This window comes from Camelus ferus, chromosome 11, assembly GCF_009834535.1.
Source record: "Camelus ferus isolate YT-003-E chromosome 11, BCGSAC_Cfer_1.0, whole genome shotgun sequence".
Lineage (NCBI taxonomy): Eukaryota > Metazoa > Chordata > Mammalia > Artiodactyla > Camelidae > Camelus > Camelus ferus.
Window position 1 is genome coordinate 61,561,982 of NC_045706.1, and position 71,208 is coordinate 61,633,189.

General features: G+C 50.1%; 1 protein-coding gene across 7 annotated transcripts; it reads left to right on the forward strand.

Moving 5' to 3' along the window:
• Positions 1-292: 292 nt before the first annotated feature.
• Positions 293-56,388, forward strand: C11H10orf71 (chromosome 11 C10orf71 homolog). 7 transcript variants are annotated; one of them, XM_014562651.2, is made up of 4 exons: positions 293-558; positions 27,889-27,994; positions 46,532-46,634; positions 51,209-56,388. In XM_014562651.2, the coding sequence occupies exon 4, from the start codon at positions 51,353-51,355 to the stop codon at positions 55,637-55,639; it is 4,287 nt and encodes a 1,428-aa protein (XP_014418137.2). In that variant the 5' UTR covers positions 293-558; positions 27,889-27,994; positions 46,532-46,634; positions 51,209-51,352; the 3' UTR covers positions 55,640-56,388. The 7 variants fall into 7 exon arrangements, with proteins under 7 accessions (XP_014418137.2, XP_014418139.2, XP_032347566.1 ...); XM_032491674.1 differs by lacking the exons at positions 293-558; positions 27,889-27,994 and adding exons at positions 28,679-30,051; positions 30,173-30,297; XM_014562653.2 differs by lacking the exon at positions 27,889-27,994.
• Positions 56,389-71,208: the final 14,820 nt, after the last annotated feature.

The window sequence follows — 71,208 nt, forward strand, 5'->3', positions numbered from 1 at the left end:
CTGACTGTCCAGCATGAGTTGCTATTTGCAGGAGAATTTGTGATCTCATCCCTCAGGCCCATGAGCCCATCGGGTCCTGCTCTGCCCTTGGCTGGAAAGGGAATCCCGAGGCTGCCTCTGCCTCTTGGGTGTGGAGCTCTGGGCCAGATGAGAAATGGGCCTATTTATAAACGAACAGAGCCAGAGGGCGGGTGTGGGGTCGGCCGAGGGCTTCACCAAGGTCATAGACCCAGTCCCTTGGGATGGAGGCATTGCCAAGAAGAGCCAGGCTCCCGAGGAAGTAAGCGGGGGGCGGGAGCACGCGGGCCTCTCTGAGCGGTGGGGCTGTGGTCCATTTCTGAGCAGCCTAATGCAGGAATGTCCAGCTGGCTTCCAAGTCATATCTGGTTTCCCGGGCAAAGGGCTGGGTGGGAGAGGATTCTTTCCCACTGCCTCACTGCCGCTCCGAGAAAGGAAGTGTGAGCGCCCAGGGCGAGCGCCCCTCGGGCAGCTCGTGTCCCGTCTGCGGGCAGTTGTGCCCTCCACGCTCCTGCCACCTTGAAGGGGATGCTGCACACGGTGAGTGAGCCCCTCGTTTCTCACCAGAAAGATCACTCTCTCCGCAGGGCCAGGTCGGGGGTACTTACGGGGTGGGATCTCAGCCCCAGGCTGCCCCAGGGAGGGCAGGAAGCTGTGTGGCAGTGCCAGGGATGTGGGTGGACAGGGACTCTGCTGATTAGAGCCTGAGTGGGAGGGATCAGGGTCTCCTCTCAGCGCGGCTGGTGCTGGACACAGCTGTCCGGCGGAAGTCACAGGGTACAGGCTGCCTCACCCGGCCCCACCGGCAGGCCTGTGCCTGGGAGATGCCCAGCTCTTCTGCACCAGGGGTCTTAGGCGCTAGCAGAAGGCTTTGCTCCACAGCAGGAACAGCCTCTGACCAGCCAGGAGGCCCACCTCGGTTACATCTCTGACCATATCATGTCTCTGAGTCTTGTATGTCTTGAAGCGCTTCTTATGAGAGTGAATTTCTGTAGAGTGAGTAGCTGAAGCAGGGAGAAGAATGGGGGCAGATGTTCACCTGCTTGAGTTCAGAGAAAAGAGCTTTAGTAAACTTTGAATCTCTGCTTCATCTCCTTCTTGCTGTGTGACCTTGGACAAGTCACTTAACCTCTCTGAGCCTCACTTCTCAGTTTGTAATATGGCCTACTTTGCTGAACTGTGGGGAGGTTAAATGGGACAGTATGTGTGACTGAAGCTCCACTCCCCATCCATAGAACCTGGGCTCATTTCCCAGGTCTTCAGACATCTTTTCTGTTTAACCTTTGTCTCTGGGAAAGTCTGCTGGAGCGGCAGGGGCCCTGTCCGAGCCAGCTGTGCACCCAGTCACCTGGAACACTCAGTGCAGCACTGTGAATCAGGGCTGGACTCTGTCTGCTGGGGACACTCAATGGGACATTCACGCAACTCACATGGGACGTATAAGCTTGGCTAACTACAGCCCACAGACCCCTCCTCCACCCTCGTCCCCTGACTCTGGGCTCTGGCCCAGCTGGTCCTGGTCAGAAGACCCAGATTCCAAGCCTGAAACCAAACCTGTGTCTTTATCATTCACTTGTCAAGCCCTGTCTTTCCTGTCGAAATCTGGCTATGACTTGCTCAAGGTTAAACTTATATTGAAGTAGACGCAGAATCTGCCCATGGTAGGGACTGTCTATGAAAAAGGACTTACCACCTCCACTACAGAGACAAGGGCCCTGCTCCCGGCTGCTTTGTGATCTTGGACAAGTCATCTTCATCTTTAAAATGCGTACAATTATATCTAAGTCTCAAAGTGACTATAGGTTTATCGTTAATCACCCAGCCTGACCTCTGCCATGCAGGAGTTCCCCGTTAATCTTGGGTCCCATCCCCTCCTCTTGCCTTGAGCCCCATTTTGTGTGAAGACAGCAATGTGGCTCGGGCCCCACACACAGGAGCAGGCTGGCTCAGGGAGCGCGCAAGAGCCAGGAGACCAGGGAAGCTGCAGGGGGCACTACCTCCCCTTTCTGGGTGCTGACAGTCCCAGCAGGGGCTCACCGCAGGGAGCTCACCCCCAAGAAGGAGAGGTAAGAGGGCGTCAAATGCCAGCATGGTCTCTCCAGGGTCTAAGGGAGGTGTCCTCACGCCTCTGCCCTGGGAAAGTCATCCCACTGAGGCCAGACTGGAATTGACCCCCACAACACATGCACACACATAACCCACCCATCTCCCCAAGTCTCCCAGCATCCAGGCGTGATGTTCCCCCAGTCACCTTCTGTCTCACATCCACTTGGTGGTCAAACCTAATACCGACCAATGGCTGCTTCCCTCCAAGACCCCTGTGCTGCACGGTCAGGCCCTCGCTGTACCTGCCACACTGTTTTACAGCCTCCTAGAGCCTCCCCGACCCTGTTCCTGCCCATGTTCTGCACTTGACAGGGAGCTCAGAGAACTGCTCCCGACCTCAGAGCAGGGCAATCATGCGAGTCTGGACACCACCCTTCCACCTGCAGTACAGGAGGATGCTCTGAGAATGTTTTGGTTTGGAGCCTGGATTTTTCTTACAACCTTGAGACTAGAGAAACAGACACCACACCTCTTCCCAGAGAAGAGCTCGAATTCCCACCTCCCATCCCAGCCCCCACCCCCTCCAAGCCCTGGCTTGTCCCGGGGCTGGCATCTCACAGGCCCTGCGCCAGCACTGAGCCAACAACCGGCCTCTCCCAACACGCACACGTGCACATGCGTGTTCACCCACACACTCCTCCACGCACCTGCATCTCCACAGCAGGGATCGAGGAAGGGAGGGGCTGTGCCCCCGTGTCCGTCCATGAATGAGAACCTCACCTTTGCACCTGGCTGGATGCAGTGCTTCCCACCCGCATGGGTATCCATCACCTTCAGCAGAACCTCTGTCAGCTCCAACAGAAGCTCTCAGGGGTGCTGCTCCCAGCCCCTCCGCAGGCACAGCCCTGCCAGGCTGCCCGGGTGAGCGGCAGAGGGAGGGCAGCCTGTGGGAGGACCCACTCTGACTCCAAGGATGCAGCCGGGGCTACAGTGACCTAGGCAAGATATGTGCTTGGTGCCTCAGCTCAGGCTGCCCAGGAGAGGTGGGCCAGCCATCTCCATCAGCCCCCACCCCCTGGATGCTGAAGGAGCTTTCCAGCCTGGCTGGGAACGTGCACCGGGTCATCCCTAAGGCCCCCGAAGGTCCCAGAACCCCGCCAGCCTGCAGGAGCCCCCAGGAAGGGACTGCATCAGCACTTCTGGAGCACCTGCTGGGCGGGCCCTGATCCCCACCAGCAGTTCCCACAGCGCGGACCACTGTCGCAGTACCAGCATCACCTGGGACCTTGATAGGGAGGCAGGTTCTCAGGCCCCAGCCCAGATAATGTTTAAACAACCTCCCTCCCCATGACACCAGGTTGAGAGCTTCCGCCCACACCACCCACTGGGCCCTCCCTGTGTCACCCTGGAACTTACCCCCCTTCTGCGGGCACCAGGGCCCCACGGCGCTCCTGCCGGGGAGCAGACACCTAGGCCCCCGAGCTCCTGGGATCGAGTCGCCTTCCCTCGGGCCTCTCATATTACTGACTGTGACACAGGCCCTGCCAGGAAGGGCTGGAGGCACGATTTGAACTCAGACCTGGTTACAGGTGTGGGCAGCCATAAATCAACATGGGCCGAGAATAGCCTGGGGGCTTACGAGGGCGAATACACAGGCCCACAGTAGGAAACGGGCCCAGTCAGCATCACCAGGCCCCCTCGGAGAAGGCTTTCTTGGCATCACATCCATTCCAGAAAAATCCCACAAATGGTTGCCACGTATTAATCAGATTTGTAAAGCAGTGGCCAGGGCAACGTCACTTTTGGGTACCTCACTTGAACCTCTCAGCGATTCTGGCCACAAGGGAAGATCAAGGGTGCTGTGGGGGCCGGGGACAGAGGTTGTGTCCCACAGACGTCAGTGAGGTTGCAGAGCAGAGCTGCTGGGGACGGGGGGGTCTCCTCCAGAAAGGAAAGGAGCTGGGGGAGGTGGTCTGGATCAGCTGGTGCCGTTGGATACCTGAGGCATCTGATGGATCGGACCAGCAGGTTCAGACAGCAGCAATCCTGGGGGCGGGGGCTCACACCCGCTGTCCTGCGAGTGTTGGCTCCCTTCCCTTACACCTGGCGGGCTGGTAGGGACAGAGCTGTCTGCGGGGCCTGCCTCCAAGGGTGACTGGAGCCAGGAAGGACAGACAGGAGAGAGCCATCGTCAGCAGACAAAGAGGTCATTAAAACAAAAAGTTGAAAAGATAACTCCCATGTATATCACAAGATGTTCAGACAAATTAAACATGTTTAGGCCAAATGCCAGGGATAAAATCCCAGCTCTACTAGCTGAAGCCTTGTGATCCTGGGCAAAGGACTGGATTTCTTTAGGCCCTAGTTTCCTGGCTGCAGTGGCCTGAACGGTGACCCCCAAGAGATATGTCAACATCCTAACCCCCAGAACTTGTGAATGTGACCTTATCTGGAGTCTCTGCAAATGTAATTAAGAATCCAGAGATGAAGAGATCATCTTAATCATCCAGGTGGGCCCGAAATCCAGGGACAAAGTCTCCTTTTAGAAGCACTCAGAGGAGAGAGACATACAGAAAAGGAAAGCCCATGGGGAAAGGATGCAGAGTTTGGAGGGATGCAGCCACAAACCCAGAAACAACTGGAGGAACCAGAAGCTGGACCAGCGCTTGAAGGCAGCTCAGCCCAGCCGACACCTTGATCACAGACTTCCAGCCTCCAGAATTCTGAGAAGATACATGTCTGTTGTTTTAAATCCCTCTGTTAGCAGTAATTTTTTACAACAGCCACAGGAAGGGTTCACAGAAGAAAGAATATAAAGAGGCAACAAGAGGGGGTCAGCTTAGGTCACATGCATTTATGCAAAAGAACAGCACGCAACCACACAAAGACATTTGTGGACAGTCATTAAGAATGAGGCTGGTGTTCAAATTTTAATATCAAATCGGAAAAACAGAGTACCAGAATATTACATTGCAAACGTATATGAATCCAACTTTGCTTTTCTTTTTGATCTGATTTGATTTTTTACTGTATGTAAATTTTTTTGGTTTTTATTTTTTATTGAAGTATATACAGTGTATGATGTTGTGTTCATTTCTGGTGTACAGCATAGTGATTCAGTTATACATATATATGTTCCTTTTCATATTCTTTTCAGTATAGGCTGTTGCAAGGTACTGAATATTGTTCCCTGTGCTATACAGTAGGATCTTGTTGTTTATCTATTTTACATATAGTAGTTATTATTTGCAAATCCTGAACTCCCAATTTATTGCTGCATCCCTGCCTTTCCCCCTGGTAACCATAAGTTTGTTTTCTATGTCTGTGAGTCTGTTTCTGTTCTATAAAAAAGCTCATTTGTCTCATTTTTTAGATTTCATGTATTAGTGAAAGCATATGGTATTTTTCTTTCTCTTCCTGGCTTACTTCACTTAGTACGACAATCTCCAGGTCCATCCATGTTGCTGCAAATAGCATTATTTTATTCTTTTTTAGAAGAAGATGTGATAAATATATATATATATATATATACATACACACACACACACACACACACACACACAATGGAATACTACTCAGCCATAGAAAAAGAATAATTTTGTTTTTAAAAGTATGCCCAAAAAAGGGAAAAATGACAATGACCATCTCTGGGTCATATGACACCACGTTCTTTATTACCTTTTTTGCTATTTTTGATATTTTCCAAATTCCTCCTCAATTAGTATAACTTTTATTATCAGAAAATAAAAGAACGGTTCTAAGATGCTCTTCCTGCAAATGTCACATATTTGTGCAAGCCCCCCTGGAAGCCCGCTTTCTTTCCACCTCAGATCTCATGAGATCCTTCCAACAGCCCCATGAGAAGCTCAGCTGTGGCTCCATTTTGTAGGTGGGAAAACCGGGCTCCGAGCAGTGCAGGGCGACCACAGAGCCAGCCCAGGGCCAAGGCTGGGAAAGGAACACAGCCTGTCTGCCTTCTGAGCCTCGCGTGGAAAGCCATGCTCCCCTAACCCACAGAGATGGCGCTCTGTCCTCACCTCCCTCTCCCGACCATGCCCAGGACGTGGCCTGTCCTTCAAGTCAGAACGACTGATCAAAGCCTCAAGTGCCCTCCAGGCAGAGATAAATGACAAGATCCTGGGATGCCGGTTTCCTTGTTTTAAATGGAATGACAGATAAATCATTTCTACTAACTGTTTTTACCTGGCTGCAGGAAATGATGCATCGCCATCTTTTAAAAGAAAATTAAGCCTTTAATTCCATGGCACCTGTAATAAAATGGTACTTCAGCTCTCGGCCCTGAATATATGGCCCGTCTTGTCCTAATTTACTATTGCGATGCTGCCTGAAATGTTCGGAAGTTATTAATGTGGCAATATATTCAAGCACCAAACCTGGCCTTCGAATGCAGTTGAAGCGCTCAATTAACACAACAGATGGCCATGCGGGAGCCAAAGGGGTGATATCGAGAGGTCGGCCGCACAGGCGGGGTGCAGAGCTGGTGGTGCGAGTGCTGCAGGGAGCCTCAGTTACTTCCCCCTGGAAGGTGGAGATTGTGATACCTCCTTCACAGGTACAAGGTACCAGGTTCGGATCTGTGCCTGGATCTCCAATGAGCACCACCAGCTCATTCTCTGCCAGGAATGCCCCAAATGCCATTCTCTTCATTCTTTTTCTCTCCTGGTCCAGAGGAGAGCTACGGATGCTTCCACATGCATACTGATCCTTAGCATGTGTGTGTGCACGCTTGCACGTGGGGTAATTCATCCCTAGGCTCTGAGCAGGCACATCTCACTGTACTTTGAAGAGCAGGTCTTTATGACCAGGGAACTGCTCAGCGATCCATGCAAAGATATGCTGGGGCGAAATTTCAATGTAAGATAAAGGACAGAGTCCTGAGGGCTTCTAGGCCCCCTGCTCATCATCTTGTGCACCTCTCTTCTCTCCGTGGGCGTGTGATGCTGCCAGGGAGACCGTGTGCCAGTGTCAGCTGACCTCACGAGCCCTCCCTGCTGGCTAGCCATTGGGACAGCCACTGAAAGTGTGCCTCTCCAAATGAACTGATTGACAAACACAGACAGACTCACAGACGTAGAAAACAAACTTACAGTTACCAGCAGGGAAAGTGAGGGCAGGTTGGAGGGATAAACTGGGAGTTTGGGGTTTGTGGATGCTAACTACTATATATAAAAGAGATAAACCACAAGGTCCTACTGTAGAGCACAGGGAACTATATTCAATACCTTGTCATAGCCTATAATAAAAAGAATATGAAAAGGCATATGTATAACTGAATTGCTATGCTGCACACCAGAAATTAACACAACATTGTAAATCAGCTATACTTCAATAAAAAAGAAAGAAAGTGTACATCTGAATAAGGCCACTTGAATGAGAGCCCTCTTGTTCTGCAGAAACTACCAAATGGGCTCAAAGATACTGCTGGGGTCTCTGGGGTCAGGAACTTCAGATTTTTCCGTGGGTCTCTCAGGAGGGGCTCCCATCCCCTGCGAGGTACAAGGCAGCCCTCTGCCCTCCCCAGGGTAAAGTTCGTGTATTTTCAGGGACGGGGATGTGGGATAGTTCATTTAGCTTTCAGCAAATCCACATAAGGGGAATCATTGCAAACCTGTGTTTGGAGCAGAAGACAAAGGTGGAAGTCTCAAATGTGGACCTGATCCCTTAGCAATGAGCATGAGCCAAGCCTCCTCCGATTACCAGAGCTGGCGACCCAAGGGACAGACAAAGCTACGGCTGAGGCTACTTTTCTGGGGGAACCAGGATGCTTGAGCCACCAGAGCAGTTACTTGAGCAAATTATTTAGATAACAGTAGTACCTCTCTCATAAGATTGTTGTGATTATTAAAAGGAATCAATACATGGGCTCAGCCACACAGAGGCGGTCACTACCTGTTAGGTGTGGAAACCAGCCCCCTGCACCATGGCTTCCTAAAACTTAGGCAGCCCATACATGGCAGACAGTGTGTGTAAATACTCATACCACTGGGAGTCCTGCTTGGGTTTCCTCTTCCTCATTCCTCCCAACCAAGCCTCCAGAGCCAAATTCTATCCAAATGACCTCCTCCCTCCCCTCCCTGAGCTTCTGGGCTACCATCTCTCTCTCCTGGACCCCTACAATGTCCTTCTGATGGGTCCTGCCCCCGTCTCATCCTCACAGCACTCTGTTTTCCATGCAGCAACCAGAGAAATCTTTTTTATTATTTATTTTTTAATTGAAGGATATTTATATAATATTCTATATAAGTTACAGGTGTACAATATAGTGATTTACAATATTTACAAGTTATACTCCATTTATAGTTTAAATTTTAAAAATATTAGCTACAGGGTTTTTTATAATTTTTATAATTTATAATAATTGTAAAATATTAGCTAGTGTTGCACAATGTATCCTTGTAGCTTATTTTATACCTAACAGTTTGTACCTTATAATTTCCTACCCCTATATTGCCCCTCCTTCCTTCCTTCTCCCCACTGGTAAACACTCGTTTGTTTTCTATATCTGTGAGTCTGCTTCTTATTTTGTTAAATCACCAGTTTGTTGTATTTTTTTAGATTCCACATATAAGTGATATCACACAGTATTTGTCTTTGTCTGACTTAGTTTACTTAGCAAGCCCATCCATGTTGCTGCAAATGACAAAATTTCATTCTTTTTTATGGCTGAGTAGTATTCCATTTTGATGGATGTATGTGTATATATATATAATATATATATGTCACATTATTATCCACTCATCTGCTGGTGAACACTGAGGTTGCTTCCATATCTTGGCAATTGTAAACACTGCTGCTATGAAATCTTTTTTAAATGTTCATCAAATCCTATCAACCCCATGATTAAACTCACCTTTGGCTTCCTTAAGGCTGAATAAAATATAAACTCCAAGCCCTGGCTTTCAAGGCTCCACATCCTGTCTGCTCTATGCGCTCAGCTTGAAACCCCAACCTGAAGCCCCAAATGTAAGTGCTGTGAAAGTCTTGGTCACTGCTGTATCCCATTGCCTGGCCCATGGTGGTTACAAAACCAGTGCATATGGAAGAAATGAGGGAGTCAAAGGAAGGCACACTAACTATACTGCATTTTCCCACTGGACAGGGCAATAGACACTAATGAAAATAAATCCCTTTGGCAAAGCTAATTTCAATTCTTCCTCCTAAGCTGGGAGTCTGTGGGGCTCAGATGGCTGAGGAAAGAGTTTGTACGCACCCCACCTGTATCTCCAAGAGGCCTAGGTGTCCTCGGGGGGAAGTGGCCCTAGAGGGACCACCGCACTCAGCTGCACAGGCCATGGGCTGCACAAATCCAGGGATGCCACTGATACAGAATGCTGCTCCTAGAGTTTGCAGGTTGGGCAGAGCAGAAGCTCTAGATCTTCCAACCTGCTCGCTTAGGAGGGAGCCCCCACTGAGTCCCCTCCCTCAGCCCTGCCCAGACCCCTTCTGCCCTCAACTGGTCTCCTCCTTAAGAATTCTCAGACCAATAAACCAGAGACCAAAACGGATGATCATCACTGGGTGAGAGGGAGGGTGGAGCATCAGACAGGGCTCACGGTGACTTTGGCGTCGTCAAGTACAGCTTTCAGTCCTGTCTCTGCTGCTTCCTGTCTGCGAGAACTGAACCGCAAGCTCCCAGCACACAGAGATGCTCAGAACATTTGGGCTGGCCTGAACGAGATACCTGCGTGGCAGGGCTGATGGAGAGATGGCAGGGCTTGTGCCTCATGGCAGACTCAGTACCTATCAGTTCCGCCAGCATAAGCAGCTTCACATGACCCAGAGTCAACACATCCTTGCTTCCTTTATTTGAAGCGTAAATAAATAATTATATTCCTATAATGCCGAGCGTTAAGTTACCATTACTCCTTCTTGCACATGAGGCCACTGTAGCTCAGAGGTTCAATGGTTGTCCAAGTCCCCACACTGCTGGTAATGAGACCATGACTTACCCTGGCCCTTCAGCTCCTGTGAGGCCAGTGTTCCCAAGGCCACAGGACATAGGAGCCAGAGACTTTGATCTTGTGGACTCAGGTCTGCAGGTCCAGGTTCCCTCTTGCCCCCATCCTACTCCCCACCTGCCTTCCAGTTGGCTCTGGGGTCTATCCTTCTGCCTAAAAGTGGAAGGAAGAGGGTAGGACTCCCTGAAAACAAAATCCCTACCCTATAACTGAGCTTGACTGTCATGTCCCAGTCTGAAAACCTGGGACAGCACTGCTGACGGTCCCGATGACAGCCCAGCTGGGAAGGCAGCTATATTTAGCCACATGCTTGACCTACGATGTTATCAGGAGCAGAACCAAAAGGTTGGGGAGGAGGGAGGTGGCAGAGAGAAACCCCACCCCGCACTGCCCCAGCCGTGCAGCCGTGATGAGCTGGTCAGGAAAGTTTCCACTTTCTGAACACATCTTTTTTTTCCAACGTTAGGGAGCTTTTGTGATTTGCCCAGGGCTTTTGGCCTGGAGGTAGAGGCTAAAATCAATCAACGGATTTGCAGCCAGAGGCATCTCAGCAAAAGGGAGTTAAGAAGCACCTTGGCCGTGGGTCACAAAGCCAAGTTTCCCTTTGCATCCCTGGGCACCCGCAACAATATGAGGGCGTCTCTGGGCAAACAGCACATGGGCACTGGGAGAAGACCTGGGCCATCAACAGGGTGGATCTGAATCCCAGATAACGATGCTCCCCACCTCATGGAATTTTTGAAATGATCAAATGAAACATAAACATGACAAGTATGCAGCAGTGTAAACGCTGTGCCAGTCTCTCCCCTCCGCTCCATCCTCACAACCCTACGAGATAGGATTTCGCCAATCTATCCCCACTCTGCAGATGAAGCAACTGAACGCAACACTCAGAGAAGGCGATTCGCCTGGAGTCTCAATGGCAATCTCAGCAGTGCTCGTGTTGCACAGACACCAACATTTCCCATCTCTGGGTTTGACCTGTGTGCTCAGTGGTCCGAGAAAATCAAGGTTGGGGGCGGGGGTGATGGTGCTAATTTCCCAGAAGCAATCTTACCTCTGCTCTTTGAAGTGTCGCGAAATTGACTGGAGGCTGCTCCTGTCAGCAGCGCTTCTCCAGGCTGCTGAAAGCACTTTTAGCACCTGATTAAAAAGGAGCCTTATTTTTCCTGAGCAATTACCAGCCTCTCTCTCATGATCTCATCCCAAAGAAGAGGAAGAAAAATGATGGAAGGCTGGCCTCCAGATGCTCACCCCGGGAAACTCTGAACGGGCTGACGCGCCCGCGGGTGAGGAGTGCCAGGCATGGCTTGACCACAGGCAGCTAGCAAGGCTCGCCATGGGGGGTCATCTGTATCCTTTCTGGTTCCAACAGAGGCCCTGCATCAGGCTGTGACCTGGCTCCTGGGGGATCTGAGAATGAAGCAAAAGGAAGTAAGGAACTAGCCTGACTCACAGTCCTCCTGCAGAGAGGTCACCCCTCATCATTTCCCCAAACCGCTCTGCCTCGGGGCATATTAGCCTTGAGGTATATACACTAAAGGAATCACTCCGGGGAGATAACCTCTTGGCCGAAAGCACAAGCCAATTGTTAAGCAGAAAAAGATTCAGACCCAGGGTTCTAAACAGCACCCTGCATTATATCATGCTGCCTCCTAGCATCCCTAGGCTGCTTTTTTTTTTTTTTTTTTTCAATTGAAGTACAGTCGTTGTACAATGTTGTGTCAATTAGAGTTCCGGTCTTGTATTCATCCCGCTTCATTCCTTCTGGTCCCAACAACATCTGTCACTGGGAGGGCGCCCCACCCATGGGCGTGGCTAAAGACTGCCGCCAGCTCCGTTTGGCCCGAATTGCGTCACGTCGTGGGCAAGCCACACCTGGTCTGAGTCATAACCAGGGCTCCTACAGCTCATAGTAGCAAGGAGCCATAAAAAGGAAATAGCCAGGGCTGCCAAAGATGTGGTCAAACAGGCAGGCTTACTCATTGCTGGTGGCAGTGAAAAGCAATTTGGCAAGATGTACGCATACCAGGCTTGATGGTATGCGCCTCTTTGATCCAGTAATCACACATCTGCAAATATAGCTTCAGACAATAAGTCTGAATTTCTTTTTTAAATCCTATCTAAAACTGTATTCATTGTAGCATTTCCTAAGGAGCCAAATACCTTGAAATTCTATAGTGTGGCATATTAAGCCATTAAATATAGTATTTCAGAAGAATTCGGAATAGCATGGGAATGCTTTTGTTATCAAGTTTAATGACAAAAGAAGGTTATGAAATTGTGCAGATGGTATGATCACAACTATGTTAAAAAAAAAGTGAATGAATAAATGGCACATAGGACTTACAGGGGAAGGGTTTTTGTTTGTTTGTTTGGTTGGTTGGTTGGTTGGTTTTTTAAGCAGTTTTTAGGTTTACAGGAAAATTGAGTAGAATGTACAGAGATTTCCTATATACCCGTTGCCTCCACACAAGCATAGCCTCCTTCCTCCTTATCAACTTCCCGGGTGGGATTTTTTCCCCCTACTTTCTTTTTTTTTTCCCCTCCAAATTGTCAAATTGTCTTTAATGAGGAAAATACATTTTATTGGGAAAGAAGGCAAGAAGAGAGGAAGAGCAGGAGGAAAGGCAAGAAGAGGGACCCCTCACCCCAAAGGGAGAACGCAGACTGCTTCTCAGCCCTTTCGATTTCTGATACACATTTTTATTTCACCAGCTGTTGGAGTTCCTCACCGTTTTAAGTTTGTGATATCATCTCCCTTGTCCACATACTTTTTCCTGGGGGAAGGGGCGGGGAGGGGAGACCATTTTAATGTTTTCTCAACCCTGAAACCGTCCCCAAAACCCCAAATTCAAGCTGGCCTCCAACGGAAGCCTCCTTAGCTCACTCTCCCTCTTCCCGTACCTGAGACACGTTTTCCTGCCGACGTTGAACACCCCGTGACCTGCAGCCTTGGAGCCTGGGCAGAGATTCTCTGGCTTTCATACACACACACACACACACACACACACACACACTCTCACACTCCCCCTTGATGATGGGGAAAACATAACCTGCAATGCCAGCCTCCTACCAGCAGGGGGCAGAGTGGAAGCCAGGCCGGTGTGCGCATATCAGGATCCCCAGTACCCAGAACCAGAGGGGCACAGGAAGGTTGCATGAGTGAGTGGTTGCCTCTGGAAACCCATTTTTGGCACTCTTTGGAGCTTTAAATTGGGAATGGGCATTTCTGGGCAGTGATGGAGTTTACATGCATTAGATCACCCCACAGAAAGAACCTGCTTTGGCCTCTAACAGATCTAAGGGCCATTTTCACCCAAGTGTGCGGCGGAGGAAAGAGGCCAGCACTGAGGACTGCCATCCCCACATCACTGAACCTGGACCGGACTCCTTCCTCCCTGGGGCCTTCGTTGCCCCAGTTATGGGATGAGGCAGTGGGATGACCTTCCATGATATTGTTCCATGACCCCTTTAAGGATTGCTTGAATATAAAACAAACTCTCAATACTGAAGACATTTTAGGGGATACTTTTTATTTTTTATGTCCTACATAATAACATCAACAAAGAATTCAGGGTAAGATTCTTAGAAAGTTAGCCCCCCAAACAGTAGAAATCAGTTTCTCGTTCTCTTTTTGGTAATACGGTAATAGAGTCTAGCCCACAAACCTGCCGGTACCTCACACACACACAAATACAGACATATTCGCACAGACTCGTACACATTTCCCATCATCACCACCAGCCCCATGTATATGGTAAGTGCATATGGAAGATGTTTAGGAAAGGGACCACCCAGTGGAACTTCAAAAGGGAAAGACGCAACTTGGGTGTGAATTAGGAGGAAATGACACTGGGGAAATGGAGGCAAAAAGCTCTCCATTGGGACTTAAAATAGATGAAAGACTGGGCTATTTTCATCTTTCCAGGGCAGGAAGACCTGAAGGGTGACTGTGCTGACTTTTTGCCCTGTAATGGTACTGTTCTCTGTTGCTTAAATGGATGGCGTTGGCAAGGTCTACACCGGGGACCTCATTCTAGGACCAGAGATAAAACACACCCACTCTAAATCTCACTTGGTGCCAGCCTGGCATTAAGTATGGGACCAAGGATTGATTATGCATTGTTTCCCTTAATCTATACAAAAACTGCCAGGTCGACATCATTATACCCACTTTATAGATAAAAACATTGAGGCAGAGGGTGGATTAATAAAGTTCCCACGCCCACAGAGCTCGTCGTAAGAGGCCAAGCTGGACTCTGAAAGCCAGATGCCAGCTCTTTTCTTGCGCAGCCCCCTTTCGTCTGGAAGGGTTGGGAGGGGTGTGGAGGGGTGGCCAGCATTCCTTAGAGGAGGTGGAACACATTCCCTGAGGTCACAGCTCTGCCTTGAAGTCTTGCTGTGGAGATTTCCTCTCCATTCTGGGCTGACCTGGCATTTTGACAGCAATCTTTTTTTAAAATAGGTCCTGAAGGGTGGGGCCCGGAACTGGTGGTTTGATCTTGCTCCAAATTAAAGCTATGGTCAATGGCAGCCCCTTTGCCTGGAATCCACAGTTTTCCATGATGCCCTGTGTGGTGACATCATTTGTATGTCTGACGTGCTGACGTACGCAATCCTTTGTTTAAAGAGTTCTTCCTCTTCAGAGTAATTCAGAATGCTGCACCCTAATTGGTGGAGCATTTTGTTTGTGGCAGGAGGGCTGTCTTTAGATGAGGATGGTTTGTGAGTTTATTGCCCAAACATACTCTGATTTGGGTGAAAGTCCTGTCTGTTCATTCTTCCTATTCCTGGCTTTTCACATCCCTTGCAGTGAAGTGAGAATCAGGGATAAGAAGCTTCAGCTCACTCGCAGCTCCGGGCCCTGCCTTTACAGACCCCAGTGGTCTCCAGGGAAGAGTCCCGGGGTCCCTGGATCCACAGTCTGGAACCCTGGGCTTAAGTTCCAGTTCTGCCCCCTCTTTTACTGGCTGATTTTGGACAAGTTGTTCTGTCCCTACTGTGCCTCTAGGACTTGGTTTCCCAGCTGTGAACAAGGTAATGTCTCAAAATGCTTGGTTAAGACCAGCAGTTACAGAAGAATCCCCTGGAGGGCTTGTCAAAACAGCCCTTTCTGGGCCCGGCCCCAGAGTGTCTGATTCAGTGGAGCCTGAGATTCTGCATTTCCTGACACGCTCCCAGAGGCTGACACTGCTGGTCCAGGGTCGCTGCTTGGGGAACGTCTGGCTGATAGTGAAGGGGTGTGCGGTGAGAGCCGTGTTATTATGATGCAGGGCAGGGGTCTACACCCAAGGGAAAATGCTCCCTTCACCACCACCTGGCACACTGCAGGGCGGTGTTTTTCCTAACTCCAAATAAAGATCATCTAGGGTGCTTGTTTCCAAACAACACAGATTCTTTGGCCCCAACCCAGACTTATCAAATTAGATGTTCCAAGGGAGGGGCTTGGTAATTCATAATGGAACAAGCCTGCAGATCAGTCTTACCATCAAAGATGGCTGGGAAACACTGCAGCTTGACCACTAGTTCCAGACTGCAAAAATGTTATGTGAAGGCAAGTGGCCCATGTCCCCTCCAAGTGGAGATGGGGATAGTAAGCCAAAGCTTCTGGGACACAAGGACGACGTATCTCCCAGCCTAGTAACTGATACCCTGTAAGACCTGGGAGCCAGACTTTGGGGGTTTCTTATGGCATCAGGGTGAGTGACAAAGAAGACCTAAAGTGAACTTCTGTGTGGCCCTCATCGTCAGCACCGGAGACACCTGCCCAAAGCAAGGCACTCATCCACTTCTACACAGGCAGCTACGTCCCATCTCTGTCCCCAAAGGCTTCTGCACCAAGGAAGCAAAAGCACAACTTGACACAGTGGGATTTACACACATCAGATTTACATAGGAAGCTTTGTAACCATCCCCCATGTGTGGCTGAGCATTGCCTCAGACCCATAAAAACAGAAGTATAAGGGGTGGGGTGCAGCATCGCGATGTTTAATGCTCCCCAGGTGATCGTGGTGCACGGCTGGCCCCGTGCTGAAGGGAGGAGGCAGGACAGCTGGCACACCTTCCCAGGGTCTCACCTTTGCAGCAGCATGCCCACCCAGAGACGTGGTTACAACCTCCTCCACTGGTCCAGCGTGCAGGCGCTTGTGGAAAATGAAAACTCATGAAGTCACATCGGATGCTTCTTCAAAAACTGATATTTTTTTGAAAAGATGCTCATCATTAATCATTAAGGAAATGGAAATCAAAACCACAAAGAGAGACCACCTCACACCCATTAGAATGGCTACTAGAAAAAAACAAGAAAAGAAGAGAAAAGAAAAGAAAAAGTGTTGGTGAGGATGTGGGGCAATTGGAACCCAATGAGTGTTGGTGAGAAGGTAAAATGGTACCGCCGCCATGGAAAACAGTATGACGGGTCCTCAAAAAATTCAAAATGAAATTATAAGGTCCAGCAATTCCACTATCTGCACGTATACCCAAAAGAACTGAAAGCAAGATCTTGAACGGACATTTGGACATTCATGTTCATAGCAGCACTATCCACAGTAGCCAAAAGGTGGAAGCAACCCAAGTGTACACTGATGGATGAGTGGATAAACAAGATACGCCATATACACGCAATGGAATAATATTCAGCCTTACAAAGGGAGGAAATTCTGATACATGGTCCAACGTGAATGAACCTTGAGGACATGATACTAAGCAAAATAAACCAGTCAGTCACAAAAAGACAAATACTGGATGATTCCACTCAGATGAGTTACCTGGAGTAGTCAACTTCATAGAGGCAGAAAATGAAATGGTGGTTGCCAGGGGCTGGAGAGAAGGGGATGGGAAGTTATTGCTGAATAAATACTGAGTTTCAGTTTGGGATGATGGGAAAGTTTTGGAGACAGATAGCGGCGATAGTTGCACAATAGCACGAATGTACTTAACGCCACAGAATTGTATGCTTAACAATCGTAAAGACCGGACATTTTATGTTGTGTGTATTTCACCACAACTTTTAAAAATCACAACATTAAGAAAAAAACAAAACTGCCACTTTGTAGAAACAAGGAAGATCTCCTCCACGATACAGTGGACGTTTTCCGAACCAAATGTAAGAGTCAGGACTCCTGCTAAGGGGAGCGTGACAGGCACGTGTCAGTTTTCAAAACATCTCCTACCAGAGGCACCGGAGAACCCAAGGGACACTCCACTCTCTTCCCAAGCACAGAAATAACCTGCTGGGGAAAAACTGCAAATGAAGAATGTCGGTCACAGAAGTTCACATATCAATGCCGGGCACACGTACACGATGGCGTTGCGTTCATTGACCCCTTGTCACTTTCGTTCATTCATTTCCTGTTTCCCTCTGAAACGGTGGCCAGGCACCGGGGCTGGGAGAAGCCTGGGAGCCGAGAGCTCTTCACCCAGCAGGTCCTTTCCTGGGGAAAGACGGGAAGGGAGAGTCTGACTTTTCACAGGCTGTTTTGGAGCAGTGGGATGGGGTGGTGGGGTGGGATGCAGATGGAGGATGCTCCGGGCAGGACCTCATCTGGGGACTGGCTTTCAGGGAAGCTGTGTGTCCTTCGCTCTGCAGCCCCCGCCCCAGCAACACAATCTGAGCCTGAGGCGTGAGTTAAAAACGCAGATGATGCTGCCCACGCCTGTGGGCCCCGGGGCAGAGGGGGCAGGGGAGACCACTGCCCGGCCCACCGCTGGGTTCTGAGAAGCCTCGTTCCCAGGAAGAGGCGTTTGGGGGGTTCAGCCCCTCTGCCCACCCATCTCTTTTCTGAGCCAGCGATGGATCGTTTTCATTTCACTCCGATTGAACAGCGAGACTAAACGGGGTCCAATTTCTGATCAGCGTCATTTCTCTCAGACTTGCTTAGGGAAGACAAAATCCATTAAACTCCCCCCCCACTTCCCTCGGAGAGTTGCTGAGCGCCCTGTGGCAGCAAGATGGCAGCTCTGGGGGGTGGGGGGGCAGAGGCTCATTTTCCGTGGCTCAGTGACTGGCTTATTGTAGGTTCTTAATAAATATTCAATCATAACAATCTTAATTACTGGATTACATCATGTCTGTCTTAGGGTAGGAGATAAATAAATAATGCCATAATAATCACGAGCCTCTAAGGGAGGCCTGCTAGCTTTGAGCTCCCACTTCTACGCAGGCGGTTTTAATAAATTTGGGTGGATTTCATATTTCACGGAGACGTATCTGCTCACAGCAGGTAAATGTATCTGGAGATAAGCCTTATTTAGTATTCATTCATGCCGGCAGAACACTTCCTGGTTTCTTGGTTTATGTGTTCTTCAAGATTTAGTTCAGCTCAACACGGCTTCTAGTTCTCTGAGTGCTCAGGGGTGTCCGGCGGCGAGGAAGGTGTCAGGGCAGGTCTGGCCCCACCCACTGGCTTTAGGGGACACACTGAGATGGGTTAGCTAACTGGGGACCAGTTATTTCTCTCCAGCACAGCCTGAGCCGTCCCCTGCTCCGAATGAAGTTGCAAATAGTCCTGGCAGGTGATGTAAACGATAAAGTTAGCCGGTTGGCAGCAGGAGGGCACATGCCCTGCCTGAAGGGGCAGCCCCGCTCAGCCCCAGCTCCTGCCCCCGAGCAGGAATGCCACGTGAGGGTGCTTGATCTTCCATTAAAAAGAGTCAGAAATGCCACTGTCACTCCCAAATCTCCCGGTTTTTAAAGGCTGCTAACCAATCCAAATTATTTTAGAAAAAAACCCTCCTTCAGACTTTTGGATCCCATCTGGCCATAGGCCACACTAGACGAATCTGGAGTCTAAGGCTGAGAGTGAGGGCTATGAAAGGAAAGGGGTGTGCTGGTTCCCCCAGGAAGGCTAGGGAAGAGCCAGAAAGCCCGCGGCCAAATTGTGGGGTGCCTGGGGTCTGCCACAAGTTCTGTTATCTGCTAGATTTGTCATGTGACCTCCAGAAGTCCCTAAGACCCTGCTCCCTGTGCAGGGAAGTGGAGGGTGGCAAGGCTGCTGCGCCCCCCCTCTGAGGGCTAGATGAGAGCCAGCACCCCCTGAAGCGATGGGGAGCCCTCTGCCCACCAGACGGCACCGTTCATGCCAACAGAACAGAGACTAGTGGATGCCCAGGAAGTCGTGTAGAAGCCTCACATCTCTCTGAATCTGGGCCTCTGGAAGCTTCTGCAGGCAGGGGTGGGGAGTTGGGACCCGAACCTCAGAGTGCAAACCTGGACGAGAGATGGTTCTCAGAGCTGCTCATCAGAGAGTGTACAGTCTGGCTCTGTCCCAGCCTCGCAAGACACCTGTGCCAGTCCCAGTCCTGTCGTGGGTGTCTGCCTCCTGCTCTGTGCACTTTAGAGGACAGGACAACGCAAAAGAACGTCCTTTGGTGGAGCCGAGGGGCGGGGAGAGGTCTTGACACCCTCGTTCCTCCAAGAAGCCAGAGCTCTGATGAGACTGATGGCTAGTGAGCCCGGCATCTCTTCTGTGGTTGTGCGCATCCCTGCCTCCCTCCTGGGGCCCGAGGTGACCCTCTGTGGCAAAGACAATGCCTCTAAAGGGACCTTTGCATGTGCAAGGATTCAAGAAGCAGCTTTTGCCTGAGCCATGGTCACCACATCATAGCACTGGCCACTGGAGAGTGACTTCCCTGGCCCTCGGGAGAAAGTAGACAGCTCCGGACTTTCTAGAGAAACTCCCCCTGCACTGGGGTATTTTTAGCTCCACCACCCCATCCATCCATTCCAGGGGTGTTCACGTCACGGGTGAAATTAGCCACCCACCTTGGCCAGGCGAAGGTGGCTCCTGCAGGGCGTGTGGGGCGGGGTGACGGAAAGTGTCTCAGTGGGCTCAGATTTCCCTGCAAGTTGGTCCAACTATAATCTCTTGTCAAAAGCAGAAACAGGTTTTCTTCACCCTGCTGCAAATCATCTCAATGAAAGATGCATTATTACTAAAAAATAAATGAATAAATAAAAGGAAAAAATTCAACGCATGCACACATTCTGCTTACAAAACAACATTCGTTGGCTTTCGGTGTCTTTTTACCTAATGCTTGGCGATATGTGATTTGAGAACATTCTTCCCACGACTACATTTTTACAGTTTAAAAAAATTTACATGGGTATATAGACTCCATTTGTTTAACTCAGCTACTTAACAAGCTTCCATAAATATTTTCTTCTATTTTAATGTCTCAATTTTTAAGTACAGATTTAGTCAACCAAACTCTAAAATTGAACGTTTAATTGTTTCTGGTGTTTTGTGTCCCTGCCAATATTTGTAGAGATGTTGGCCTCTCTGAAGCCACTTTATATCAAATAACCCTAAGTGAGGTTACCAGACAGACTGGAGTCTAAGGGACGGGCCAGGCGGGCCCAGGTGCCACATCCTTTGCCATGTGGCCCTGGGGACAGTCTCAGATCTCGCCCTGGCTCCCAGCGAGCCTGCCAGTGTCCTCTGACTCCCTGCTGAGTCTCTCTCCTTCCCCAGGATCTCCGACCTCCCCTACAACTCCCTCTGACCCTTTCCTTCCTGCCGCAGGGAAGTTTCTACTTTTTTTTTTTTTAATTATGAAACATTTCAAATGTACACAAAAGTTCAGAAGATAGTATAACAAAGGCCCAATTTCAAAAATCTTGTTTCATATACTCCCACCCATTTCCCCATACACGGAATTACTCAGAAGTAAGTCCCAGATTTCAATCATTTCATTCATAAATGTTAGTGTGGGTCTTGCTAAATAATAAAGCTTCTTTTTGCAACATACTATTAACACAGCTAAAATGTTAGCAGTAATTCCTGAATATCATCAAGTATTCAGGCAGCCTGCAGACCTCCAAGTGGTCTTATAAATGTTTGCTGTGGACGGTTTTTTGGAATGAGCATCCAAAGAGGGTCTATCTATGGCATTTAAACACTGTGTCTCTTTAGTGTCTCTTAATCAATAGGTCCCACCTGCTTTGATTTCAAAGGCTTATTTGTTAAAGAAATTGGTCATTTGTCCCATAAAGTTGTCCAAGCCCCAGGTTTTGCTAATTGCTTCCTCATGGTGTCATTTAACAGTTTCTTCTGTTATAGGAACAGTCATCGCTATAATCTATTAGTTAAATTCAGAGTTAGAGTCTTGTTCTGAGTTAGGTTTTTTTTTTTTTTTTTTTTTTTTTGGCTTCCTGGGTGATGTGTGTTTTTAAAAGGAGACGTCTTGAGGCCATTTTTTTGGTCAGGGGTTTGAAAAATGATATTATTCTAGTTTTACTCTTCCTTCTTTACTAGAGAAACTCTCCTTCATCCATCTTCACTTTGGACTATTTGGATAGTTCATACAGCAAAGTCAGGTGAGGTACCTGACCCTGCTCAGCTTTTCAGGGGAATAAAGCTGCTCCCTGGACCCTCCAAGGGGACCATGGAAGGTTGTCTGAGTTGTTGTCTTTTCAGTATCATTATGAACTCATGCGTTTAGACATATTCAGTGTGTTTCAATCCACCGAGGCTGTTACTTGTACTAATGTACAAAGTGGTCCATCTGTTGTGGGTGAGAATCTCTTCCAAGTCGGCTCCTTACTTGTTCTGATGTCATCCCGACAATCTCTCTCAGGCTCCCTGCCTTCCATGTGACAAGGGGTTCCGGACTCCTCTTACACATTTTCAGCTCCAGATCAGGGAATGTTTGTTCTTTTTAACAAGAAATCATATTCAGAGACAAAAATCTTGGTGCAAAAGAGAGTCATTGCTGTCACGTTCGTTACTGTCTCTAGGCCTGTTCAGTAGGAAATCCTTTTCTTTTTTAAGAGAAAGTGTTTCTTGATACTACATTTTCATGTATTTGATTTTATATAATCTTTTTATATTGATATCAAATATATAGGTGCTGAGGCTTACTTACCATTTGATTTTATATTTTCATCCTTTTTCTCTAACACTAAAAAAAACTTGCTTTCTAATGATATTAACACACTTCCTATTTCATTTTATTTATATTTATCTATGTTTCTGAAAACAGTTTAGGGTTTTACTTTACAGTTCATTTTATATTACGACGTATCTTCCTTATGGATATTAAGACAAAATAATGTATTTTAAAATCATTTGAAATAATTCCCCTTTATGAAATTATGCCACCTACATATTAAGGTCATTTGTTTCATTTTGCTGTCAATTCTTAGAGACCACCTCTTTTGTTAAGCTTTGATTTGATTTAGTTTGATAATTCTCTAAGGGACTTACATGGCTCCACGTCAAACCTAACAAACAAGGCAGGCTTGGAGAAGTCTAGCTCCTACTCTCATTCTTACACCTGTGCGCTCCTGTCCCCAGAGGTAACCATTTCAGTTTGGGGCCTATTTTTTTATTGTTTTCCTTTAATCTAAGCAAATATATATAAATGCCCATGCATCTGTATCCTCTCCTCCATAAGTAAATTATAACATCACATGAGACACCCCTGTTTCTCCCCGTTGCCCTGGGAATTGCTCCCTGTAAGGTTGGAGAGAGGCCCCTTGTCCCTTTCTATAGCTGCATAGTACTCCACTGTGAAGTGGATCCCAGCTTCTTGTCCTCCTCTCACCACCTCCTCAGCCCCAAGCTCCCAGGTTTTTCAGTCCCTGCAGATCAGCTCTTGCCCTCCTACAGCCAAGGCAATCAGAATTACAACAGAACAGCTTCATCAGCTTATGGTACCCATCCTTGTGTGGCTACCTGTGCTAAGCATTTGCATCATCTCATTTAAAGTAAGTAGCAAATGAAAGTCTGACGAAATCAAATCATATGCCCAAGGTCACACAGCTGCTATGTGGTCGATCTGGGAAGAGAACCTTTATATCTCTGAGGCCAAACTCTTTCGTCTTGGCTGCTTCACTAATCAGACTCTCCTGGCTGTGCCTCCAGAAGTTCTGTATGGCCCTGCCAAGCATCAACAGAGAAGGAGTGGAAAGGGGACAGCTGGATCTACCTGACACCTGTGACCCACACCAAAGGCTACTGGGAGGCAAGATCTCAGAGAGACAGCAGGACAGGATGGGAACTCACTTGGGCTGAACGAATCCCTGAATTCAAGCCCCAGCCTCACCTTCTCCTGGTTCTGTGACTTTGGGCCGTTTGCTTGGCTTCTTACGCCTCTGCTCTCTCACCTGTGAATGTATCTCCAAGACGCAGTAAGGACAAGGGCGGTAACAAAGGTGAAGGCCCTCAGTAGTGCCTGGGACACACGGAGTGCTCAGTAAATATTGGTTGAATTGACAAGGGCAGCAGCTTGCAGTAAATCACCTGAAGCAACAGTGGAGGAGCGGAGCCAGCCCAGCTCAGCCAGCAGCACGAGTGCTTCCTGCTCCAAGTGCGGTCCTTGCACCAGCAGTGTCAGCATCATCCTGAAATTAGTTAGAAACGCACATTCTATTTTATATATAGTAGTTAGTATCTGCAAATCCCAAACTCCTAGTTTATCCCTCCAAGCCCCTCCACCCGGGAACCATACATTTGTTTTCTGTGTCTGTGAGTCTGTTTCTGTTTTATAAATAAGTTCATTTGTGTTATTTTTTTTAGATTCCACATGCAAGTGATAGCATATGGTATTTTTCCCTTCCTCTTTCTGGCTTACTTCACTTAGTATGATGATCTCCAAGTTCATGCACGTTGCTGCAAATGGCATTATTTTATTCTTTTTATGGCTGAGTAGTATTCCATCATCCGCCAATTGAAATTTAGGTTGCTTCCAAGTTCTGGCTATTGTAAATAGCACTGCTGTGAATATTGGGATGCATGTGTCTTTTCAAATTAGAGTTTTCTCCTGATATATGTCCAGGAGTGGGATTGCTGGATCATATGGTAAGGCTATAATATAAAATAGATAAACAACAAGGTCCTACTGTATAGCACAGAGAACAATATTTAATAACTTGTAATAGCCTATAATAAAAAAGAATATGAAAAGGAATATATATTTATGTATAAATGAATCCCTTTTCTGTACACCAGAAATTAACGCAACATTGTAAACTGATTACACCCCAATAAAAAAATAAAATGAAATAAAATAAAATCACATCCCTGCTCTCAAAAAAATGCACATTCTGAGGGAGGGCTCCAACAATCTGTGTTTTCACCAGCCCTCCAGGTGATTTGGGAACCACCGCTTGAAGGAAAGCCCAGCACTCTGAGTCCATAATGGCAGGGAGAGGCATGAGGCAGTCCTGAGCCCCCCTCCCTCACCTCCAGAGCTCCCCTTGCATTCACTAGCACATAGCAGGTGCAGGGGAGAACAAGGCAGAAAAAGTGAAAGTGTCCTTGGAGCTTGCATTCGTGGAAGGATGTAGACAGGGCACAACCCCAGGACCAAAGAAGGGAGAGGTTCCCTAAACAGCATGGAATGATAGAGGCTGAGGGTCTTTAGATGGGATGGTCAGAAAAAGGCTCTCTGAGCAAGTGACCCCTGAGTTGATGTTTGAATGGGGAGAAGGAAGCAGCTGTGTAAACATAGGGGCAGAGTGCTCCCAGCAGAGGGTCAGCAGCTGCAAAGGTCCTGGGGCTGGATAGAGGCAGGTGGCTGGAGCCAGTGTAAGAAGTGATTCTTACCTTGCTCCTTCTCTGAGGTCAAAACGATCATGCTAATGCTGTGCCAGAAATGGATGTAAGACAAACAAAAGCCTTCTTCCCCAGGTGCTGCTGGGGGAAGACAGCAGGCAATGCCTGGGGGTGCAGGACCTCAAGAGACCTCACTTGGGCTGTGCACTCCAGCCCTGCCTCAGGACCTTCTTCCCCCACAGTCAGGCTGCTCTGTGTGATCCTCCCACCACATTGCTGCAATTCTTCCAGGAAGACCCTGCTCCCAAGGTATTTTAACGATTATGGCACCAGGGGGGAAAAACGCAGTCCAAGGAGACAGGAACACCTGAATTTGAGACCAGCTCTGTGGCCAATTATATAATTTGGGGCAAGGGATTTCATCTCTTTGACCTTGTTCGGCATCTGGAAATAGAGATAGGCATGGCTTCCTCCCAGGCTGGTTGCGAGGATCAAAATACACACAGTGTACAAGACAACTAACCCGGCATCCAGTAGGTGCTTGAAAAACGGTAGGTGGCTAACAGCACTTTTTCTTCCTTAGCAGAAAGTTTAATTTCTTAAGTGCCAGTATTTTACAGATAATGGTAGAAGCCAGTAGGAACAGCAATATTAGTGATCTAGGAATACAAAGTTCCTGTCTGAACTCTGAGCAGTTGATGACGGAGAAGGTGAGACGTGTCCACCATGAGCACATCAGCCCTGATCCCAGGAACGGACTGGCCTCTTGGGCATGGAGGTCTCATGGCAGTGAGGGAGAGGGTCCACGACCAGGAGAAGAGCTAGCCCAGCACTGTCTATGAGAAATACATGTGTCATTTTACATTTGCCTGTAACCACACGAAAAAAGCCACAAGAAACATGTGAAAACAATCTTTCTTTTTTTTTATTGAAGTATAGTTGATCTACACTGTTGTGTTAGATTCTGGTATACAGCAAAGTGATTCAGTTATACAGATACATATATATTCTTTTTCATATTCTTTTCCATTATGGTTTGTTACAGGATATTGACTATAGTTTCCTGTGCTATACAGTAGGACCTTGTTGTTTATTCTGTACATAGTAGTTTGTATCTGCTAATCCCAAACTCCTAATTTATTCCCCCCACCAACCTTTCCCCTCTGGTAACTGGGGAAGTCTGTTTCTGTTCTATAAATAAGTTCATTTATATCATATTTTAGAGTCCACATATAAGTGATATCATATGATATTTGCCTTTCCCTGTCTGATTTACTTCACTTAGTATGATCATCTCTAGGTCCATCTGTGTTGCTGCAGATGGCATTATTTCATTCCTTTTTATGGCTGAGTAGTATTCCATTGTGTATACATACCATATCCTCTTTATCCAGTCATCTGTCAATGAAAATTTAGGTTGCTTCCATGTCTTGGCTATTGTAGTATATTTTATTAGAGCCAAAATAGTTAAAGTATTACCATTTCAACTTGGATTCAACATAATATTCAATACAGAATATTACTAAGAAGTTACTTTATGGTTTTGTTTTGTTTTGTTTTGTTTTTTGGTACCAAGTCTTTGAAACCTAGGTTTGGAGTGCCCATTAGCCACATGTTGTTTATTGGGACTGAAGTGGATGGAGTGGCTCAAGGGTCGGCACACTATGGCTTGTGAACCAAATCTGTCCCACCCCTGTTTCTGTACAGCCTCATGAGCTAAGAATGGTTTTTACATAGTTAAATAGTTGAGGGGGAAATCAAAACCAGAATATTTTGTGATATGTGAAAATTACATGAAATTCACATCTCTGTGTCCATAAATAACATACAATTGGAACACAGCCCCACTTATTCATCTACAGAGATCTCTGCTTTCCCTGGCTGAGCGGAGCAGTTGTGACAAAGACCACTTGGCCCTCAAAGCTGAGAACATTTACTCTCCAGCCTTTTACAGAAAACATTAGTTGGCCTGTGCTCCAGAGACTAGAGCACAGCTCCACCAGCTCCTCCTGACTCCAGGACTTCTGCAAGCCTCAGTTTCCTCACCTGGAAAGCGGGGGCATGAATGGTCATTCCACATAGGAAAGATTTAGTGAGAGAGAGTAGACAGTGCCTGGCACATCATGGGTCCTGGGGAAATATCGGTTCCCCCATCTCATCTTTCTCTAGCTCCCTGGCAGGCCATAACAAAATAACGCTGGGCCCTTAGGTAGAATGTACTGTGTGTAGGTTAATTTACCTAACGACTCAGAATAGTGCAGAGCACAGAGTAAAACGTTTATATGTGTTCACCAGTATTACTCTTTTGTTGTTATTATTATTATTATGAAGCCCAGGAAATGCACCAACCTCCTGAAAACATTTGTGGAAAGGATTCCCCAAGGAAACCAAGCACTAGTGAAGAGCTCTCTGAGAGGCAGTTCAAGATCACGAGGCAGAAGTGGAAGAAACAGGGGAGTTGCCTCATGTCATCTGCAAGGATGTGAACTTGAAACACCCAGAACCAGAAACTGGCCTGAAAGACCCCTTCCGCATTGCCCTCCTGACCAGTTTTGGAATGAATACAGAGGCAGAACCGAGTTGATCAGCAGCAAAATGAAGTTAGCCAGTGTCACGCATGACCCGGCAAGGGCGAGGCCATTTTCACCCACGCCGTCAGGCAGCTGGGCAGCTCCCACTACGTTCCAGAGGTTCTGCGAAGAGTCGGGGCCAATGAAGTCACCGCAAGGAGGGGACGCGATAGCCCGCCACCTGAGGACAGCGTTATTTATGCTCTTGCAGAATGCACAAGCGGATCTTGTTTTTCTGGACGATGAGGGAGCCGGCTCACATAGCGTCCGTGATTCTACATTTAGAATTGTGTCTTCATTCACATTCTTTCCACGCAGCTCACAGCTCTTGGACTGGAAGAGAGTGGTCACTTACTTTGCCTGGGCTCGTCCCCCCAGAAAGATGCCAGCTCCTGCTCACGCAGACCCTGAGCTCCTGGTGAAGCTCAGGCTGAGTTCTCAGGGTGTGTTTTGTGCCTGGTGGGGGGGGGGGGTCCACGCTGGTGCCCCACCATGAGCATGGACCATACGTGGGGTCCCTGGCACCGGCAGGTGGAGGCACATTCTGGGAGAAATCGGATTCTGCAGTGGTCAGCTGTGGTCAGGCTGGCTGGACAGGGTCCCGAGCCAAGCTCTGAGGGCTCCTGCTCCCAGGACGGGCTCTTGCTGTGTCAAGTGTGTTTTATTGTTGTCTCCCGGTCCCTCCTGCTGATGTCGTTGACAAAGCTGCCCGGCCACTGCCCTGGCCCCTGAACGTTCCCTTGCTCATTCTTACAGTTTTCTTTCCTCAATCAGCCACTTCAAGCAAACACTGTCAGCTCCAGCCACACAGCAAAGCTCACCGCTTCTAGGATCCTAAACCAGACATGAGGTCATGTTTTCCACCTGTGAAGAATTAAAAGTAAGCTGGGGAAGAAACGTCCTGAGGGGTGGGAGGAAAATCAGGGGCCCTGCTGAAATCGTTTCAGCTCAGGTTACTCGCGCCCCAAAGCCAACTCCTCCATAAGATGGGCTTTAGTAACGCCACCTTTCCTAAAGCCTGGAACAAAATGATTTGGGTCAAAGGCAGATAGGGTATGAACTGACTATAAATTTGTGTCAGTGTGTAACAGGGTTAAAAAATGAACTAGAGCATTAAATCCATGATTTCCTCGATATTGCTATTGACCAAAATGCTGGGTTTTTTTTTAAATTTTCCATTGAATTTTCAATTTAAATTCTCTTTACAGAAAAATACATAAACAGTGAACAGATGGTTGAAGATGTGGCAAAAATCATGAAAAATAACTGACTGGCATTTGAGAAGCTTTGCAATGTACAAGCCTATCTGTGTACATGAATGCTTTTGATCAACCCCACAAGGCACAGGCAACCTGTCCATCTCAGAGACAAGGAAACTGAGGCACAGAGAGGCTGAGTGTTGGGGCTAGTCTCAAACAGCTAGGAATACGAGGGGCCAGGGCTCCAAATCCTATGTTTTTTTTTGTTTTGTTTTAATGCTGGCTTGCATCTCAAGTTGATCCTTTTAATCTGCCAGGTTGGCTACTGTTGGTTTGGACAAGCAGTGAAGGTGGGTGGGGTGGGTACCATCAAGGGGTTCACTTTGGTCTCCCTCAAACCATGTCTGAGTGCTGATCAGTGAGCAGGTGTCCCCACAGGCAGGTCTTAAGCTCTTAGGGCAAAAGGTAAGTTTTGAGGCTCCCAGAGAGAAGGAGCTGGATCCTCCTGCTGGTTGGGAGTCTGACCCTTCCATTCACAGAGCAATGAGTTGTTCTTTCTGATTTGTTTGAACTGAAGTACAGAGACCCAGCTCCCTGTGACCATGGCACCACTGGGTTCAAGACGAGGTGGTGCCAGGCCTTGAGTTGGGGCTGGGACAGAGGTTGCTGGCTGTGGGGAGCCCACAGGGGCAGGCAGGACACTCCACAAATAGATACAGAGGTGTGTGTGATACAGGCTTCCAAGGGTTTTGGGCATCTCGTGGAGCGGGGCACCTGTCTAGGACCAAGTACCTCTGCTTTCCTAGGCCATGGGGCAGGGGAGCATGAGAAAGGATCTTGAAAAGAAAGAAAGCAAACAAAAAGGTCTGCATTAAAATTCTTGTGCTCCTGGTAGTGAGCAGACTCTCCCAGGGCACACTTGGGAAGGGTTAAGAGGGCACCTGGGAGCTGTTACAGAGGGAGCAAAAGCAGGAGGGCTGGAAGACATCTGGATGTCTGCAGGCAGTTTGGGGAGCAGGTGACCCCAGGCCAAGAGAGAAAGTGGCCATGGGGAAGGTGGAGCCCCTCCCAGAGGCAGAGAGAGCAGCTCTCCCCCTGGCAGAATGAGACTGGTCCACTGGCACTTGGACCTTGCAAAAACCAGATCCGCCACGGCCAGGCTCACCAAACGGGCGCTTACCTCGTCCCTTCCCTGATTATTTCATATCCTCCTGCAGCTCTCACCCTGAAACCCCAGCCTGGCCTGCCCCCAGCCTGCTGCAGCTGGGCATGTTATTTTGCTCCAAAAGCACAGCCGAGGACGGCTCCTTACTCGAGGAATGCAGGCTGCGGTCCTCCGAGCCGATGATGAAACAGGCTATTTCTGCCCCGGGACATCAGCAGGCCTCCGGGCGCTGGCTCCAAGGCACACACGCTATCGTGTTTTCAATGTTTGTCTAAACAAATGTTTTCCTTTGCACCTTGGGCTATTTTTCTTTGAGTCTCGGTGCTGGAATAGTTTTCAAACTCATTCTGGATTAAAGTTGGACTCTTGGTCAGGGTCCGGCTAAGAGGCGAGCCATTTCTCTCTCCCCAAGTTATCTATTACCCGTGGCCGATCTGAAGATAAAAATAGCTGCAGAAGCTGTTTGTTTAATCTGACTGTTACTTGACACCACGCGGGTGTTGCAGTGGGGACTGTTTGCCTCTTCTCCACCAAGAACACCATTTGGTCTCCCCCGGCTGGCTCCCTATTTAGGTACGCTTCCCGAACTTCCCGTGTCTGGGCAGCTTCTGGGCACTGATTGTCCTCAGGTGGGCAGGTTTGTGGACAATAAGAGGTCCAGGTCTTGAATCTACTCCCCCCTATCTTTGGGCAGTCCGGCTACAAGGGAAGAAATCTGGGCTGCTGGGCAGAGCCGGGCTGCTGGAAGAGGCAGGGTTTTCTGTCCCCATTCCTGGGAGGCCTGGAGAGCAAGCCGCCGGGACTCGCGGAGAGCGGAAGGTAGGGACAGGCGCTGATCTGGTTCCTTCGCGTAGGCAGAGAGGCTCAAGCTCCGGCCGCAGGGATGTGCGCTCTGACCAGCGGTGTTGGATGTCTCTCTGTGCCAGGGTGCTGTGCAGGGCGGCGTGAGCGGCCAGGGGCATGTCGAGGGCTGAGTTGCTCGGTGTGCTGGGTGTGCTGTGGTGCTGGATTGCTGTGTGGACCGTGAGGGTACAGAGTACACGGTATAGACCTGTGTGACTTTGTCCTTCCGTGCATCTGTCCGGGCACTCTGCTCGCATACAGCTGAGAGGGCACAAGCCTTGGAAGTGCCCGGGGCACTGCACTGCCGAATGGGGGCCACCCCACAGTCACACGTTCTGTGCAGGGAGACTGGCTTTCTTGTGTTCCCCAGTGCTGGGTCAGGCAGGAGCCTATCAGCCGTAACAAAGAGGACAATTGGTCAGCGGGACATTCTGGCCCATGGACTCCAAGAGCATATGTGACCTCAGCAGGGAACTCCTGCACAGTCTGTGTTTTCTCCCACACCCTGGGGGTTCCTAGTCAGCTCCCGCAGGGTGGGCTTGGCCAAATCTAAAATCATACTCTTTTTTTACCTCGTGCAGAAGAATTGATCGTTGAGAAGAGCGATACTAAACATGTATGGAAAGCTAGATAGCCTTTATTTTAAATTTTTTTGGTGGGGGGAAAATTCATTCATTTTATTTATTTATTTTTAGAGGAGGTACCGGGGATTGAACCCAGGACCCTGTGCAAGCTAAGCATGTGCTCTACGTCTTGAGCTACACCCCCCCCCAGATAACCTTTAAAAAGTTATTATTTAGGACTTTATAACACTCCCAAGGATATTGATAATCGAGGAGGCTATGCATGGGGGGGCAGGGCAGGGACTATATGAGAAATCTCTGCACATTTCACTGAATTACTCAATTTTGCTGCAAACCTGAAACTGCTATAGGAAATAAAGGCTTTTAAAAAAAATCAGCATAAACTATGGATCATGTATTTTAACATAATCTAACTCGGTTGTTACAAACAATGTTTGAAGTAGTATTTTTTAATACCCACAAGTCTAGGAGCCCTGGAAAGTAGATAGAACACGTGTTTGTGTTAAATGAGGTCTAATGTTCCAGCATTTGTGTTTTCTTTACTCCAGTAGTTGGTAAACCACTGAGCTGGGCACCTGGTTTTGTAAATAAAGTTTTATTGGCACACAGCCACACTCGTTCAATTTCCATGTTGTCTCAGGCTGCTTTCATGCAACTGCTGAGGCCATGTGGCCAGCAAAAACAAAACATTTATCATGCAGCCCTTTACAGAAAGTATTTGCTGACCCCTGTTGTACAAGAACACTCCTTGAGATGGGTCGATCTGGTACATACACAAAAAGCATGAACATCCTAGCTTTTACAACAGTCTGTGAGCCGGACCCTTCAGGACCACCAGCCAGTTCTGGAGACCCCTGCCCCTCTACTGGGCCGGTTTTTCCAGTCTAGCTGGTACAGGAGATGTTCAGTCCGCTGCTGGGAAGGTTAGCTTTGCTGTAGAGGGTGGCTTGGGCTGAGCAGGGCCGATTGTGCTTATCAGGGTGGTTTATAAATAGACGTCTCCGGGTGACCCAGGTCCAGCGTGTTTCTGCCCCTTGGTCTTTGGAAGGGGAACGATTGTGCCTGCTCACTGGTGACCGGAAGCTCATTGGGATGAGAGCAACTGTGCCTGCTGGGAGGAAAGGGGCTGATAGAATGAGGGGTCCTGGAAACAGGGGCTTGGATCCCCTGGGAGCCTGGGAGATGGAGGCGTGTGGAGGAGATGGGACAGAGACAACCCCCAATCCTCCAAGGATGAGTGCATCCACCCCAATGTCCTCCCAATAGGACTCTAGCAAGTGACTTGGTGTTTTCTGCTTTTTGCCCCTGACCCTAAGGAAGCCCTGGAGACCCTGTACAGCAAGGGGAAGCTCCACGTCTGGAAATAGCCTTATTCCTCCAGCCTATGCCAGAAATCTCAGTAACTGAAACCCGCCAGGGCTGGGCCATCTTCCTCACTGGCTCTTGGTGCCTTCAGTCCCTCTGCCCAGGGTTACTGGAGAGATGAAAAGGGCTTTCAGAGACGGTGGCCCATGTATAGACACATGGCACTGACATTTCCCAAAAGGCTGCAGTGGGTTTTGGTTTTATTTCCATCTGAGGGTTTAAACCACATTTTGCCAGATCCAGCCAATCCATAGCCTTATAACGCAGTCTTATGTCTCATTTCTTTAGTTGGGAAAACCCCAAACACCTCTCAGTTTCTATTTGATCCCAGGGGTGGCAGGACAGGAACTGGGAGGTGTGGGGGGACACGGGGGACAAGGGATCATTCAAGGTGCATGGATCTAGGCCCCAAAATGGAATGTGTGGAGCACCGCTGAGATGTGTCCCCGCCTCTTCCCCACATAAGTCAGTATCATTCTGGAACATTCCCTGGAAGGGGCTGCATGTGTGAGTAGTATGTGGCCGCTGATGTCAAGGCTGAGATACAGTCGGTTGTCAGCTGGCCCCAGTTCCCAGGCCGAGGGCTGAAGAAGGCTTGGTGTGAAGTGCAGTCCCTTCCGAGCTGCGTCGCTCAGAGCGTTTGGGAATCTGATCGCAGGAGGGGCCGCAGAGCTAATGAACTTCAGTGGCTTTCAGCGGACTTGACAGACCTCTCTTTCTCATGGGAAGGGGCAAGGGAGCCTTCCGCACCACAGCAGTGAAAGCGGGGTGATGGCCTTCCCCGTATCCTCTGTTCTCTGCTTGGCTGGCCCTGGAGGCTCCAGCCCAGAAAGGACATTTTGCAGCGAAGGTCTTCCAAACCCACAGAGATGCTGGCTCCGAGCATCAGCAGGCTCCTTTTGTTCCTTGGGGCCTCTGCACCCTGGACGCTGTTCCCTGGCCGCAGTGGGTCCCTTCTGTCCCTGAGTTCATCTCGGCTGTCTCCCATCTTAAAGCCTTCACCTGAAGCTTAAAGGAAGGCAAGGAGAGAAAGGAAACTCAGATTTGCTTGAGCAGCCCAGGGCTTTCCTGCTCCCCACCCAGCCTGGAGGCCTCGTGCCTCTGAGCCCTGCCTGCAATGGCTAGGTCATGTCAGAGCTGTCCCTTGGCTTGCCCTGTCCTGGGGCAGCCTGGCCACCTGAGCACCACCAGCCACTCCCCTCACCTGGCCCTGCCCGTCCCTCTGAAGCAGGTGAGACCCGAAAGCCACAGAGGTCGAGGGGGCAGAACTCAGACCCACTGGGCTAAACCCACAAGCTCAGAGCCATTTCTCACCCACAGTATCCCTGTAAGTTCATTACTGCAATCCAGCTGCATCACTCCCGGGCACAAAATGCTTACGAAGATGGTCTGATTTTATCCTCACTCATCCAGCATGCAAGTTTTCCCATGGTGGTTCTGGTGATGGTCTAGGAGATGCGGGCACGGTTTTCAAGGCAAACACTGTACCAGCACCAAAGCTGCTTGAGGTTGGCTGGTATCTGTTCAGAATGAGGCAGCTGTGCGATTTGGTCGGGCAGAGAAACCAGACAGAGAGGGCAAAGGCTGGAGGTGGTTCCAAGGACAGGGAAGCCTCTGGGGCCCTGGGCCGCCACCGCCTCACTTCTCTCTCCCTTTTCTGTTGGGAAAAGGTTGTCATCCTTGTGAGCCTGTGCCCCCGGCCCTGGGTTAAGCAGGTGGCATGGTGGGGATGGTCATGAGATGTTGACAGTTACTAGGTGTCAGCCACCTCACAGACACGAGTTCACCGGGTCCTCACAAGGACCCCATGAGGCTGGTACTACCTTCATCTCATTTTACAGATGAGGAAACCAAGGAGGGAGGGTAAAGCTCAGTGGTAGAGTGTCTGCTTAGCATGCACAAGGTCCTGGGTTCAATCCCCAGTGCTGCCATTAAAAAAAAAAAAAAAAGGACAGATCAGGAAACCAAAGCACAGAATGGTTTCATAATTTATAATTGCTGAGGGCCACTCACAGCCAGGACAGCCAGGAACCACGCCCAAGGGGGGTCTGGCCTCAGTCCATGCCCCTCCCACTAGGCTAAAGCACCCCCACTTGGGGATTAGAAATGAGGCAAGTGGCATTCAGTAAGCGCCTACTATGCGCTTTCCACGCATGAGCTCTTTGAAAGCGCACCGAAATCTTGACGGGTGTTAGCATAGCCATGGTAGATGTGGGATTGCTTCCGTGCGCTGCCTGCTTCAGAGCAGCGGAAGCTTCCACTTGCCAGGTCCTTTCTCTGTGTAAGTCTCTTCTGGGCTCTTGATGTTTTTTCCCTCTACTCTTCACAACCACCCAGGGAGGCAGGTGCAGTTGCAGATGAAAGAAGGGAGGCTCAGAGAGGTGGGGGAACTGGCTGAGGTCACACGGGGCTAAGAAATGGGAGCGTGATCTGACTCTAACACGATGATCTTTCTACCGCCATCTGCTCGGTACCCAGCTTGGACCCAGCTGGGTGCCTGTGCACAGACTGGCAGTAAAACTCCCTCCCAGCTGCCTTCAAGCAAGCGCTGCCCATGAGACCACTCTCTTTCCACCTCCTAAACCCTGCAGCTCAGACTGACCACTGGCTCTTCTCCCCTCCCAGGTGACAGTCCCTTGGAGAGGTGGCATTTCTGATTCATCTCTGCACCCCACACATGCACAGCCTGCCCAGAGCCCAGCCTAGAGCCAAGCAAACACAGCCCAAACCACAGTCGTGACAACCCTGAGGCCCAAGTGGCCCAAGAGCCCATGACTGATCAGTACAGCCTCCCAGAAAGGGGTACAACCTCCAGTCGCTCAAGGCCCAGGACAGCGGTGCTCCACGTGCGGTCCGCAGACCTGCAGCACCAGCATCCCTGAATGCTCTGGCCCCACCCCGACATCCCGAGTGAGCATCTCAGGGATGGGGCCCAGCACTGTGTTTCACAAGCCCCCCAGGGTATTCTGAGAAGGGAGGACCACTGCTTTAAGAAAGGAAAGAGAGACAAGCTTCCTTGTTGTTCTCAAACACAGTAGGAGATGCTCAAATAGCTGATTTCTTTTTTCCATTTCAACTCGAGCCATTGTTTTAAATAATCTTGCCTATTGGAAGAGGGTTCTTCAGTTTTCATTTTTAGACAGATAGCCCGGGTGGCCACATCTAAACTTCTCACCGCTGTAAGCATTCCATGAGGAACTCTATAAAGAGAAGGGCTAGTTGTCAGTCCCATGACTGTACCCCCCACAGCAGGGAAGTTCTCTCTCTTTCCTTCCTTGCAGAGCCAGGCTCACTATTGTCACTCGGATTGGAGAAAGGACAGCTGTCATCTGTCAACCAGGCATCTCTCTTCTACTTCCCAGCCTCCAGCAGGAAGTGAGGAGAAGGTCAGGGACAGCAGGGCTCTGACATGTGTGCACGTTGAAAGTGATGGGGGGAGTGTTAGAAATTCCCGGTGACTCTCTATGGGAGGCACCTCCCCCCAGCCCAGATACCCATGGCTTCCTGAAGTTCAGGGCCATGGAAGGTGGTACCCTCCTGGATGCTGCCACAGGATGACTACGTCCAGCAGAAGCCTTTTCTAGCTTTACTAAAGCAAATGCTCCTTGTGGGAAGAACAAGGCATGGGAGATGGAAGAGAAGGTTCCATTAGAGATGCCGCCATCTGCCTTACCCTGCGGGGACACCGTGGCAGAGGGAGACGCCCATCCCATAACTCTCTCTGCCTTGGCTGCACAAAGAGGGAGAGACCGTTTGGCACAGAGATTTGGGTCTGAATCCTGGCTCTTCTACTCCCTGCTGTGTGACCTTGAGCAAGTTCCTCAACCTCTCTGACCCTCAATTTCTCCACCTGATTCCTTTGGCACAGGCCCTGTCTAACATGCCTCGTGGTTGTGACTCCTGAGCGAGATCGCAGATGTAAAGTTCACAGCGCGTAATAGGAGCCGGATAAACAGCGGTGGCTCTTCCAGCTCTGCTCCTCTGCCTTTGTCACCCAGCCCTGCGGCACCAGTTTACAGATGGGAAAGTAGGGTCCACAGATGGTGAGGGGAGCTCTGCAGCCCCTCTGCTCTCCCGTGGTTCCAGGAGCCCTGCCTGGACCCTCCTCTCTCTGTCCAAGCCTGGGACACCCCCAGGCTGCTTTCCAGGGGTGCCCCTCCCCATCTTGCCTGGTTCTCCTCCCAGGGGCTGGAGAGAGGATGGTTGCTAAGTTACACCCCACGCCGGCCAACCCAAGTGCCTCTTCCTCTGGGAGCCTCTGAGGTGGCTTCCTGTCTGGACAAGGCTCTCCAAAGTGGTGTCCGGAGCCATCGGTTACAACTGTCTCTGCAACACTCACTTCCTAGTCCTCAGGGTCTTCCCCAGGGACCAGGCTGTGGGCTTGTCTTCCCATCAGCCCCAGGATACAAAAACAGGACTGAGGCTGAGACAGATTGAGCGATTTGTCCAAAGTCTAACTGATTCCACAGCTCTGAACTGGAAAGCCAGGTGCCCATCAGGAAGGGGCAAGGCAGGCTTTCAGGGGCCTTGCCTGCCAAAGGTGGCCTCCCAGCTGGAATGGGGTGCAGGGAACAGAAGACACCCTGTGGCTGAGGGTCTTAAGATGAGTGCCAGGGAGCCCCAAGTGTGATACCCGGGCGTGTGGGGGCTGCGGGGTGGCCAGGGATGGGGCAGGGCTGAGCAGAGGCTCTCAGCCTGCAGCAGGCATATCAGAAGCTCCTGGAGATGCTCTATAAATACAGATCACAGGAACCCTCTCCCTCTCCAGCAGCCCAGGTTCAAGTCCTTCATCACCAGCTTAAATATCTTGGGGTTCCAAGTCTTCCTTTATAAAGAACAAGAGTAATTTCTGTCTTACAAGGTTGTTGTGAGTATTCACTACATAATAATACATATGTATCAATAATATAGGAGTATCTAAAGTGCCTCTCTTACGCCAGGTGCTCCGTAAATGGAGATTTCTCTTGCTCATTCATGCACTCATTTAACAAATGAATGGGCCTCTGTTACGGCCAGGCACTGTGTGGGGACTGGGGACAGGTCAAGGAAGCAGAAAGGCAAGGCCTGGCCCGTGGACTCACCACCTAGGTGGTCTCCTCCCCCTCCTGCCACGTGAGTCTGGTCGGACCCTGCCAATCACCATGTTTGGACCTTAGGTCTCCACTTCTCCATCCAGATGAGAACCTAGCCTCACTATAAACCGGGCAGCAGCACACGGAACCTGATGGGGACCATCTGGGGACTCTGGTCTAGGACAGTTAAAAAAAAAAGAAATGAAAAAAAAAAAAAGAATGCTGCAGATCATAACTCATTATTGAGTCCTGAGATCACTTACTACTTTGCAAATCATTTTTTTTCTATATATATTTTTTTATTGAGGTATAGTCAGTTTACAATGTTGTGTCAGTTTCTGGTGTATAGCACGATTCTTCAGTCATACATGAACATACATATATTTGTTTTCATATTCTTTTTCACCATAAGTTACTACAAGGTATTGAATATAGTTCCCTGTGCTCTACAGTACGAACTTGTTGTTTATTTATTTTATATATTGTAGTTAGTATCTGCAAATCATTTTTTTTTTAAATGACAGAATACAGTAGAATAGGGTGGAATATCAGAGTGGCACACATAAACTTATTTTGCTTTGGGAATTTGCCTTGTTTTGTATAAATATATGTCTCTGAGATTGGTGTATACTGTGATGTAAACCCGGCTGCCTCCTTCTGGTGCTGGCGTCCCCCTGGCTGCGGGAGGACCCAGGGCCTGGTGAGGTGGGTGGCTCCGAGAGCTGGTGACTCTCAGGCAGTGGCTGCCTCAGCGTCCAACTGCATGACCGTTCCTCTCCTCAGCCCTCTCCCTTGCGGGCAGCAGACGCCACGGGAGGTGGGGGTGATGTGGCAGAGCTGGCGTTGTTTTTTATTGTCCCAATTTCACAGATGTAGGAAGAGGTTAAGTGACTTGCCCAAAGCGACACTGCCTTGGAACCAGGACTTCACCCAGGTCTCCAGCTCTTTCTACTGCCCAGAACTGCCCGGTTGATATCTATCTCATGTCAGCTTCTACCGTTTCCAGAATCCAGGCCAGGATGTTCCTGGGAAAGGTGGAAGGGATGAATGAATGAATGATGCTCCTTGCTACAACAGTAGTTCTCAGGCAGGGGTGATTTTGCCCAGGGTACCTTGGTAACGTCTATGGGGCCAAGGTTGAGAAGCCCTGTTGTTAAATACACAGGTGCAGGTCATCAGCTCCATTTTACAGATGAGAAAACTGAGGCTCACAGACTTGCTGTAATTTAGCCAAGGTTATACGCAGCAAATGGAAAGTGGCGCTGGGACCTGGCCCGCACCCCAGGAGGACTCATCATTTCGGTGGCCCCTGCATGTCTTTCGTCTGGCTGGTGGCCCGCCCTGGTCTGGCAGTGGTGTGGCTCCTGGACGTTGAGTTCAGTCTAGCAAGGAGGCTGAAGGGCCACAGGGCTGAGAAATGAAACCGCTTCTGCCAGTTTGTCCCCTTCTCATTGTTTCCCAGCCTTTCACTTCCCCGTCAACGCCACCACAACCCGCCCCGGGCAGCAGAGCGTGAATGGCACTCACCCCAGCTCTGGGGAGGCACGAGGGAGGCCAGAGCAGGGTTGTTTGGGGTCAGAGCTGTCTGCTTTTACCTTTGATGTTAGCGTAGTTGCTACTACAGAGGTAAATGGGGGCACCTCTAAGCCCACAAGGAGGACCCAAGTCCCCTCGTTTGGGGGCATCTGGCACTGAGACCAGTTCCTCGGCATCTGCGGAGAGCTCCCAGGGGAGCAGTGCTGAGAAGCTGGGTGGCACCAGGCCTCAGCACCTTCCGGTGGAGGGGAGTGCACACAGACAGTGCTGGCCGAGTCCAGCCCATCGGCCACCAGGAGCTCCAAGGAGTGATCCCTGTCAAAGCCCAGCCATCGGGAAGGGTCCGAAATGGTGCCGCTACTAGCCTCTGTGGAGTGAGAGCCCTGCCCAAGTATCCTTATCAAAGCAACTGCAAACGTGATGGGAGCCTGCAGGACCCAGAGGCTCCAGGAGCCCCTGTGCATGTCCCAACTCGGCCTCGGATGCCAGGTCAGAGCAGAAGTCAGCCACGGAAATCAGTCAGTGCTACAAAGCAGGGCTTTTGCCCCAGAGAGCAAAAATCATTGCTCTGTCCTGCTGGTCACACAATCAGGGAACAGGAACAGGAGCCAAAAGGGGCAGGTTGCGGGGTCCCGGGACCATCTCTTTGTCTCTCTCCTCCTTTCCTTGCCTCCACACCTTGCTTCTCTCCTTTTGTCCTACAACTGGGTCCCCCTTGGGTGCATGACGCCAGGTGCCGGCACCCTCCTGTCCTGGGGAGCACTGATGGATCAGGCCTGAACTTCCTTGTACCAGGCTCCCTGGCCTCTAACTTCAGACACAGCCCCAGATCCGGGTGATGCTCAGAGACTCCTGAGGAAACATCCCATCCAGACACAGTGGACCAGGGACCCAGGCAGGAAGTAAGAGTCAGACTAGGTTGAGGTCCAGGGATAAAGCATCTCGGCTCCCAAGCTCTCTCCCAAGGGCAGCAGAACACACACAGCAATTATCACCACACGTCACGGATGGCTCTGTGAGCCTGGCAAGCCTGGGCAAGCTGCTTTCTTCAGCCACATCCCTGGGATGTCCTGGACTCCTACATGTGGCAGGGCTTTGAGGCCACCTGCGCACAGGGTGTGATTCAGGGAGGATTCAGGCACATGCCAGGTCAGCGCTGCTCCCAGAGTCTCCAGTGCCAATCAGCCATGCTCCTGGGGCAGGATGAAGCCAGCCTCGTCCTCTCCCAGAGCACAGAAGCCTTGGGACCAACCTGACAGCCCTTGGCTTCCCCAGTCTAGCCCTTAGGTTGGAGCCATTTAAACCAGGCCAGGCCAGGATGCAGGCAGAACCCCATCTCCATCCTGGGATGCCAAGTACCAGACCAGTGGAGCCAGAATGGCCAAACCAGGTGTGTGATAACCTGTGTGCAAATCAAAGGTGCGTTTTACATGTATAAGAGACACCACCGAAGGGAAACAAATCTAGGGCAGCCTGAGTGTGACCCAATGCCATTCCTCAGTTCATCCAGGTCCACGAGGAGCGGGCCCAAGTGGACGCTGTCTCTGCTGTATCTCCAGCACTAGAACGGGGATACGCATTGTGCTGAACAGTCGATGAGCAGGTGGATGTGTGAAAGAGCTTTAAGTCTGGCTTATGAGAGCCCGTGTTTTCCTCTGGTAGAATATAAATGGACTTGAAATTTCTGATTGTCCAAGAATTTCTGATTCTTGAAAGGCCAAAGGAGTTACAAGGACAGAGCAATCACCACACTGAGAGAGAGCTGGGGAGGGTATCTTCACAGGCGGGACAGCAGGGCCCCGGAGCACAAGGCCAGTGTGATCCCAGCTCCAGCCTCTGTAAGGGACAAGCGATTCACCCAGGGAGCCTCAGTTTCCCGGCTGTAAGGTGGTGAGAGGGGCCCACCCTGCTGAGTGTTCACGAGGAATGAGTGAGGCCAGGCACGTGACGTAGGGGCTTGGGACCTGCCACCCCATAGACACTTGGCACACGTCTGTGCCTCTCTTCAACTGAGGAAGTCGATTTTACCATTTCATTGTTTATCTTGTAAAATGTGGGACACAGCCAAGGACAATTTCCTCTGAAACAGTGAGCAGGAAGGCTGTTGGAATTTGCACAGAGAGGTCAAGGGCTTGGCCCAAGACGGACCAGCAGGGAACAGGTCCATAGCCAGGCGCCTGCTCAGCGTGGGGTGGGGTGCAGGAGGCTGCGCGGTCAACACCCGTGCGTTCGCGGGCTGATACGGGCTGGTTGTCAGGGTTCACTCTATGGAGCAGCACCTCGAGACATCCCCGAGCCAATGTCTCAAAAAACCACCCAGAAAGAGAAGCAAGAAGAATCAATTTCAATCTGTGAGGGCCTTCTGGGTGTGATAAAGCCAACCCCTGTTATCTCCACCGGCTTCCTGCCTCCCCTTTACTGAAAAGTGAAAACACCATTCAATTAAGGTAATTAAATCCATCCACAGAGCTGGAGCTCAGAAACCGCACTGCAGGCAAGTGGTCAAACCCAGCAGCAAAGCCAAGCCCGATGGCTTCCTGTGCGAAGACGGGCAGGGACGAGAGGAGAAAGGAAGGGCCTGCTTAGCAGCTGGAGAGCATCCCTCCCAGCTCTGCAAGGACCGGCCACCTGAACCTCCCCAGCAGGAGGGACCCCGTGCCGGACCAGCTGAATTATCAGGTCTATTCCTGTGGCTATTGTGAAAAACTGAACTGAGAAGATTCTTGGGAGGTGAACAGAAATAAACACCCTCCTTTTCTCCACCCACCCTCAAGTCTCTCTTGAACTCCAGCCCAGAAGCCCAGGACACACACTGCTGTGCCTGAGCCCAAGGATCAGAGGGGTCAGGATTTCATCCTGGAGAAAGCATGGGGTGGTCAAGAAGTGAGCCCGAGCTGAATCCTAGCCCATGCTGTGTGCCACTGAGCAATACTCTGCACCTCTCTGTGCTTTTATTCTCCACCTAGAAAATGGCGACAGTGAGGCCTGTTGAACCCGCCCCACAGAGGTCATGAGAATCAAACAAGATAATGGATCCCAGAGTGTGTCCCGGGTTAACACGCAGATAAGGGTCATCTCAGTATTGACTCACTGGATTGGCTTCCACTGACTGTGATCCACTTTGGGTCCTAAAAGTCAGTGAGGACCTCAGATCATCAGATAAAAAACAAGATGTCCAGTGCAGTTTGAATCTCAGATAAACAATGAGTACCTATTTTTAGTATAATATGGGATGATTAATTTTATAGACATTTGACAAATACAAGGTATATTCCAACTATTGCATGGGACATACTTATACTACAAACTGTTCACTGTTGATGGGAAATTCAGATTTCCCTGAGTGTCCTGTATTTTGACTTTGTTTAATCTGGAGATCCCACCATTGCCAGCCCACCAGCCACCCCGTCTCTTGCTGTGTCCTGACTCCAGGACCACGCAAGCCTGGGTCCCAAGCCCAGCTCTGTCACGCAGCAGCTATGTGACATGGAACATTTGAGCCTCCGTTATCCTCTCTCATCAATGAAGCTGACTGTGCACAGCCACATGGAGGAGCGGTGTCCTGGAGCTGGGGCCTCCTGGGGGCACCCAACAGGGCTCTGGCTCTGGGGGTCCATCACACTTGTTCAGTCGTGGGGCTCAGAGGAGTAGCTGTGTGCGGCCACCTGGATCAGAGTCGGTAGGGGGTGCCAGTGGGAATCCCCTCTGCCACTTCCTGTCCTCTCAGCCTGGGGCAGGCCAGCAGAAGGGGGACTGCGTGACCTCCGAGCCCCCGGCTGGCTGCCGGCCAGGAGTCCCGTGGGAGACAAGGAGAACGTGAGACAGCAGAACATGTAGCCCTCCGTCCCCACCCCACATATTCGCCACAAATCTCTGTCATCACATGCTTGTGGTCCAAGGAGCGTACTCAGCCACGGCAGCTGGAAACATTGACGAGTGGCTGCTGTGCTCCAGGCAGGCTGTCAGTCAGAGATGGACCAGGCCGGAGCCGAGCGCAAAGCCTTGTTGGAAAGATGGATTCACAGCAGATCAAGTGGAATAAAGCAGTGCAAGAGATCGTTGTCCTTTTCCTTTAAGGAAGAGGAAATGACTGTGCAAAGGATATTTCACAGCTCACGGTGAGAAAAAGCTGACTGATGGGGATGCACACTCGGATTTGGTTTGCTTGACATGTTCTGATTCAAAAAGATGACCCTGGCAATGAGGAGAAGACAAAACACATCCTCAAGGGTAATTCTCCCAGCTTCTGGCTACAGGGGCATAGACATGCCCTGCGTTTGCCCCAAGCATATTTTTACAACAGGTGCATCACCAGATCCTTTGGCTGAACTGGAGAGTCCTATCCATCCACTCCTGCCCAGGGACCCTGTCTCCCCTTGTGTGCTCTGGTGCTTTGCAGAACCCACTAGACCTGATCCAAGCTCAAGCAGTGTCCAGCATCCATGGATGAAATGTTGGACGACCCGTTCTCAGAGTGCTGTCAAGTCTTCAGGGTTGCCTGCACAACACAGGGCAGATGCCAGCATTTCACCCACTGACACCCACAATTTAGGTGCCATCTCAGTTAATGACCATTTGCAACGTGGCTGTAATTAACACCCCAGTTAATGTACGCAACAAGTATTTGTTGGATGCTGGCCTTCCAGAGGGATTCAAAACCATCCCCAACTTGGAGCACTGAGTGCTATTAGAGAGACAAACAGGAAAATGGCCAAGTTATGACGTCACTTAATCCCCCTGATATAAATGCTAGCCAGTATTCACCTTGAACCTTGAACCCTAATTTAAACAGTACCTGCCGTGGAATAAGCCAGTGCCTTCCACCGAGCCAGCCTGTGAGCCCCAGACAGATTTTATATATTTTAAGACTTGGAATCAAAAAGGAAGCTACATCCACTTGGATTCAAATTCACTAATTTGAAATCTGTGGTAATTCTGCAACTATCGGATTACAACTAACTTTCAAGAAAATAAATCTCGCAAAGCCTGTCTGTCAATAGGGTGAGTATTATCATGACAGAGATGGAGGGATTTGCTCATTTATTTAACAGATAGTTCTCGTGCTGTGCACTGTGCTGCAAGAGGAGGAGACCCTGGAGAGCCAGACAGATGTGGGCCCCACCACAGTGAAGCAGCCAGGCTAGCAGGAGAGACAAACATTTAACAATAATCACCCATTTAAAATCTTAATTACAATTATAATAAGTACTTACAAGGAGATGAATATAGCATTCTAGAAAAGCAGATAGCAGAGAGACATAAAAGAGCCCGAGGAAGCCGCCTTTTTGAAGGGACTTACAAACTGGGTTCTGAAGTATACGTAGGAGTTAAACAGGTAACAAGAGAAAGGAAGAGGTAAAGAACTCCAGGCAGAGGGTGCAAAGGCCCTGAGGCAAGAGGTAGTAAGGCATATCGAAGAAACACCAGAAATTAACACAACATTGTAAATTGACTATATTTCAATAAAAAATAAAAATAATCAACCAATCAATCAATCAACCAGCTTAGAAAAAATGATGAGACTCATGGGACGCAGAAATGGGTCAGATGAAGGAGGCATGGAGGAGGGAGAAGGTGCAATCACAAGTGGTTCAGATTTGTGGGATCCTCAGAGGAAGGACTGACTTGTGGAAGGGGCACAGGTTCAGTTTTAATTGTGAGTTTGTGATGCTGCCCAGGGGGCAGATGGAGACAGAGGCTGGAGCGCAGACACATGGCTGGCCTGGATGTGTCATCAGTGAGTGGCTGCTCACTGTGACTGTGGGTGTGGGTGGAGTCGCCTGTCGAGCTGGTAGAGGGAAAAGAGACAAGGCCACAGGGCTGGACGCGGAGGACATGCAACCATCCAGGAGAGAAAGATAAGAGATGAACAGTTAGACTGGGCAGGGATATATGTGAGCAGCCCACAGATCAAAGTGGAAGCTACCCCAGAAGCTAGTGGTCAACAGTCTTGATTGCAGCTTGAATGTTAAGTCAGATGAGGAGCAAAGTTACCCATTGGAAGAGCACCTGGGAGAAGGGAGACTAAAGGCAAAGTAAATAAATGAGTTAAGGAAATAATGAGGGGTGAGGCATCAGGAAGCACTGAAGAAAACAAACTGTTTTTGCTTAGACATAAATAGGAACTCACTGTGCCGTGAATAAATATTCACTTTTGTTTCTATCTATTCATCTGGGCAGTTTCCAATTGTTTATAGCACAGTCCAGCAACATGAGGTTTCTTCTTATTCATGTTACCTGAGGGGAACGGCATCCTTTTATCTGAAATGTGCTCTAGGTTTTCAGCAATTCAGGTTGGCTTCCTTCAGACGGTCCACAGCCGTGAGCAGGACAGTTCTGTGCTGGCCCCTGGAAAACGCGTTTCAGCAGCCTGACAGTGAGCGCATGAACCCCAGCACAAAGTGATGTGTCCCTGGAACATTCACAGAATAAGTGTCATGGTGTCCTTCTGCACCTCTGTCTCGTCCATGTCCGACATGGATTGATTTCATCCTCATCCTTAAATGAGCTCTCTAGTTAGGGACAGAAATCTAAATTTTCCAGATCACCTTAAGACCCAAGGCCAGAGGTCTTTCTCAATAAAAACTCCTCCGTCTTTTTTGCTCCTTCTTTTTCGATGCCTCTGTTTGCCTTCCACTAAAATTCAGGCTGAGGACACCAAATTCAGAACATTGCCACAAACATTCATTCGATCTCTGTGTTGATGTGTTCAGGACATAAAGGCAAATGAGACTCCCTTCTTGGGTTCAAGGAATTTTTCTTTCTAGTTGAGGAGAGAAGGAAGCAGCCATCAATTCCTAAGACGTATGGGTTACCATACACGATGTGTGACCATATGGCATGAGTTACGGAAAAGGCAAACCCAGGGTGCCGTGGGGACACAAAGGACCCCCTGGGGTGGGGATCAGGATGTGGCCACCCGGATGGTGGGTGGCTCAGAGTGCCTCTGTGTGTCTCCAAAGAAACATACTCCTCAAATTTGAGTTATTATGATTATTAATACTATTAATAATCTACCATGGACTGGATTAATATCCAGGAGCTGCAAGATGAGAAAGGTCTTGTGGAAGCCCCAATGGTCTGCATTGACGATTTGCATGGAGCATTTATTTTAATTAGTTCACACTTGCTTCTGAGCACTCTTAAAATTCTCCTGGGCAGCTTTTTGGTTCTTTTAGCTGTCAAAATAGATACTCAAGCCTCCTGCCAACAATAAATCGAACACTGCTCCCTGCTGAGTGGATTCAAGTTCAGCCACTCCAGCCCTCTTTACTGAAAAACTTGAGTTATTAATTCACGTGGGAAAAGGGTCTTTGGTCTGATGGCTTCATCCTCCCACTCCCATTTTTGTGAAGCCAAAAATGATTCACAACTGGGCCAATCACATTAGACATCCCAAAGGCTTCAAACAGGTTTTGAAGATTTCTTGGACCAGAGAAAGTTAATGAATGTTGGAAGGGGGATATAAAATTATCTTGGTTTTTCCCCCTCACAATGCCTATGTTTGGAATTTTGTTGAGTTTAAGTGTGAAATCAACAAAAGTTGAAAGCCAATCGTATCACTGACGTGTGAGGATAGCTTTTGCAATGAACACATGCTTGGCTTTTTGGTCTGTTGGGTTGCAATGACATTATTTTTCTTCTTCTTTCTAGATGGGCCGTGATGACAGCAAATGGAAGCATGAAAAGAAGTTTTAAAACTACAGGTCGTAAAACCCAGCAAGGCAGGCACCCGCAGTCCCCGCTCCTGTAACAGGTATGGAACCAACTGCCGGCACCTGAAAACACCTTCAGTCTGAGCTACTCTGCTGAAGGTTCCACTGGGTATCAGGACACGAGGGGGTGGGAGTTGGGGGATGAAGCCAATTTTATGACCATCCCAGTGGAACCCAGGTAAATCAAATCAGAATTGAAGAAATTATTCAAATGAAGCTAGCGAGAGGGAGGGAAAAAGAATGTGGTTACTTTCTGAATACTCCAAGTGTCAGTGAACAGCCTTCATTACTGCTTGGAATATGATGCAAACCCAAGATCAGTTTGGGTTTTTTGGCCACACACAACAGAAATTAAGCAGAATTGGTGGGGTTTTGGAGGGGGCATATAGCTCAGTGGAAGAGCGTGTAGTTAGCACACGCGACATCCTGGGTTCAATCCCCGGTACCTCCATTAAAAAAAAAAAAAAGCAGAAATGGATATGTGTAAATAGGAAATGGGAGCCCTTGTGGATTCAAAGTGGAGGCTGAAGTTTCAGGCTGGGAATGAACGAACAGAGGGCACTGCTGCTAGAAAAAAAAGTGCGTGAGCAGGCTCCATCCTTGCTCCAGGAAATACAGTACAACGGGCCGGCCTGGGTCTCACGTCTGCACTTGGCCCTGGGAGATCTCCGCAGGCCCCTTGACTTTCAGCCCTGCCAAGACTGAGCGCCAAGGGGAGAGGAAACCCCCCCAAAGGTGTCAAGCATTCTTACTCAGAGGAGGGGATGGAAGCTGAGTGTTTGAAAATAACAAGGATCTGCTAATAGTAAGGGATCTTTCATTGGCTGGGGGGTGTTGATTTAACTCTAAGATTCTAATTTAGATCTCTGACTATCCTATCTCCGTCTTTGTGTGGAAGTAGAGAAACCCCAGTGTTACTGAGTTCAGCCATTGCCAAGGTCAAAACCCCAGCATTCAGGACACCAGAAGACTCCCTGACTCTATGGGTAAGACCTCAAGACACGGAAAACTTGATTTACAGGAGTCAAAGCCACTGAAGTCCCCCAACTCACCCCAAGAACACAGATTCCAGATGGGCTGGTTCTGGAATCACAGGCTCACAGCCCCGCAGGGCCATGGAGGACCCAGGACTGTTCTGTCCACCCGGCCATCCTCTGCAAATCAGCCCTGAGTCATCATTGCTTGTCCCTCAGGGCTGCAGGGTGAATGCCTCAGTGTTATGAGTTGACTGCTATCCTCCAAATTCACACGTTGAAGTCCTAATCCAGGACCTGAGAATGTGATTTATTTGGAAATGGAGTCACTGCTGGCGTAATTAGTTAAGATGAAGTTATTAGGGCGGGTTCTAATCCAGTAGGACTGGCATCCTTAGACACAGGGGCAAGCCAGCGTGAAGAGACACAGCTAGAAGGCAGCCCTCTGCACACCGAGGAGAGAGGCCCGGGCTTCCCTTGCAGCTCTCAGAAGGAACCAGCCCTGCCCGTACCTCGATCGGGGACTCCCAGCCCCCAGAACCGTGAGAGATTGAATTTCTGTAGTTGAAGCCATCAGCTTGCGGTGCAAACAGATAGAGTTTGCACCGCAAGCCGATGGCTACCAGATAGGTAGAGTCAGTTTCAGGCTTGGCGTCTGCATTACAGCAGGAAGAAAGCCACCAACGGAGGGGAAGCTGGGACTGCTCCTTTGATCGGAAAGGCAAGAGTTTTCCCAGACGTCGGCATGCTTCCACGCCTGTGGTCACAGAGCTATGTTGCCACAGGGCCAGGCTAGCCACGTGGGAGTCTGAGACCAGGAGCGTTCGGCCTCCGCAGCTTTTAAAGGGGAAATGGGGGAGGGGAAAGGGGGTAGGAATGGGAGTGAGGTTGGCCAGGCACGGGGGCTGGGGCTGACGGTCTCCCCTTTCGAGGGCCTTCTGAAAGACACCTACTGTGCTTTCTGGGGAGCAAGCCACCCGATTTTTAAGGCAGAGCTGAGGAGCATGTAAGTACAGGCTTTCCCAGGGCCGATTCATGGTTTCTTGTCACCTCATCCGGTTTACCAGAACTCAGGGTCCTCCGCTTTCTCCAGCAGCCCCACCTCAGCTCATTCATTCATTAAAACAAGCCTGCCAACAAATCAGCATCAAAAAGTCATGGTGGGGGTGTGGGTGGTATAGCTCAGGGGTAGATTGTGTGCTTAGCATGCACAAGGCCCTGGGTTCAATCCTCAGTACCTCCATTAAAAATAAATAAATAAAACGAATTACTTCTCTCCCCAAAAATAATTTAAAAATTAAAAATAAATAAAGGAATAATTTTTTAATTAAAAAAAAGAAAAGTCATCAGAGCGTTGTGGTCAAGAGAGGAAGCAGGAAACTTCGAGGAAGGCGGACGGACCTCCAGGACCAAACCACAGCGCTGCAGGCACACCAGCCTCGGACCTGAGCAGGATGCCTCGTGGGCAGCCCTGTTTGTGGAGCCAGGCTAGGCTCCGGGACTCCTGACATGCGGGCTATACCGCACCTTCATTCCCCATCCCCCACACCCCTGTTCAGGTCCCTGCGGCTACTGCCCAGGCCAGCCAGGCAGGGAAGGCTGTGTGCGGAGACAGCGTATGACAGCGGAGGACTCACAGCTCCCTGCTGGATGTTCACTGTCCCAAATGCCCCCAACCTGAGTCCACTCTGTGGTCTGTACTTGCTGTTTTATCTAACTTTTCATGTCCTCATTTCCTCCACCCCTGCCCTGGCCAGGCCTCTTCTAGGCACTGGAGGTGCATACCCAGTGGTGGAGGTCAGGGTCCCAGCATCCTCAGACAGAATCCAGCAGGGAATGCAGTGAACCACCTCACACCTACTGGGATGGCAACCATCCAAAATGAAAACACGTGCTGGCAAGGATGTGGAGAAACTGGAACTCCTGTGCACTGTTAGTGGATGTGGAAAATGGTGCGGCCGCTCTGGAAGAAAACAGTACGGTGACTCCTCAAACAATTAAAAACAGAACTACCATATGATCCAGCAATCCCACGTCTGGGTATGTCCCCAGAAGTATTGAAAGCAAGCTCTTGACCAGATATTTGGACACTCATGTTCATAGCAGCATCATTCACAATGGCCAAAAGGTGAACACAACCCAAGTGTCCACTGACGGATGAATGGATAAACAAAATGTGGTCTATACATACAAAGCAATATTATTCAGCCTTAAAAAGGAAGGAAATTCTGACACATGTTGCAACATGAATGATCCCTGAGGACACTGCTAAGTGAATTAACCAGTCACAAAAAGACAAATACTGGATGGTTCCCTTCCTATGAGGTACCTGGAGTAGTGAAATTCAGAGACAGGAAGCAGAGTGGTGGTTTCTAGGGACTGTGGGGAGGAGAGAATAGGGGTGGTGTAATGGGTACACAGTTCAGTTTTGCAAGATGAAGAAGTTCTGCAGATGGAGGGTGGTGATGGTTGCAGGGCAGTATGAATGCACTTAACACAACTGGCCTATACACTTGCAGTGGTTAAGGTGGTGAATTCTATGTCTTGTATATTTCACCATCTTTTTTTAAAAGAATAAGAGAATGTAATGAAGGGGCTGTAACAGAGGTGTAGGCAGAATTAGGGAGACTCCAGGATGTGGAGTCACTCAGAAAGAGTGACAGCCATCCTCCCTGCAGCCCTCGGGGGCAAGGGCAGCAGTGTTGCAGGGCCCAGGGAGAGTCAGAGCCCACGGGAGGGGTCGAAGTTAGAGAGGACTGCAGTGTTGCCAGGACCTCACCCCACAGCCAGGAGCAGGGATGGGATGGGGCAGGGAGAGGGAAAAATGCCAGGGATACTGGCTCCCCTCCCTCCAAGCTCCTACCAGCATCTCCCATTGGCCACAGCCAAGGGCAAGCCAGAGAGTGAAGGAGCCCAGAGGATGCAGGCTCTTGGGGGCTGTGCCCTCTTGGGGTGGCTATGAGCCCAGGGCAGTCTGTGAGCAGACAGCCTAGTGGCTCCTGAGCTCCTGGTTCTTAGAGTCTAAGGAGGGGAGAGGCATCAAAGAAATACATTTTATTTTAGATCGTACTCAGTACCACAAAGAAAATAAACCAGGCGCTGTGACAGACAGTGAGAAGGGAACACCCGCCATGGGACACCAGGGAGGATCTCTCTGCAAAAATGACACATCTGAACTTTAGGCAGTGTAGTAGTCAGGCTTCTCCAGAGGAATAGAACCAATAGAATGTATAGGGAGAGAGAGATTGAGATTTACTGTAAAGGAACTGGTTCATGTAATGGCAGGGCTGGCAGGAGGGCTGGACACCCAAGGCGGAATAGATTCTCCAGCTCCAGACCAAAGACTGGAGGTAGAATTGCCGCTGGCTCGGGGTATCTCAGCCTTGTGGCTTCTGGAGAGTCATCTGCTTTACTCAAAGTCTAGTGGTTTCGATGTTAATTACATCTTTAAAAATATATCTATCTTCACAGCAACATCTAGACTGGCATTCGACCAAAAACTGGGCACCATGGCCCAGCCAGCTTGACACATAAAATCAACCATCACAGGCACCGTTGCCCATCCGGACCAGCGTGTCTTTCTTACATAGAGCCACTAAGTCGGATATGGTAGTCACACCCTGCACTTCTTTCTTTTGCAGAAAAATAAAACTCCCACTTTGCCATTGCATCTGATCATCAGGAAACTCTGATTTTGTGACAAGAGGGCTGCATCCAACCCTTCCAGAAGCATCACCCAGGGGTGCCCACTGGCTGACGGGGACGGTCTTCCTGGCTGACAGACGATGCAGGGGAGTAAGAAGTGCACAGACGGCTTTAGCGACTCCTCGAGCATTGGCAGTGTGCTGGACGATGCGGACCGGGAGGTGAGCAGCCTCACAGACCGGGCATTCCGGAGCTTGTGCATCTCAGAGGACGCCTCCTTCCATGACTCCGACCTGGCCCTGTCCCCAGATATCACCCGCCAGGTGTTTGGGAATCTGCACCAGGGAACGGTGAGCCACACCCACCGGAAAAGTGGCCTTTGGAGCCAGTTACCATCACAAGGCACCGAGCACGCAGGCTGGGCGGCCACATTCCAACAGCTGCCCAAGTACGTTCAAGGGGAGGAGAAATACCCCAAAAGCAGCCCCCCGCTGACCTCAGCCCAGAGGAGACTGGAGGTGCCCGTTTCCGGCCTGAGGAGCAGCAACAAGCCTATTTCCAAAGTATCATCACTAATTAAATCTTTCGACAGGACTGAGAGCCAACGCTGTGACAGCAGACCACCGCCAAGCAAGCCTCCGGCTCTCAAAAATCCCCCCAAATTTGCTCCTCTTCCGGAAAGTGGCGTCAACTTCTGCTTCGATTCTGCCTTTTTGACCGTCAGGAGGGTACCTGCCGAAGTCTCCAGCACCCATCAGACTAGCCACCAGCCTGGCAGGAAGCACGGAGAGGAGTCCCCCAAGAACCCCGAAATGGCCTGTCACGGAGCCAGCAGCTTTCTCCCAGCACCCGAAAATGCGGGTAACTCGTTTGAGTCAAAGTTCCCCTCTCCAGCCCACAAGGCAGCCACGGGTGAGCCTGGAAGGGGCAAGGAGTGGGCTCCCAAGGGGACTTTTCTTCATAGTGAAAACAGTGCTTTCGAGTCCTGGAACGCCCACCAGCCAAGGCTACCTGAGAGGAAGGATGCTGCTGATGCTGCCCCAGAAGGCAAGGCTCCCGTGCATTATGAAGACACGCCCTTGTTAAGAGAGCCCCCGGTCCCCGAGCACAAAGTCTCCCCCTGCCATGTCCGGGCCAGCTGCGGTCAGGAAGAGAATAGGCTGGTCGCAGGGACTCTCCCCACCTCCGGACCCTGGGCATCTAGGGATCCTGGAGCCCAGATATTTGCTACGGAGGGAAAAGCTTCCAGCTCACAGCCTGACCCTCAGGTGAAGCCAAACCATGCCCCCTGGAGGAAACCAAAGCCTGGTAAAGGAACGAAAGAAAGTCTACAGGAGGCTTCGGGAGAGAGGAAGCAGGCCAACAGGAGAGGTCCAGTCTTGTATACAAAGCACAATCCCCAGGAGCAATTTCCAGAAAATGATGCTCTTGACATGCCTGTGGACCCCAGCAAGCATTACGATCCTCCTTTCAACATCAGTAAGCTGCTGACCCCCATCATACCCACCAAGCATGTCCCGGAGTCATCCGACAGCCAGCCGGTGGAGACAACCCCGTCGCCCCCAGGACAGCTAAACGGATACCAAGAGAAGGAGCCCAGCGAATGTCAGTCCCGGGACAGCTACAAGTCCAAAGCCCCTAGCTTGCTGTTCAACCTCAAGGACGTGCGCAAGCGCGTGAAGAGCACATACAGTCCCTCACCTCTCTTGAAAGGTCTCGATGAGAAAGCCAGAGGCCAGCAAGACTCCCTGAGCAACGGCGTCCTCCTTCCCAACGGGCTCGAGGAAAGCCCGCCAGACGAGCTGTGTAAGGAGAGATCCGCTGAAGCTCCTTCTGTGTCGCTAGTCAGTACCCAGAAGGACCCCAGTGTAGCCTCTGTAGACAACAACCTAACTCTAACCTCACCATCAGCTACCACCAAAGCTCCCTTCTGTGTCAACGGCGAGGCTGCCGACAGGAACGGCTATGAGAAGGATGACGCCAATGGAGAATCAGAGATGGGTACCTCCAGGCCTGGCTGGTGTCCAGACTCCAGGGAACGCCACCCCAGGAAACATCTGTCCCTGAAGCTTTGCAGGGGAGACTCCGAGGTGGCGAAGGCTTTGGAGAACCCGAAGACCCTCGGCCTAGAGAATGGGTTCTTGAGATCCATCTCTCAAGAGACAGAACCCGAGAGAGAGGTAGGACTTCAGAATCCAAACTTCAACCAGAAATTCTCCCCAGGGCCCCTTTCTCCCGAGGAGGAAGATGTGTTTTATAGCGATACACAGTCTGATTTTATGCCAGGCCTCAAAAGTAGGGCCAAATTCAGCACCAGCTCTTCGGATCAGTCTTTTGCCTCGTTCGAGGATCAGCAGAAGATGTGGTTCACCGAGAGCCAGCGGGAAGACAGGAGGAATGACGTGAGTGCAGGTGATAGTCAGAAGGATGAGCAGGAGAAAGTGATGGAGGAAGCTGAGCTACATTACTGCCCCTTAAACAGTGGGCACACACGCGTGGAGGAGCTCAGCAAGAGGCAATCGTTGCAAGGCGAAGAGGAAAGTTTGCCTGGAGGTAGCCCCAGGAAGGCATCGAGGGAGGAAGCTAATTTCAGAGGCACTTGGGTTGGGGGAAGTAAGGATTCCTCCCTTTCCCATGCCAAAGACCTAACCCTTTCACCATCGTCCACTTCAAACAAGCACATACTGTTTGCAATTAAAGACAACACCCTCAGGGCCACCTCTGTGATAAAACCCATCATGCTGCCCCTCTTGAGGGTCACGTCCTCAGAGTCCCCTCTGGGCAGTAGCCACAAAGAGGAGGAATTGCCAAGGCCGGGCTGGGGCGGGGACGCTGGCCTTTATGCTCCTGAGAGCCAGGAAATGCCCAGCACTCCAACATCTGCCAGCGTGCAGGGTACACACTTGAAGGGCGCGACCTGTGAGGGCATGGAGGACCACGGGCGGGTGCCCAGTGCGGCGAGGACGGAAACCTCCCATCCAGCTCCAAAGAGGTATGTCCCAACTCCTCCAGTCACTAGAGAGGGCCAAGGGCTGAAGCCAACCCCTGACATCGCATGGCAATTTGTGGCAAATGACCGCATGAGCAATTCTGCAGACCAGGGGAAGCTAGATACTCCAAGGTGCATCCCCACGATTGCTTTGCCCGAAGGTGACCTGGAAGACCAGCCACCTCCACAGCAGCTTGGAACTTGTTGGCAAGAGCAGACACAAGGCTTCCAAAGTCACCTTTTGTCGACACCCAGGGCAGGGCCCCCAGGGAGAAGATTGGTCCCCGGGGAGATGGCGGTGTCCCCCAATGCCAGCTCCCTGGAGGAGAACAGCGTGTGCTCCCCTGCCACCAGTAGCATTTGGGACAATGCCTCCCAGGCCCCCAGTGAGCTAAGCCTGCTGCCAGGGGAGCCTCCCCGCAGCAGCCCCTGGGCCAGCCCCGGCCCTGGCAGGGTGGCCCGCAGGGAGGACCTGACACATGCCTTCACGTGGGAGGCTGGCTCCGACCCCCAACTTGAGCCATCAGCAGAAGACCTCAGGACGCTTTCTCCAAGAGGCTCCTTGCTGGATGTGGCCACCAGCTCAGCAGGCCTCCGGGAGAAGCCAGGGCCTCCTACTCAGCTGGACAGGGCAGCCGGCAAGCCACCCGCAGTCCCGCCCAAAACAGAGAAGGCCCTGCGGCGGGCGAAGAAGTTGGCGAGCAAGAGGAGAAAGATCGACCAGCTGCAAGAAAAGCATGGCGAACGCCGGGAGGAAAGGCTCCATCCTGAGGACTCAGAGCATAGGCCACCATCCCCCGGAGAGAAGCCCCAGCCCAGGTTCCCCGTGGTCCGCTCCCTGCCCCCTCCCACGCACCGCCACTCAGTGTCAGCCTTCTCAGAGCCGGTCCGACGGCGGCCTGGGGGGTCCCAGTCCCTTACACCCCTGCCCGCTTTCCCTGCCACCCAGAAGGTCCTCCAAGACCCCCAGTCTGGAGAGTACTTTGTCTTCGATCTGCCACTCCAGGTGAAAATCAAGACCTTCTATGACCCAGAGACAGGCAAATATGTCAAGGTCTCCATCCCAGCCTCTGAGAGAGGTTCCCCGGAGCCAACCACGCCAGACGTGCTTGCTGCTCCCTACGTGCTGTACCCTGGCTTCCGGCCCCTGCCCATGACGGCCCTGATGCCCCTGCGCTGCTCCTCTCAGCTCTCCGCCCCCACCTTCCTAAGGCAGCCCCCTCACACCACTGAGGCAGTGGGCCCCAGGCCCCGGAGCGCCCATGATGCTGCCCTGCAGCTGGCCTCTGAGCCTCCTGGCGACCCCACCCAGCATTCGGCAGGCCAGCGCCCTGAGGGGCCTCCCCAGAGCCCGGGGGAGGATGAGGAAGATGCTCCAAGCCTGGGCATCATCTCTACCAATGACCTAGAGGACTTTGCCACAGAAGGCATTTCTTGAGAATTACAGCAGACGAACTCCCCACCTAGTAAACCCCGGAGAGCTTACTTGCCCCTCCCCCAGAACAATCAGTCCCCACCCCAAACACACACACACACGCGCGCGCACGCACACACACATGCACACGCACACACACACATACTCAGCCATTTGAGATCCCTGAAGTCTTCAAGGAAGAAGGGACCCTGAGAAAACCCCACCTGAAGGCTCCCTGGGGCTCCCCTCTCGGGAAGCGCGCTGCTCCACTCACATGATCCCATCCTTTCCAAGCCCCTTCCCACGTGCCGGATCTGCTCACTTCTTTTCTTCTCCCCTCCCCACCTCCCTGTCCTTCTCCCCTGGCCCTGCCACCAGGGTGGGTCTAGCCTGATTTCTAACGGACTACCGACCCCCACCCCGCTAACAGACAGCATCCCACCCACTCCTCCTCAAGGGCCGGCACACAGCGGGCAAACCCCCAGCCCCCCAGGAATGCTGCACCGCGCTGAGCCTGGCTGAGCAAGCGGAGCGCCTGGCACACCCTCTTCTAGGTCAGGGCGGCCACCCCTCCCTCGCTCAGACGCAGCAGTCCATCAGGCTCACCTCAGGGGAAAATGGCTGAGGACCCACCCAAGGCAACTTTGCAGAAATGTTTATTTGAATAGAATGGGTTTTCTTTCCAGAGGAAACTTTCCTCTGAAGGCTATTTTCTGATCACCTTGTAAAAAGTGAAACAAGTTTGCAGATGTGATTCTGTCACTGAACTCCTGTCTTTCTTCTGTGGGCAGTGGTGGGTCTGTGCTGGTGAGTGAAGGGTCCTGCCTTCCAGGTCCTCCATCGCAGCTGGGCAGCCACCCAGGATCTCCACTCTGAACAGAGCGCGGCCGCAGCATCCACTGCAGTCCCAGTGTCCCTGCTCAGTCCTTCTGCAGCTGTCCCAGCCTTTTTGGGCCAAGTTCTCCACTAGTGCTTGCCGGGGCAGAGATAAGAAGGACCCAAGCTTGCCATCAAGGATCACCCTGGACCTGAGTCAGGCCCTGACTGTCCCAATATCTGTGCCCTGTGCTTAAAAGGAAATTGTGTTTCCCCCCAGGTCCCTCTGGTGAGGTGGAGGGAAGTATCTGAATCCACACAGGGGAACAGGATCCCACCTCTGAGCCTCTGAGAGCAGGGAGGGTCTGTGGGCAGATGCCCACTCTGGGCTACGTGCTGGGAAGGAAACCAGGCTGGCCCTCATGGGCTTTCGCCCAGGGCTTCTGCTGACGCCTCTTCATTCTTGTGCTGTGGGAAAGGCGGGGGCTACAGCGCCTCCCTCCTTGTGTAGAAAGGGCAGCTGTCCAGGCAGCTGTCGGGACTGCGCTGCCCATGCCCCAGGGGACCACACAAAACGCATCGCCCTGGTTCTTTTGGCAAAGATGCCGTTTCTAGGCTGAAAAGATGGGGAGGCACCCGCCACTCTGTTGCAGCAAAGTGTGTTACAGCTCAGTGTTACAGCTCAGCTGTGACAGCAACGTGGATCCGGGCGAGAGACCAAGCAGCACTCAGAGAGTTGGAGAACTCAGGTTTATTACACCAGCAGGCCCAGAGGAGTTAACATTCCAAGCTCTGTACCCCATCTGTAGGTTTACACAGGCTTTTATAGGCTGCCAGTCTACACTTTGCAACATCATATGCAAATAAGGTATAACAAATTGTCTATTTAGGAACAATCCATTTGTAGAAATCCATTTGTAGAAATGGATCAGTCAGGAGTGATAGAAATGGACCAACCAGGAGTGAGCCCTATGCAAATGAGGTGCTACAAATGGACCAATCAGGAGTTAGCTCAGGGAACCAATAGAATCTTAGGGGTAAGTTCCACTTTCCTAGAAGCAAGCCGTTTCAGAGGCAAAGAGCAAGATAATGCTGCTGGGCCAGGGAAACAACCGGATGGTGCTGGCAGGAGAGTAGTGGCCCTGCCTGGGAATCCTGCCATCTTTTTCATGGGGCTTCCCACCTCAGCCCTCCCAGTCCCAGACTCACACAAATACTGAACATATTCTGGATCATGATTTGAATTCAGGATTTTCTACCTGTTTGTTTTCCTAGTGAGTGCAGCTGCGCCTTAATTTCACATGAAAATGCCACACAAGTCCCCTAGGCTGATGCCGGTAGATTTGTCAATGCCTGGTCAGTCAGCTAGATGGCCAGCCAGGCATTCAGGCAGGCCACTGTCTGAGAAACCTTGTTCCCACAAGTCACTCCCTTGGGTGTGAGTGAAGAGAGCAGTGCTGTGATTTTTGGTGATGGTCACCAAAGCACCAAGCATCTTCTCACCTGTGTTCATCGTACAAAAAGGAAAAGTAATAGCACTTTTTAAAATTCTCAGGGCCCAGGAAAAGAATTGCCTAACAAAAGCAGAGTCCATGAGTTTAAAAAAATTAACCATAGTTACAGTACCTATTTCCCCACAAGGAAAAATATATTTTACATAAAGGATCCTATGTTCGGGGACCAGTTATCTTCTGTCTTAGAAGCAATATGAGCAGGGCTATTGATGGAGCTAAAAATGTAAAGGAAGATATTTGGAGACCAAGGTCAACTCCCCAGTCCTCTTTGCCCCTATGGATATAAAAGAGAAATGAGACACCTGGCAGAAGGCAGCATCCACTCACAAATCTAGAAGGATCCCTTGGACACCTGGCTCCCCAGCAGGTCAGCTGGCAAGAAGGTCTCCATCACTTACAGCAAAGTGCCTAAGTTCCAAAGAAGCAGTGATACCTCCACAGGACCAAAGTCACTGAAGACCAACTCATTTGCAAATGACGTTCTCTTTCTGTTTCTTTCGGTTCGGGATTGGAGAGGATCATTTATGCCCCCTTCCCTCCTCCCCTCTTCCTCCTTTCCTCCTTCCTTTTTTTTTTTTTTTTTTTAACCCTTTCTTCCCTCCCTCCCTTTACAAACATTTTCAGAGTTCCTGCTCCGTGCTGGGTGCTTGGCTGGGCACCAAAGAACCATGATAAAAAGATCTGATCTCTGTGCTCAGGAAATTAAAATCTAACAGAGAAGAAAAATGATTACACTCCCACATGGTAAGTGATCTAATAGGATGATCAGGGGAGCCTCTGACTCAGCCTGGAAGGAAAAAGGGCTTACTATGGAAATGGCACCTGAGCTGAGCCAGGAAACACACAGAGTAGTGCATCAGCTTATGAAGAAACAAGAATTTCCCCACCTTTAATCTGTCTGTCAAACAAAGATGACATGTGTTAAATACTAGTAGATTTGCCTTGCCTTCTCAAAGTGTATGGGTTTAGCAATTCTAATCAGTGCAGGAGTGGAACCAGGGTAACCTGGCAGGATAGACCTTTGTTAATATGGCCTTCAGCTTCTGAATTGAAATTTCACTCACGTGAGTTGCCCATTAAAACCACTAGTCCTACCACTGTGTTTAATACGATAGTGGTGAGAGTTGTGAACATATTGTTTGGGGAGATTGTAGGTAAAGGCCACACCTGCATCTTCTGTTTGGTGCGCTGGCCCTTTCTGTGAGTTATGGCCCTTCCAAGTGTCTCTTGTGGAGGGGACATAAATGCAGAGCACCTTGAGGGAACAGTCAAAGGTCCTGGGGCTGCTAAGCAGAAAATGACTAAGAGCTCACATGGTCCATCGCACGCCCTGTGCCAGCCCCCGAACAAGGAGATTCGAGCCTGGCCTCGATCCTCACCGCAAACCCACGACAGGTGCCCTCATTAGCTTCATGTTACCATCAAGGAAGCAAAGGCACTGGGACGTGGAGTAACTCCCCTCAGTCAACAGTCACCAAGTGAGGGGCCCACCCAGGAACTCATCCCCCGAGTCATGCTTCTCTAAGTGGGGTCCATGGAACCGCCACATCACCGGGGAGCTTGTTAGAAATCCATAATCTCCATCTGCATTTTCAGAAGATTCCCCAGTGATTTGTTTGCACATTAAACTTTAAGAGGTGCTAGCGGCCTCTGTTTGGCCTGGAAAAGAAAGGATTTAGGGGAAATGAATCGATGTCTTCTTGTGTCTCAACATCACCGTGGGTGAGGGAAGAGAAACTCACATGTCTGGATGGAAGAGTCGCAGGGTCGCCGATTCACAATGCGGGTGAGAAAGGCATGTCTAGCGGCTCCAGCTGTCTCCATGGGGCCTGGAGGGGACTAAGCTCCCCGTCACTGGATTTGTTCAATAGAAGCTGATGACCTCTCGCCTAAGACAGGGATGGATCTGATGTCAAGAGGGCCTAACGCCACCTCTAAGACCCCAGGCTACGTGTGGGGCTACAGCATGCCACTGTCATAAATCCAAAGTCCACACAGGGGTTGGCCACATGAGTGAAACATCAGAGTGAAACAATTGCTTGTAAGAGAGGTGCTCTGGGTGAAACCCGAAATCTATGCATGTGGAAAGCATTTCGGCCCCATAACAACCCCCCCCCCCAGCCTAGACACAATTGTCTTGTGCGGCCCCTCCCTCCACATCATTCAGATGTAAAGCCCAAGGTGAGTGGAGGGCGCTCTGAGCCAGAGCCTGTCACCACCCAAGTCCTGCTTCCCCACCCTCAGCATCACCCCGGCAGAGCCATGAGCACAGGGCTCCCCGCTGGCACCCGAACTCTGGGTGGATCCAGGCCCGGGGCTGACGTGATGGTGCTTCTCCCTCACATGCCGGGTCCCAGATAGGAAGCCCCAAGCCTGATTGTAATCACCTGGGCACGTGTTAACCAGACAGCCCAGAGCCAATCTCCAAGTCATCTCATCAGACTCTCCCAGTGTAAGAAAAGGGCAGGGAAAAGCCCCCCGGAGCCTCAAATACTCCCAGATTCGTAAATGCCACTCTGGAGCTGAGTTCCCACATCTGGGCCCAACACACACAGCCAGACGCTGCCAGGCCCAGAATTCCACCCAGTGGATGCCCTTCAATGGGAGGGATATGTGGGTTTGCTTGTGCGCTGGGAGAACTCACAGACTCTGCCTTCTCCAGGTGGAAAACTGGAGATGGGCAAAGGCAAGGTTCTAGGGCCACCCAGCGTTGCCGCCACCTGCCCAGAGCCAGGCCCAGGACACAGACGTGGCTCTGGCTGCCTGGCCGACCTGCTCCCTCCTGCCGCCACCTCCCTCCCCAGGGAGCCCAGAGCTCCGAAAGGAGGCCATGGACTGGTCCTCCTCACAGAGGAGGAAGAGGGCATCGTGAGGAACGAAGGCCCCTTTCCTTGCCACACGGTGAAACCCATGTTCCCAGTGTACATGCAGATACAGTGGAAGATTGAGGAGCTTGGGCCATCACCGCCCGCTAGCAGAGCCAGCCTTTCTGCATTCATCATTTGTCCAAGTGTATGTTCCCTTTTGAGTCTTGTTACCATCCCAGCATTGTTCCCAAGCCCAGCTTATTCTCAACACTGCTCTCCTCCCGCAACACGGTGTTTCCAAGTCCTCCTAGTCGCCAGTCCTCCTCCAGGATCCCAGCCAAGACCCCCATCTCTCCTTCCCTTCCTTCCCCAGATCATAGGCTCTCCTGCCTCTTTAGACTCCTCCCTTGTCCCCCTGTGTAAGAGTGGCTCTGGAGTGACACTGTTGGTGCCTGCCTTGCTGCCTTTGATGGTCAGTCCTGTATATTTCTCTCTGGATTTGGACAATCTTAGGCTTGCGTCTGCTTTCACATTTACGAGCTCTAGATCACGCGGTCCCTCTCAGTCCGTTCCTGTACTTTCATGAGTCCGTTCCTCCCTGCTGACCAAAGCGGAAAGTGCCAGCAAGCCGAGAACTAATCAGAAGGTTTGCTTCCAGAGAAGACTTCCAGCCAATGTTGCCATAACGTGGGGCGCTTCCTTGCCCTGGTAGCCTGTGGTGTACCTGTGTTAGGCATATATTTAAGGGCCCTCCATCCAGCCAGGTGACCCACTGCATGGGGCAGCGTGATTTCAAGGGGCCTCCCCGTCCATCCTGACCCACATATGTTGACCACACCTCCACTGCCAAGTTTGCCGATTTCCCAGAGGATGGCTACCTCCTGATGGAAAACTTTTGACCAATGTGCAACATCACTAATCGCTAAGGACATGCAAATCAGAACCATAATGAGGTGTCACATCCATTAGGATGACTACTGTAGAACAAAAGAAAAAAAAATGAGGGGCAAGAGTGATAGAATTCTCAGTGGTAGAGCGCATGCCTAGCATCACTGAGGTCCTGGGTTCAATCCTCCGTACCTCCATTAAAAAAATAAATAACCTAATTACCTCCCCCCCAAAAAAGATGAAAAATATATAAGTAAAAAATAAATAAATAAGTTTTTTAAGTAAAATAGTTGGACAAAACAGTTTTTTAATTAAATTTGAAAAAGAAAGTTAAAAAACAAAAACAAATAAAAGTGAAAAACAAGTGTTGGTGAGGCTGTGGAGAAACTGGAAATTTTAGGCATCATTAGTGGGAATGTAAAATGGTGCAGCCACTGTGAAAAACAGTATGACAGGTCCTCAAAACATAGGATTCATTCAAACATTCATTCAAACATAGGATTACCTTGTGATCTGAAAATTCCACCCCTAGATATACAGAACAGAACTGAAAGTCAGAACTCAAACAGACATTCACACACTCATATTCATGGCAGCATTAGTCACAACATCCAAAAAGTGGAAGCAACCCAAACGTCAGTCAACAGATGAACAGAAAAACAAAAGGTGATATATATATATATATATATATATATATATATATATATATATATATATATATATATATGTACAGTTGAATATTATTCAATTATTACGTTATTATTATATATTCAATTATTCAGCCTTAAAAAGGAAGGAGATTCTGACACAGGCTACAACACGGATAAACCTTGAGAATATCATGTTAAGTGCAATAAACCAGTCACAAAAAGACAAACGCTGGATGGTTCCACTTTAACGATGCACCTGCGTAGTCAAATTCATAGAGACAGAAAGTAGAATTCTGGTTGCCAGAGCCTGAGCCAGTGGGGGACAGGGTGGGTGTGTAGTTGATGTTTAATGGGTGGAGAGATCTTGTTGGGGAAAATCAAAACTGTCTGCAGGTAGATGGTGGTGATGTACTTAACATACACTTAAAAATGGTTAAAATGGTCAATCTTATGATGCATAAATTTTGCCACAATTTAAAAAACAGCACCAAAAGTGGGGGATGGTATAGCTCAGTAGTAGAGTGCCTGCTTAGCACTCCTGAGGTCCCGGGTTCAATCCCCAGTACCTCCTCCAAAGAAAATAAACCTAACTACCTCCCCCTCATAAGACAGACAAAAAAAAAAAAAAAAAAAAAAAACCGTCCTGGGTTCAATCCCTGGTACCTCCATTTAAAAAATAATGAATTAATTAAAAACAAAAATTTTTTAATTTTTTTAATTTCAAAAATTAAAAAAAAAAAAAACAACAGAACAAAAAGTCCTTTTGACTGGCACTAACATCTCGTTCACCCTGAAGCTCCAGCTCAGGGTTGGAGCTTCAAGGAAACACTCCCTCATGGGGCCAAGCACAGACTGGGCTCCACTTTTGCCTGGAGACAAAGGTGCAGGGGCCAGAGTAGGCAGGATTCAGGATGATTGGCCACGTGTCAGCTCAGAGCCACACTCTTGTGACAGCAGAGCAATGACACCTGACTCCACAGAGCAAGACGGAAGCAGAAGATGCTCCAGGGTTCTGCCTCCCAAACCAGGTCCTCCCCTTCCCGGCTCCTAGGCTCAGCACCCAAACTGCCCATCCCCTGGTGGCCCAAGCCATGGCCCTGGCTGCCGTCCCCACTGCTCCCAATCTCTTATCCCCCATTCAGTCATACCCCAAATCTGCCGATGCTACCTCAGACATCTATCAAAGCATCAGCCGCCTGCAGCCCACCACCCTTCATCCCCAAGGCGGTCAGAGCCCCCTCACTGCTCCCACTACCAAGATGACTCCCTTTCAGATTGCCACTCCCCACAGGGTAGCTCAGGACCACAGCTAACACCGCAGGGCTCCCTGCTCGCCCAGCAGAGTCAGGCTCTAGAGGAGGGTGTGCAAGGCATGCTGGGGACCTCTGTCCTCTCTGGTCTCCTCTTCTGCCTGTTTCTTCAGTTCCCTTGGACCCCAACCACCTCGAGCTTCTTTGAGTTGACCAAATGGGCCACTTCTGGCCCCTCTGCACCCTCTTTGCCCCTCCACAAGAGTCAGGGCCCATGTCCTCTCACTCACCAGCCTGAGTGCCAAGCAGAGTGGAGTTGGGGTGCAAATCCAAGGCCAGGTCGGAAAGCACCTGTCCCCAGAACCAGCACCCCTCCAGTCCCAGCCACCACGGAGCAGTCTATGTACCCTGGGTCACTCTGCTGTCAAGAAGCCCACACTGGCCCATGTGGAGATGGCGTGGAGAGGCTCTGAGATGACCAAGAAAGAGAGAGAGAGAGACCCTGACCCTCCAGCTCCAGCCTCTGGCTGCCTGAGCCAGGACCACCTCACCAAGCTATTCTTAGACCCGCAAAACCATGAGAGATAATAGAATGATTGCTGCTGTGTTAAGCTACTAAGTTTCTTTTTTTCATTATTTTTTAAATTGAAGTACAGTTGATTTACAATGTGTTAGTTTCAGGAGTACAGAAGAGTGACTCAAAGTGTATAGATAATATACATTCATTTTCAGATTCTTTTCCATTATAGGTTATTACAAGATGCTGAATGTAGGAGTTAGGTCCCTGTGCTATACAGTAGGTCCTTGTTGTTTATCTACTTTATATACAGTAATGAGTATCTGTTAATCCCAAAGTCCGATTTTACCCCTCCCCCACCTTCCCCCTCAGTCACCATAGTTTACGTCCCATGTCTGATAAGCTGCGAAGTTTCAAGGTGGTTAATACGCAGTAGCAGGTGACCAGAGCTCGCCCTTTCTCCCAGCCTCCCTTCCCTCTCCACTCTCACCCTCCTCCTGGTCCCCCCGGACCCTCAGCCCCTCCCCACCAGCCTGCGCTTGTGTAACTCCTATGAACACTAAGATGCTCCACCTTAGGCACCTCGTTCTCTAGAAGGACACCCCTGATGCCCTAACTCTTGATCGTGCACCCCACTTTCCAAGTCTGCTTCCCCCATCGCAGCCCATGTGTAATTGTCTTTTTAACAGTTTGTCTTTCTCGCCCACTCAATGGCCAGTTTTGGAGGGAGGAAACTTACCTGTCCACATGATCACCACCTGCTGGACACAGAGCCAAGTCCAAGGTAGGCAAAGGGTAAACATCACTGAATTCAATGGGATTCTTGTTCTAAATTGAAGTGTTCACACCAACAAAAAGGATCTTTTAGGGAGAGGCACTCAATGCCATTTTGAACCTATTCCCTCACTTTCCAAGCTAGTTGTTAACACCAACTAGATGCGTTAACCCAGTTCCACACCAGACTGGGCACTCTGCTCCCTGACCCTGTGTGATGGGCAGTCAAGCCGGCTGTGGCCCCACAAATGGGGTCTCAGGCACCCAAGGCCCAGGAACAGATGTCCCACAATGTAACCCATAAGTCAGCACTCACATTTCACTGATGCTCTTTGATGAGAAATTCCACACCTGCCAACAGAAAGAGGCCAGAAGGCTTGCGGGGCACTCACAACAACATCCAAAACCCAAATTACGCTTTGGTCTTGCGGTGATGAAATGATGAGGACATTAGACAAATTGTATTAAGTGAGAGTGGTGAGTGGACCTGAATTCTATTTATTGACCCAGGAAGGGCTCAGCATCAGACCACAGTTTTCCGAAGACTTTCATCATGTTTGGCTGCCAGGTGGGCAGGGCAGGTTAACACAGAGAGGGTTTTAACTCTCCAGTCACCTAAGGAAAATCAAGGGTGCTCTCCCTTAAAACAAGGAAGATCAGTTAAGCTGGTTATCTCTCTTCTCATTTTCCCTCCATCCAATGAAACTAATTGCACTTCATAGATGGAGAAATAAATGTTATTACAGAAAATCAATGGCTCTAAATGGTAAATAGCCTCCCTGACTAAGTTGCCCACCCACCCAGGTTTAACTCGCTTAGTAAGTAGGATTTGAACATTATCAAGCACGGAAGAGCTTTAGAAACTTCTGGAGGAGACACTGTTTGATATCTTCACATCTCAATTAATTTCTCTATAAATTTTTGAAGCAGGGTGACCCTGAAGTTGGTTGGGAAGTCAAATCAGCCACGAAGAGATGTTTTGTGTCCCCAGATATCCCAACCGCTTCCTTGGAGCATATTCTTGAGGATTCAGAAACTTAAAACTAGTTGACCACAGCTAAGGACATTTGTTAAAGGAACCCTGACCACAGTGCCTTCCCAGAGCATGTGATCTGACAGGACGCCCAGCCCTGGGGGAGACTTTTCCCTCTGATTCTCTGCCAGGCCAGGAGGGAAGAGGGGATGGCAGAAGCCACCAGAAGCCGGGAGGGAGGAAGCAAGAAGCCAGATGCTGTCCCCTCCAAAAATGTCGACAAAAGACTTGAAATCTAATTTGAGTCCTCTGGGCTGTTGGCAGAAGATGCTAAGATAAAGGGGTTTTTCTAAGTAAATCTGAGCTGCATGTTGATGGCCCTGGTTTCAAATAACTCTCAGGGTGACTCCCTTCTCTCTGCTGCTTGAGCAGGGACTCCAGCAAACCAGAAGAGATGTTGTCCCACCAAGAACAATGGAAATACTGCATGCGTTCCTCCAAGGACGTTGGAAAACATTGTATTCTTTTAGTACAGAAAAAGGTTTTCAGAAGTTGATCATAATTGCAAAAATTAAGGTCAAACAAAATAAATTACAAATCAATAGTGTAATCAAAATATAAAACAGGGAATATTCCTGCAATGGAGTATCATATGCTTCTCATGAATAAACTCAAACTACACATAGAAACACAGATGACTCCTACTGGCTTAATGTTCCCAGGAATAAAATCAAGTTACAGAAGATAAAAAAAAAAAAAAAAAAAGTTAAAGAAAACTAAAATGGATCTCAATCAAATTAGAACAAAGAATAAATAGAGACATTTCGTACTGATGAAGGGGCCGATCAATCAAGAGGACATAGTGATCTAAAATGTGTATGGATCTAATAACAGAGCTCTAAAGTACGGGGAGAAAATTAAAGTCACAGTGAAGCGGGTGATGGGTAGCGTTCTCTCTCAATGGATTGGCAAAATTATAAATTCTGACAATCCCAAGTGTTAACAAGGATTCAGAGCAATGGGAATTGTCATACACTGCTTGTGAGAATATAACTTGGTACAAACACTGTACTAGTTATCCATTACTGTGTAACAAAAATACTATTATACATAAAATAGATAAAAAACAAATTCCCTCTGTATAGCATAGGGAAATAGATTCAATACCTTGTTGTAACCTATAATGAAAAAGAATATGTGTATGTATATGTATGACTGAAACATTATGCTGTACCCCAGAAACTGACACATTGTAACTGACTATAATTTCAATTTTAAAAAACCTTTATCGTCTCACGATATCCTGGGTCAGGAATGTGGGAGTGGCTTATTGTCTCTCATGAGATTGAGTCAAGGTGTCATCCAGGGCTCTGTTTATCTGAACTTCCTCAGTCAAGGAGTCTGAGAGATGGTAGAGGCCACCAGCTCCCACCCCCTCCCCAGGAAAGGGAGCTCTAAAGACCTGCCACCCAGGCACGCCTGAGGGGCTACCTGCCCCCAGCCCCACAGAGGCATCTCACAGGTGTGGCTGAGAAGAGGCCCCTACCTGTAGGGAGTTAAGGCTCAGGCCTGGAACCAGGCTGCCTGGGTTCACATCCCTACTGTTCCACTTGCAGCCGAGCGAGTGGGCTCGTTGCCTAATATACAACAGAAATACCAAACACTGAGGCTTTATGGCAGGGAGGCCAAGCAAGGAGACGGGGAGTGAAGCTCAGATATGACTCTCCAATCAGCTTTTTGAATGGGCCATTTACCTTGGGGGTCGGGGAAGGGAGGGTATCGTAGCTAAAACATGCTTGGTAGAAGGGTGAAGCGAAATTTCAAGAGTCCTCAGTGCAGGCGTGACTATCTTTCATGTCAGTTCACAGGTCACCTGTGCACGTTTGGGAGGGCTCTGTGTGTTCCATGCAGCAGATTTTTTGGCCTGTGACGTCTAAAGTTCACCGATGGGTTATTCTAGTCCCTCAGTGCCTCTGCACAGGTGGGCTGGAAGAAGGTTGTTCACCGGCCGTTTTTTTGCTTGTGATTTCTCAGGTATGCTGCAAATAAGCTAAAGCTTGGTTAATCATTTCATATTTTCATTTTGTAGCCATGGAGTGCTGTTTTGGTTCCCTCCAGTTTCACATTTAAATAATTGAGCACGCCACTCTGACCCTCAGTATCTTCATCTGTAAAATGGAGATTATCATACCCCCAGCCTCCTATGATGGTAATGAGGATTAGGTGAGTTAGTATGCGTAAAGCCCTACTCACCCATTGTGTGGCATCCACTAAGTGTTCATCTGTCTGGTTGCCCCAACTGCATCCCCTCACTGCTTGGCAGAGATCTGAGGGTGGCCTTGCCACAGACTCAGAGCTCAGCTTGGCAGCAGATGGCTCCAGGCAGAGCCAAGGGTCCTGCTGTCCACACCCACAGCTCCCATTCCTGAACGCTGAGGATGTCCCTGCTCCAGGACTTCCTCCCACCGAGCAGGCCTGAAAAAGCTGCAAGAGGAAAACCTCCAGGAACGCAGAGCCTCGCAGCACCTGGGGAACAGCTTCCGATTCTGCTGCAGCTGCAGTTCAAGCCTCGCATGCGCAGGGAAGGCCCAAGTTTAATAAAGGCTAATTCCTAGACTGAGGGACTGAAGGAGAATTAGATTCAGATGACAAAGCAAATGCAGCTTAATTGGAAAAAAAACAAGGTGCTCCCCTTCCTTGTGCCCAGTCCAAGAGCAGAATCCAAGAAGCAAACCTGGCAGGTGTGGCCATGGTGTCCCAGAGTGGCCTTACTGCTGAGGCCGAACTGGAGATGCTGTCCCATCGTTGGCCCAGCCAGAACCACGCTTCAGGGACCGTGTCCAAAGCTGAAGCATGCGCCCTGGACAGAGAACCTGCCTGAACTCTCTGGGAGAAGTGCTCACTGAGGGACAGAGGCTGATGCCCAAGCTCCTGGGACAGGCCCTGGACTTCAGCACCTGGCGTGAGAAACGCTGGGTACCAGAGGGATTCAGGCTCCCATCCAGCCCTCTCTCCCATCCATGAGGGCTTCCAGCCCTCACTGTCTCTCCCTGACTTTCCTACATCCTACCCAGCCACACTGGCCTCCTGCTGTTCCTCTAATGCTGTGGCCTCAGGGCATTTGCACTGGCCACACTGGCTGTTTCTTTTGCTAAGAATGTTCTTCACCAAACATCCACTTGGCTCCTTCATTTCCCCTCCTTCAAGGCTCCTCTCCTATCGCACCTTCCACAGCAGGCCGACTGACTACCCCACTTAATGCCAGAAAGTGCCCTCCATCCACTGCATGCCAGACCCCCTCCTCCATTCCTCTTTGTTACCTTCCCTGTAGTGTTTGTCACCTGCTTACATACCATGTAATTTCGGAATAAGTCATGTCTATTATTTATTTTTTCCCCTGTGATAATGTCAGCCACAGAGCAGGGATCTGTCTATTTTAATCTCTGCAGTACTCAAAGCACCTAGAACATAGTAGCTGCTCAGTGAATATTGTTGAAGAGAAAGGGGAGGGAAGGAAGAAAGGAAGGGAGGAAGGGGGTGGATGCTTGGAGTCCGGGCCTGGTCCCATGGGTACAGTCAGGATGACCTCCTCCCCAAGAAGAGAGAGCTGCCAGAACCTGTCCCAAGCCCTCACACCAGGAGGGTCAGGGCTGAGGGAAGTGACAAGGCTCCCAAATGCACACAGGAAGTCACACACAGGAGTGTGGCTTAGCATCAGGAGGTAGACCTCCAACCACAAAGCAAGGTCCAAGGCCCCATGCAGCTTAGGAAGAGACCAGCGGGACTGCAGGATCTGCACCCACCCAGGCCTGGGCAAGGTGGGAAGGTCACGGTCAGAGCCAGGTGGAAGGAGGAAGGCTGGGACCTCAGCGGGGGAACTGTCAGAGGACAGAGGAATAAGAGCTTCTTGTCACTGCTTGCGCCCAGGACCAATCAGACGGGAGATTCAGCAGCCTCTGTAAGGCCCCCGGGATGAAGCTGAGTGCCTGCTGGACCACCACCCCCTGGGCGGTGGAGGCCACAGTCAATCCAAACACCCATGGTGAGAGCAGGTCTTCCTAAGCGGAAAGTCTCTCCTGACGTCAATCACTGGGAAAGAGGCGGGTCCTGACGGCTTCAGTCCCTGACCCAGGGCAACCACATGAAAACTCCAGAGCTGGAGCCCCCAGCCAAGCTGTTCCTGACTTCCTGACCCACTGAAGCCGAGAGATGTAACAAAGCACCAGTTTTAAGCTACTCGTTTTAAGGTAATTTGTCACTCAGCAGGAGATAACCAAAACAATGGGAACTTCCAGCTGGTCTCCCCTGTGCTCCGTTGTGCGAGAGAGAACAGAGGGAAGTGGAGTGTCGGTGCTTGGGGTAAAGGAGAAGCAACCCTCAGGCCCAGCGTGGAGGAGGCGGCTGTTCAGTAGGAGGGTGTTAGGGGAAACCTCGGGGGCACAAGGTAGGGCAACAAGCTCTGGCCAGCCAGCCCTCCTTACTCCAAAGGGCTGGGGTCCCTTTTTAGGAGCCTGGTGAGCCCCTTTCAGGTTCATGATTCTTATCTCATTGTGCTGATGAAAATCTTGAGGCCGAACAGCTCCGGGCCACACAGAGCGAAGCTGGGATCCGAACTCCAGGTCTGTCCAACCAAAGTCCGAGCTGCCTCGCCAACGCCGTGGATCCTCAGGGAAGAGCCCAACCCTGCTGTGCACCTGCATGGGTGCGGGAGGGGCTGGGATGGGTGGGGAGGGGTCCTGGAAGGGTCACTTGAGGCGGACTCAGGAGCCAGCCTGGAGCATCCCCCGCCTGGCTCCTCCGCTCCCCACACAGGCAGACACGATGCCTTCCATCCACGGCAACGTGTGCCTCCCCACAAACCCCTCGCTGCCAACCTGCCTCACCCCCGCAGCTCTCCACACACCTTCTCCATAGGAACAGGGGGGCTCACTGGATGAACCATTTAGCTCTCAGCAGTCAGGCAGGGAACAGGTGCATCCAGAAAGATGCACTGTGCATAGGCAGGTTACACTGGGGATGAGAACCTCACACCTCCGGGTCCCAGCCTTTGGTTCTGTAGGCTTCCAGCAATGCCCAGGGGCAGACCTGTCATCAAGGGATGCTGCAGCAGAAGATCAGATTCTTCCAGTGTTAGAAAGTGCCCTCCCTTGGGGTGGGTGGGCAGCAATAGGGGGGTCAGGCAATGAGGCACCTTTGACTGCGTGGTTGCAGCCACAAGTGACCCACACCCTCAGGTCTGCTATGGGGCATCCTGCAGCTTCAAACATCTAAGGATGTGAAGTTAGGAGATGGTGCTGGGGGAGGGGCAGGGGGATGCTCAGAGGGTGAGAGGATTCTAAGTTCTCCTAACTGGCAAAAGGGGGAAAGTAAAGCAGGAAACAGTTCACACACTCCCTTCCCTGGG

Bases quoted from the DNA above. Each gene is read 5' to 3' on its own strand.
- C11H10orf71 (XM_014562651.2), top strand. From the start codon at position 51,353: ATGCAGGGGAGTAAGAAGTGCACAGACGGCTTTAGCGACTCCTCGAGC.